Source organism: Oncorhynchus keta, chromosome 6 (genome assembly GCF_023373465.1).
Source record: "Oncorhynchus keta strain PuntledgeMale-10-30-2019 chromosome 6, Oket_V2, whole genome shotgun sequence".
Lineage (NCBI taxonomy): Eukaryota > Metazoa > Chordata > Actinopteri > Salmoniformes > Salmonidae > Oncorhynchus > Oncorhynchus keta.
Genome location: NC_068426.1, coordinates 4,364,985 through 4,436,212, shown reverse-complemented (window position 1 = coordinate 4,436,212; position 71,228 = coordinate 4,364,985). Strand labels below are relative to the sequence as shown.

The window sequence follows — 71,228 nt, the reverse complement described above, 5'->3', positions numbered from 1 at the left end:
AACCCAGGTTGTTGTCTGCTTGACAGAGACGCTAAGCTGATAGCCATCGAGCTAACGAAGTTAGTCCCAGATGAGTTTTGTAACGGAGACCTCTTTGTCTGGAGAAATATATGAACGGTTCCAGCGCTGTAGGAGGTGTATCTATCACCCGCTTGTTTCGGGACAAACCGGACCACTCGGAGTTGTAGGCTTGAGGTGGCTTCACTGATCACGCAGGTCGCCAGCCTACATAAGTAATCATGTGCCTATGAACCAGATTTATACTGTTAGCACTGAGGCGGTGTGCCTTAGGAGGGAGTACACTGTCAGCAGCTCACCCTGCACTAACATAAAGAACATCTAGAGCACATCTACTACTGCTAAGCTTCCCAGTAAAGCAATGACAACAAGTAAGCATCCCAGAAGAAAAGTGCTCAAAATAGCCCACGTTAAATTGAAGATGTGGCAAATAGGAGTGGAAATATCGTCCGCTATTATCCCGAGTAATTTTTCATCCAAGTTGTCAGATCCCGGTGGCTCGTCATTGTTGATAAACAACAATATTTTTTTCACCTCTTCCACATTAACTTTACTGAATATAAAATTACAATTCTTCTCTTTCATAATTTGGTCAGATATACTTGGATGTGTAGTGTCAGCATTTGTTGCTGGCATGTCATGCCTAAATTTGCTAATCTTGCCAATGAAAAAACCAAAGTAGTTGGGAATATCAGTTGGTTTTGTGATGAATGAGCCATCTGTTTCAATGAATGATGGAGCTGAGTTTGCCTTTTTTCCCAGAATTTAATTTCAGGTGCTCCAAAGCTTTTTACTATCATTCTTTATATAATTTATCTTTGTTTCATAGTGTAGTTTCTCCTTCTTTTTCTTCAGTTTAGTCACATGATTTCTCAATTTGCATTAAAATCAATCGGTTGTGCAGCCAAACTTATCTGCCATTCCCTTTGCCTCATCCCTCTCAACTAAACCATTTTTAAAAAAAAATTAAATTCCTCATCAATCCACAGGGATTTAACAGGTTTTACAGACATTAGCAATTCCATAAATGTGTCAAGTGCAGTGTCTGGTTGCTCCTCATTACACACCACGGACCAACAGATATTCTTTACATCAACAAACTAGGAATCACTACAAAACTTATTGTATGACCTCTTATACACTATATTTGGCCCAGCGTTTGAAACTTTTGTTACTAGTAAATTATTGATTTCAGGAACCTTGTTTCTTAAGCCTACTAGAAAGAGTGTGCCCTCAGGCCTGGAGGGAAGCAAACGTCATTCTGCTAATCAAGAACAGAAAAGCCCCCTTTACTGGCTCAAATAGCTGACCAATCAGCCTGTTACCAACCCTTAGTAAACTTTTGGATAAAATTTTAAAAACACTCACAAAATGTGAGTTTGCTATTCACAAGAAGCATTGCCTGATGTGAACCATGTCTCAAACAAAAGAGATCTCAGAAGACCTAAGTTTAAGAATTGTTGACTTGCATAAAGCTGGAAAGGGTTACAAAAGTATCTCTAAAAGCCTTGATGTTCATCCGTCCATGGTAAGACAAATTGTCTATAAATGGAGAAAGTTCAGCACTGTTGCTACTTTCCCTAGGAGTGGCCATCCTGCAAAGATGACTGCAAGAGCACAGCACAGAATGCTCAATGAGGTTAAGAAGAATCCTCGAGTGTCAGCTAAAGACATACAGAAATCTCTGGAACATGCTAACATCTCTGTTGACTAGTCTACGATACGTAAAACACTAAACAAGAATGGTGTTCATAAGAGGACACCACCGAAGAAGCCACTGCTGTCCAAAAAAAACATTGCTGCACATCTGAAGTTTGCAAAAGTGCACCTTGATGATCCACAGCGCTTCTGGCAATATATTCTGTGGACAGATGAAACTAAAGTTGAGTTGTTTGAAAGGAACACACAACACTATGTGTGGAGAAAAAAAGGCACAGCACACCAACATCAAAACCTCATCCCAACTGTAAAGCATGGTGGAGGGAGCATCATGGTTTGGGTCTGCTTTGCTGCCTCAGCACCTGGACAGCTCGCTATTATCGATGGAAAAATGAATTCCCAAGTTTATCAATACATTTTTAAGGAGAATGTAAGGATATCTGTTTGCCACTTGAAGCTCAACAGAAGTTGAGTGATGCAACAGGACAACGACCCAAACTTTTCCCACCCTGCACTGTGAATGTTTACACGGTGTGTTCAATCAAGACATGAAAACTGAGGAGTATAATTGTTTGTGTGTTATTAGTGTAAGCAGACTGTGATTGTCTTTGTTGTGACTTAGATAAAGATCAGATCAAATTATTTTTTAGGCTCGCGTCTGGGTTTCCCTTTGTGGTCCGTAATAGTTTTCAAACCCTGCCACATCCGACGAGAGTCAGAGCTGGTGTAGTAGGATTCAACCCTGTATTGACGCTTTGCTTGTTTGATGGTTCGTCTGACGGCATTGCGGGATTTCTTATAAGCGTCCGGATTAGTCTCCCACTCCTTAAAAGCGGCAGCTCTAGCCTTTAGCTCAATGCGGATGTTGCCTGTAATCCATTGCTTCTGGTTGGGATATGTACGTACAGTCATTGTGGGGACGACATCGTCGATGCACTTATTGATGAAGCCGGTGACTGAGGTGGTGCACTCCTCAATGCCATTGTATGAAACCCCGGAACATATTCCAGTCTGTGCTGCAAAACACTCCTGCAGTGCAGCATCCGCGTCCTCTGACCAGTTCCATATTGAGCGAGTCACGGGTACTTCCTGCTTTATTTTTTGTCTTGGAAGCAGGAATCAGGAGGATAGAATTGTGGTCAGATTTGCCAAATGGAGGGCGGGGGAGAGCTCTGTGGGTGAAGTGAAGGTGGTCTAGGATTTTTTGTTCCCTGGTTGCACATGTGACATGCTCGTAAAAATGAGGTTAAACTGATTTCAGTTTGCCTGCATTAAAGTACCCGGCCACTAGGAGAGCCGCTTCTGGGTGAGCATTTTCTTATTTGCTTATGGCCTTATAGAGTTGGTTGAGAGCGGTCTTAGTGCCAGCTTCGCTCTGTGGTGGTAAATAGACGGCTATGAATAATACAGATGAGGACTCTCTTGGTAGATAGTGTGGTCAACAACTTATCAGAAGGTACTCTACCTCAGCTACTCTACCTCAGGCGAGACTTCTTTAATATTAGACATCGTGCACAGGTACAGTTGAGGTTGAGGCGACTAAACTTCTTGGAGTTACCCTGGATTGTAAACAGTCATGGTCAAAACATATTGTTACAACAGTAGCTAAGATGGGGAGAAGTCTGTCTATAATAAGGCGCTGCTCTACCTTGACAGCACTGTCAACAAGGCAGATCCTACAGGCCCTAGTTTTGTTGCACCTGGACTACTGTTCAGTCGTGTGGTCAGGTGACACAAAAACAGACTCAAGAGAATTGCAATTGGTTTAGAACAGTGCTGAACGGCTGACCCTTGGATGTACACAGACAGCTAATGTTAATAATATACATGTCAATCTCTCCTGGCTCAAAGTGGACATGTTGAATGCACTGAGCTGTCTGTCTGAACTACTGGCACACAGCTCGGACACCCATGCATACCCACCAAGACATACCAAAACAGGTCTCTTCACAGTCCCCAAGTCCAGAACAGACTATGGAAGGCGCACAGTACCTCATAGAGCCATGACTACATGGAACTCTATTCCACAGTACTACATAGAGCCATGACTACATGGAACTCTATTCCACAGTACTACATAGAGCCATGACTACATGGAACTCTATTCCACAGTACTACATAGAGCCATGACTACATGGAACTCTATTCCACAGTACTACATAGAGCCATGACTACACCAAACACACACACAGAATACGCACCAAACACACACACAGAATACGCACCAAACACACACACAGAAAACGCACCAAACACACACACAGAATACGCACCAAACACACACACAGAATACGCACCAAACTTTACAGACTACACCAAGTGTGGTGTAGTCTGTAAAGCAGGTTAAATTGCAGCGTAGTCTGTAAAGCAGGTTGAAGTGTACTGTAGTCTGTAAAGCAGGTTGAAGTGTACTGTAGTCTGTAAAGCAGGTTGAAGTGTAGTGTAGTCTATAAAGCAGGTTGTAGTGTACTGTAGTCTGTAAAGAAAGTTGAAGTGTTGTCTGTAAAGCAGATTGAAGTGTAGTCTGTAAAGCAAGTTGAAGTGTACTGTAGTCTGTAAAGCAGGTTCAAGTTTAGTCTGTAAAGCAGGTTGAAGTGTAGTGTAGTCTATAAAGCAGGTTGTAGTGTACTGTAGTCTATAGAGCAGGTTGAAGTGTACTGTAGTCTGCACACAGAAGTGTTGTCTGTAAAGCAGGTTGAAGTGTAGTCTGTAAAGCAGGTTGAAGTGTAGTCTGTAAACACAGGTTGACAGTGTACTGTAGTCTGTAAACAGGTTTAACGCACAGTGTAGTCACCAAACACACACACAGTGTACTGTAGTCTGTAAACAGGTTTACAGAATAGTGTAGTCTATAAAGCAGGTTGTAGTGTACTGTAGTCTATAAAGCAGGTTGAAGTGTAGTCTGTAAAGCAGGTTGAAGTGTAGTGTAATCTGTAAAGCAGGTTTAAGTGTAGTGTAGTCTATAAAGCAGGTTGTAGTGTACTGTCGTCTATAAAGCAGGTTGAAGTGTAGTGTAGTCTGTAAAGCAGGTTTAGGTGTAGAGGTGTAGTGTAGTCTGTAAAGCAGGTTGAAGTGTAGTGTAGTCTGTAAAGCAGGTTGAAGTGTACTGTAGTCTGTAAAGCAGGTTGAAGTGTAGTCTGTAAAGCAGGTTGAAGTGTAGTGTAGTCTATAAAGCAGGTTGAAGTGTAGTGTAGTCTATAAAGCAGGTTGTAGTGTACTGTAGTCTATAGAGCAGGTTGAAGTGTACTGTAGTATGTAAAGCAGATTGAAGTGTTGTCTGTAAAGCAGGTTGAAGTGTACTGTAGTCTGTAAAGCAGGTTGAAGTGTACTGTAGTCTGTAAAGCAGGTTGAAGTGTAGTCTGTAAAGCAGGTAGAAGTGTTGTCTGTAAAGCAGGTTGAAGTGTACTGTAGTCTGTAAAGCAGGTTGAAGCGTATTGTAGTCAGTAAAGCAGGTTTAAGTGTTGTGTAGTCTGTAAAGCAGGTTGAAGTGTAGTCTGTAAAGCAGGTTGAAGTGTAGTCTGTAAAGAACGTTGAAGTGTACTGTAGTCTGTAAAGCAGGTTGAAGTGTAGTCTGTAAAGCAGGTTGAAGTGTAGTGTAGTGTAGTCTGTAAAGCAGGTTTAAGTGTAGAGTAGTCTATAAAGCAGGTTGACGTGTTGTGTAGTCTGTAAAGCAGGTTGAAGTGTTGTCTGTAAAGCAGGTTGAAGTGTAGTCTGTAAAGCAGGTTGAAGTGTAGTCTGTAAAGCAGGTTGACGTGTAGTGTACTGTAGTCTGTAAAGCAGGTTGAAGTGTAGTGTAGTCTGTAAAGCAGGTTGAAGTGTAGTCTGTAAAGCAGGTTGAAGTGTAGTCTGTAAAGCAGGTTGAAGTGTAGTCTGTAAAGCAGGTTGACGTGTAGTGTACTGTAGTCTGTAAAGCAGGTTGAAGTGTAGTGTAGTCTGTAAAGCAGGTTGAAGTGTAGTCTGTAAAGCAGGTTGAAGTGTAGTCTGTAAAGAACGTTGAAGTGTAGAGTAGTCTATAAAGCAGGTTGACGTGTTGTGTAGTCTGTAAAGCAGGTTGAAGTGTTGTCTGTAAAGCAGGTTGAAGTGTAGTCTGTAAAGCAGGTTGAAGTGTAGTCTGTAAAGCAGGTTGATGTGTACTGTAGTCTGTAAAGCAGGTTGAAGTGTAGTCTGTAAAGCAGGATGAAGTGTAGTCTGTAAAGCAGGTTTAAGTGTAGTGTAGTTTGTAAAGCAGTTTGAAGTGTAGTCTGTAAAGCAGGTTGAAGTGTAGTGTAGTCTATAAAGCAGGTTGTAGTGTACTGTAGTCTGTAAATCAGGTTGAAGTGTAGTGTAGTGTAGTCTGTAAAGCAGGTTGAAGTGTACTGTAGTCTGTAAATCAGGTTGAAGTGTAGTGTAGTGTAGTCTGTAAAGCAGGTTGAAGTGTACTGTAGTCTGTAAAGCAGGTTGAAGTGTAGTCTGTAAAGCAGGTTGAAGTGTAGTGTAGTCTGTAAAGCAGGTTTAAGTGTAGAGTAGTCTATAAAGCAGGTTGACGTGTTGTGTAGTCTGTAAAGCAAGTTGAAGTGTACTGTAGTCTATAGAGCAGGTTGAAGTGTAGTCTGTAAAGCAGGTTGAAGTGTAGTCTGTAAAGCAGGTTGAGGTTTACTGTAGTCTGTAAAGCAGGTTTAAGTGTAGTGTAGTCTGTAAAGCAGTTTGAAGTGTACTCTGTCAAGCAGGTTGAAGTGTAGTCTGTAAAGCAAGTTGAAGTGTACTGTAGTCTGTAAATCAGGTTGAAGTGTAGTGTAGTGTAGTCTGTAAAGCAGGTTGAAGTGTACTGTAGTCTGTAAAGCAGGTTGAAGTGTAGTCTGTAAAGCAGGTTGAAGTGTAGTGTAGTCTGTAAAGCAGGTTTAAGTGTAGAGTAGTCTATAAAGCAGGTTGAAGTGTACTGTAGTCTGTAAAGCAGTTTGAAGTGTAGTCTGTAAAGCAGGTTGAAGTGTAGTGTAGTCTATAAAGCAGGTTGTAGTGTACTGTAGTCTATAGAGCAGGTTGAAGTGTACTGTAGTCTGTAAAGCAGGTTGAAGTGTAGTCTGTAAAGCAGGTTGAGGTTTACTGTAGTCTGTAAAGCAGGTTTAAGTGTAGTGTAGTCTGTAAAGCAGTTTGAAGTGTACTCTGTCAAGCAGGTTGAAGTGTAGTCTGTAAAGCAGGTTGAAGTGTACTGTAGTCTGTAAAGCAGGTTGAAGTGTAGTCTGTAAAGCAGGTTGAAGTATAGTGTAGTCTATAAAGCAGGTTGTAGTGTACTGTAGTCTATAGAGCAGGTTGAAGTGTACTGTAGTCTGTAAATCAGGTTGAAGTGTAGTGTAGTGTAGTCTGTAAAGCAGGTTGAAGTGTAGTCTGTAAAGCAGGTTGAAGTGTACTGTAGTCTGTAAAGCAGGTTGACGTGTACTGTAGTCTGTAAAGCAGGTTGACGTGTAGTCTGTAAAGCAGGTTGAAGTGTACTGTAGTCTGTAAAGGAAGTTGAAGTGTTGTCTGTAAAGCAGGTAGAAGTGTAGTCTGTAAAGCAGGTTGTAGTGTACTGTAGTCTATAGAGCAGGTTGAAGTGTAGTCTGTAAAGCAGGTTTAAGTGTAGTCTGTAAAGCAGGTTGAAGTGTAGTGTACTGTAGTCTGTAAAGCAGGTTTAAGTGTACTGTAGTCTGTAAAGCAGGTTGAAGTGTAGTCTGTAAAGCAGGTTGAAGTGTAGTCTGTAAAGCAGGTTGAAGTGCAGTCTGTAAAGCAGGTTGAAGTGTAGTCTGTAAAGCAGGTTGAAGTGTAGTCTGTAAAGCAGGTTGAAGTGTTGTGTAGTCTGTAAAGCAGGTTGAAGTGTAGTGTAGTCTGTAAAGCAGGTTTAAGTGTAGAGTAGTCTATAAAGCAGGTTGAAATGTAGTGTAGTCTGTAAAGCAGGTTTAAGTGTAGTGTAGTCTGTAAAGCTGGTTGAAGTGTAGTGTAGTCTGTAAAGCAGGTTTAAGTGTAGTGTAGTGTAGTCTGTAAAGCAGGTTGAAGTGTACTGTAGTCTGTAAAGCTGGTTGAAGTGTAGTCTGTAAAGCAGGTTGAAGTGTAGTGTAGTGTAGTCTGTAAAGCAGGTTGAAGTGTAGTGTAGTCTGTAAAGCAGGTTGAAATGTAGTCTGTAAAGCAGGTTGAAGTGTAGTGTAGTCTGTAAAGCAGGTTGAAGGCAGTAGACCCCTTAGGAGTATGATGTGTGTGTGTGTGTGTGTGTGTGTGTGTGTGTGTGTGTGTGTGTGTGTGTGTGTGTGTGTGTGTGTGTGTGTGTGTGTGTGTGTGTGTGACGTTTGAAACAACTTCAAAATCTGATGTTTGAGAAACATGGACGAACGTCTAATTCTGACATGAAATGTGAGAGCTCTAAAGATCCAGGAAAGGAGTTAATTTAACATCACAAAGCCAAGTAAAATCATCTGGTTTAGTAACACACACACACACAATAGATACACACACTCTAAGAACACAACACCTGAACTGAGGGACGCTACGGTATGTTCTGACTCAACTCCACTGAACCTGACCAACCAGGTTCCTCTTTCCCTAATATCTCTCCCTCAAGCCTTCATTCTTCCTTCTCTTCTTCATTCTACACCCAAGGTTCAGTGGAGCAGCCTTGGTGACTGTGTCAGTTGGTGAGGATTGAAGGTCATTTTCAAGTGTTCTCTCTCTCTCTCTCTCTTCTCTCTCTCTCTCTCTCTCTCTCTCTCTCTCTCTCTCTCTCTCTCTCTCTCTCTCTCTCTCTCTCTCTCTCTCTCTCTCTCTCTCTCTCTCTCTCTCTCTCTAATCCGGTGAGGTGTTGAGTTTAGCTGTGATTGGGAACCATTGACCCATGGTTGCTGTAGCTGTTAGGGGTATCCCCGGGTGCACCATTCAAGACGTGTACGTATCCATGCACAAACACACGACTTACCCAACCATGTTGTTGCTGTCAGAGTGGGTGATCTGTGATGAAGTCAGGAATCCTAGTATCTCCAGACAACTGCACCAGGGACAGAGAGAGTTAACATAACAAGATGTTAACATGACAAGATGACTCCTCAACCAGAGACAGAGAGATTTAACATAACAAGATGTTAACATGACAAGATGACTCCTCAACCAGGGACAGAGAGAGTTAACATAACAAGATGTTAACACGACACGATGACTCCTCAACCAGAGACAGAGAGATTTAACATAACAAGATGTTAACATGACAAGATGACTCCTCAACCAGGGACAGAGAGAGTTAACATAACAAGATGACTCCTCAACCAGAGACAGAGAGAGAGTTAACATAACAAGATGTTAACATAACAAGATGACTCCTCAACCAGGGACAGAGAGAGTTAACATGACAAGATGACTCCTCAACCAGAGACAGAGAGAGTTAACATAACAAGATGTTAACATGACAAGATGACTCCTCAACCAGGGACAGAGAGAGTTAACATAACAAGATGACTCCTCAACCAGAGACAGAGAGAGTTAACATAAGATGACTCCTCAACCAGAGACAGAGAGAGTTAACATAAGATGACTCCTCAACCAGAGACAGTTAACATAACAAGATGACTCCTCAACCAGAGACAGAGAGAGAGTTAACATAACAAGATGTTAACATAACAAGATGACTCCTCAACCAGGGACAGAGAGAGTTAACATAACAAGATGACTCCTCAACCAGAGACAGAGAGAGTTAACATAACAAGATGACTCCTCAACCAGAGACAGAGAGAGAGTTAACATAACAAGATGACTCCTCAACCAGAGACAGAGAGAGAGTTAACATAACAAGATGTTAACATAACAAGATGACTCCTCAACCAGGGACAGAGAGAGTTAACATAACAAGATGACTCCTCAACCAGAGACAGAGAGAGTTAACATAACAAGATGACTCCTCAACCAGGGACAGAGAGAGTTAACATAACAAGATGACTCCTCAACCAGAGACAGAGAGAGTTAACATAACAAGATGACTCCTCAACCAGAGACAGAGAGAGTTAACATAACAAGATGTTAACATAACAAGATGACTCCTAAACCAGAGACAGAGAGAGTTAACATAACAAGATGACTCCTCAACCAGAGACAGAGAGAGTTAACATAAGATGACTCCTCAACCAGAGACAGAGAGAGTTAACATAACAAGATGACTCCTCAACCAGAGACAGAGAGAGTTAACATAACAAGATGTTAACATAACAAGATGACTCCTAAACCAGAGACAGAGAGAGTTAACATAACAAGATGACTCCTCAACCAGAGACAGAGAGAGTTAACATAACAAGATGACTCCTAAACCAGAGACAGAGAGAGTTAACATGACAAGATGACTCCTCAACCAGAGACAGAGAGAGTTAACATAAGATGACTCCTCAACCAGAGACAGAGAGAGTTAACATAACATAACAAGATGTTAACATGACAAGATGACTCCTCAACCAGAGACAGAGAGAGTTAACATAACAAGATGACCCCTAAACCAGAGACAGAGAGAGTTAACATAAGATGACTCCTCAACCAGAGACAGAGAGAGTTAACATAACAACGTGACTCCTCAACCAGAGACAGAGAGTTAACATAACAAGATGTTAACATGACAAGATGACTCCTCAACCAGAGACAGAGAGATTTAACATAACAAGATGTTAACATAACAAGATGACTCCTCAACCAGAGACAGAGAGAGTTAACATAACAAGATGTTAACATGACAAGATGACTCCTCAACCAGAGACAGAGAGAGTTAACATAACAAGATGACTCCTAAACCAGAGACAGAGAGAGTTAACATAACAAGATGACTCCTAAACCAGAGACAGAGAGTTAACATAACAAGATGTTAACATGACAAGATGACTCCTCAACCAGAGACAGAGAGATTTAACATAACAAGATGACTCCTCAACCAGGGACAGAGAGAGTTAACGTAACAAGATGACTCCTAAACCAGAGACAGAGAGAGTTAACATAACAAGATGTTAACATGACAAGATGACTCCTAAACCAGAGACAGAGAGAGTTAACATAACAAGATGTTAACATGACAAGATGACTCCTAAACCAGAGACAGAGAGAGTTAACATAACAAGATGTTAACATGACAAGATGACTCCTAAACCAGAGACAGAGAGAGTTAACATAACAAGATGACTCCTAAACCAGAGACAGAGAGAGTTAACATAACAAGATGTTAACATGACAAGATGACTCCTAAACCAGAGACAGAGAGAGTTAACATAACAAGATGTTAACATGACAAGATGACTCCTAAACCAGAGACAGAGAGAGTTAACATAACAAGATGTTAACATGACAAGATGACTCCTAAACCAGAGACAGAGAGTTAACATAACAAGATGTTAACATGACAAGATGACTCCTCAACCAGAGACAGAGATATTTAACATAACAAGATGACTCCTCAACCAGGGACAGAGAGAGTTAACATAACAAGATGACTCCTAAACCAGAGACAGAGAGAGTTAACATAACAAGATGTTAACATGACAAGATGACTCCTCAACCAGAGACAGAGAGAGTTAACATAACAAGATGACTCCTAAACCAGGGACAGAGAGAGTTAACATAACAAGATGTTAACATGACAAGATGACTCCTCAACCAGAGACAGAGAGAGTTAACATAACAAGATGTTAACATGACAAGATGACTCCTCAACCAGAGACAGAGAGAGTTAACATAACAAGATGTTAACATGACAAGATGACTCCTCAACCAGAGACAGAGAGAGTTAACATAACAAGATGTTAACATGACAAGATGAATAAGATGAATAACATAATTCACATCAGTAAGAGCAACAAGACATTTCAATAATGTGAGTGACAGGACAAGTACTAAGGCACGAGGGACACACGCTTCTTGGTATACTGACAGCCAGGAGGCTGGTGGCACGTTGATTGGGGATGACGGGTTCGTGGTAACGACTGGACCGGAATCAGAGGAATGGTATCTAATACATCAAACACGTGGGGTTTTCCCTGCGGTTGATACCATTCGATTGACTCCATTCCAGCCATTATTATGAGCCGTTCTCGCCTCAGTAATCTCCACTGAATGACAGGTTTGACAGACTTTTTTTGGTTTGATGAGGTTAAATCTGAGGCTTAAAGTTAAACTTGAACTTATAGTTAAACGTCAAAACACAGCCGTTTTTATCTCAACGTCAAATCATTTCTGGGTACCAATTAAGTATTTTATGACTATTTTGTATAAAAATAGTACAAAAAAAGAACAAATAAAAACAAAAATAACAAATAGTTTCTCAAGCAAGAATTTTTCTAGGACGCTTTCTGAGTGGGGCGGGGAAAACTGAAAATGAGCTGTTATTGGTAGAGAGGTTTGAAACTCCCTTTCTTATTGGTCTATTAGCTCATTTACAGCCTAATGATGCCACAAGACGGGCCAAAACTCCATCCCACCAAAAAAAGGCTGAAATGTCAGGCAGTCTTTTTAAAACAGCTCTTACACTAAAAGGGCATTATCCTTTTTTTCTCTCACAATTTCACAGTATTATTCCAACCACATACTGTATATTCCAACCACATACTGTATATTCCAACCACATACTGTATATTCCAACCACATACTATATATTGCTCAAAAAAATAAAGGGAACACTAAAACAACACAATGTATCTCCAAGTCCATCACACTTCTGTGAAATCAAACTGTCCACTTAGGAAGCAACACTGATTGACAATACATTTCACATGCTGTAGTGCAAATGGAATAGACAACAGGTGGAAATTATCAAATAATTAGCAAAACACCCCCAATAAAGGAGTGGTTCTGCAGGTGGGGACCACAGACCACTTCTCAGTTCCTATGCTTCCTGGCTGATGTTTTGGTCACTTTTGAATGCTGGCTGTGTTTTTTTTTTTATGTACCTTTATTTACCTAGGCAAGTCAGTTAAGAACAAATTCTTATTTTCAATGAAGGCCTAGGAACAGTGGGTTAACTGCCTGTTCAGGGGCAGAACGACAGATTTGAACTTGCAACCTTCCGGTTGCTAGTCCACCGCTCTAACCATTAGGCTACCCTGCCGCCCCTGCATGCTTTCACTCTAGTGGTAGCATGAGACGGAGTCTACAACCCACACAAGTGGCTCAGGTAGTGCAGCTCATTCAGGATGGCACATCAATGCGAGCTATGGCAAGAAAGTTTGCTGTGTCTGTCAGCGTAGTGTCCAGAGCATGGAGGCGCTACCAGGAGACAGGCCAGTACATCAGGAGACATGGAGGAGGCCGTAGGAGGGCAACAACCCAGCAGCAGGACCGCTCCCTCCGCCTTTGTGCAAGGAGGAGCAGGCGGAGCACTGCCAGAGCCCTGCAAAATGACCTCCAGCAGGCCAAAAATGTGCATGTGTCTGCTCAAATGGTCAGAAATAGACTCCATGAGGGTGGTATGAGGGCCCGACGTTCACAGGTGGGGGTTGTGCTTACAGCCCAACACCGTGCAGGGCATTTGGCATTTTCCAGAGAACAACAAGATTGACAAATTCACCACTGGCGCCCTGTGCTCTTCACAGATGAAAGCAGGTTCACACTGAGCACATGTGACAGACGTGACAGAGTCTGGAGATGCCGTGGAGAATGTTCTGCTGCCTGCAACATCCTCCAGCATGACCGGTTTGGCAGTGGGTCAGTCATGGTGTGGGGTGGCATTTCTTTGGGGGGCTGCACAGCCCTCCATGTGCTCGCCAGAGGTAGCCTGACTGCCATTAGGTACCGAGATGAGATCCTCAGACCCCTTGTGAGACCATATGGTGGTGCGGTTGGCCTTGGGTTCCTCCTAATGCAAGACAATGCTAGACCTCATGTGGCTGGAGTGTGTCAGCAGTTCCTGCAAGAGGAAGGCATTGATGCTATGGACTGGCCCGCCCGTTCCCCAGACCTGAATCCAATTGAGCACATCTGGGACATCATGTCTCACTCCATCCACCAACGCCACGTTGCACCACAGACTGCACCACAGACTGCACCACAGACCACAGACTGTCTTACAGTCATGTGTGCACACATGACTGTAAGTCGCTTTGGATAAAAGCGTCAGCTAAATGGCATATATTACTATATTACTGTCCAGGAGTTGGCGGATGCTTTAGTCCAGGTCTGGGAGGAGATCCCTCAGGAGACCATCCGCCACCTCCTCAGGAGCATGCCCAGGCGTTGTAGGGAGGTCATACAGGCACGTGGAGGCCACACACACTACTGAGCCTCATTTTGACTTGTTTTAAGGACATTACATCAAAGTTGGATTAGCCTGTAGTGTGGTTTTAAACTTTAATTTTGAGTGTGACTCCAAATCCAGACCTCCATGGGTTGATACATTTGATTTCCATTAATAATATTTGTGTGATTTTCTTGTCAGCACATTCAACTATGTAAAGAAAAAAGTATTTAATATGAATATTTCATTCATTCAGATGTAGGATGTGTTATTTTATAGTGTTCCCTTTATTTTTTTGAGCAGTGTATATAGTTTTTGACTTCACTAGGCCTTTAAACTTTGATTAAATACACATAGTGATGAAGGCATTTTCAATGGCCTCAGATCAAGATTTGGTCCCCATGCCACTAGCTGCCTCTCCGGTGGTTCTCACTGATCAGACTGGACTGGATGGGTGACCCTCTCTGATTCAGAAGCATTGGGTTAATTAAATGTGGAAGACACATTTCAGTTGAATGCATTCAGTTGTACAACTGACCAGGTATCCCTCTTTCCCTCCAATAATGTTAGGATTGGGTGGGAGGGGAAATGGATCTGAGATCTGTTCCTAGGGGCTACTAGGAACAAAACAACCACAACATCGCCACCTAGAGGTTGGAACAACACATGTCATCTTCACTTGGACAACATCGGATCACAAATTAAATCAAAATCTTTTTTAAATTTTTTTATTTATTTTGACGTGCTCAAGTGTAAACGGTACAGAGAAATGTTTACTTAAAGAATTCACATATTTCGTAAACAAACTATATAAATATAAATTGTTTTTGTTTTTGTAAATTATGATTTCACATCATCCTCAATATTGTGTTTTAATTTGTGTGAATGCCGTTTCAAACCCACTTCATTCAGAAATGCATTTCAAAATAATTTGTTGACAAACTAACGTACCAAAATCAATCATGTTGCCCATGGCGACATGCCAGGACAACCTGACCAGCCTTAGTTTCCATGGAGATTGGAAGAACAGGTATTTATTCATGTTTGTACGTTTCAGTCGTGTGTGTGTGTGTGTGTGTGTGTGTGTGTGTAAGGCTGTGTGTGTGTGTGTGAGACATCCTTTTGTGCAATGTGTTTGTTGTGATATAGTGCTGTGTAAATGCTAACGTTGCTAGGACAGGCCGAAGACCCTGTTCATCCATTAATAACATTACCAGACTGAGACACCTACTGGGGAAACAGTGATACTGCATCACCAATTCAGGTGATTTTTCTACTGGATCCTGTCCCAAATAGCACTCTATTCCTTATGCCCATAGGATCCTGGTCTAAAGTAGTGCAATATATAGGGAATAGGGTGCCATAGGGCTCTGATCTAAAGTAGTGCACTATATAGGGAATAGGGTGCCATAGGGCTCTGGTCTAAAGTAGTGTACTATATAGGGAATAGGGTGCCATAGGTTGCCTAGTGGTTAGAGTGTTGGACTAGTAACCGGAAGGTTGCAAGTTCAAACCCCCGAGCTGACAAGGTACAAATCTGTTGTTCTGCCCCTGAACAGGGCAGTTAACCCCACTGTTCCTAGGCCGTCATTGAAAATAAGAATTTGTTCTTAACTGACTTGCCTAGTTAAAAAGTAGTGCACTATATAGGGAATAGGGTGTTCTGGGGGGCATCTAATGTAATCCTTTTAATCTTCAGATGGAACGGTGAATTACTCAAAAGATTACATCCCATATGGCACCCTATTCCCTATATAGTGCACTACTTTAGACCAGAGCCCTATGGCACCCTATTGCCTATATAGTGCACTACTTTAGACCAGAGTCCTATGGCAACCTATTCCCTATATAGTGCACTACTTTAGACCAGAGCCCTATGGCACCCTATTCCCTATATAGTGCACTACTTTAGACCAGAGACCTATGGCACCCTATTCCCTATATAGTGCACTACTTTAGACCAGAGCCCTATGGTACCCTATTCCCTATATAGTGCACTACTTTAGACCAGAGCCCTATGGTACCCTATTCCCTATATAGTGCACTACTTTAGACCAGAGACCTATGGCAACCTATTCCCTATATAGTGCACTACTTTAGATCAGAGCCCTATGGCACCCTATTCCCTATTAGAGGTGTTGGGTTAAGGTCGCGACTGTATTATGGCTGACTGTTTTCTCAAGGCATCTGACTGTTATGTCTGATCTATTCATAGTAAAACAATGATCACCATTTTACCTCTGCGAGCGCCTGACATCAAGCAAAGTAGTTCAGTGTTCACAATAACAGAAACAACAACTAACAAGATAAAAGTAGATGATTTTTTGGTCTCACCTGTCATTTAATGCCTCCTTTAGTTTGTGTTAATTCTGCATTCCATTTCTCTCTTTCTCTCTCTCTGTCTCGGTCTCTCTCTGTTTCCCTCTGTCTCGGTCTCTCTCTCTCTCTCTCTCTGTTCTCTCTGTCTCTCTCTGTCTCTCTCTGTTTCTCTGTCTCTCTCTGTTTCTCTCTGTCTCTCTCTGTTTCTCTCTGTCTCTCTCTGTTTCTCTGTCTGTCTCTCTCTCTCTCTGTCTGTCTCTCTCTCTCTCTGTCTGTCTCTGTCTGTCTCTCTCTAGTTGAAGACTTCCTCAGTTCACAGTACCTTAATATTCTCTCCAAGTTCTCACTTTCCTTTTCTCCCCCCTCTTAATCTTGCCCTTCCTCCCTCCCTATTTCTGGAGGGATAGCTGTCTACAATTTTCTCACTGGTACCACACACACACACACACACACACACACACACAAGGTTCAGTGGAGCAGCCTTGGTGACTGTGTCAGTTGGTGAGGATTGAAGGTCATTCTCTCCCCCTCTCTTATGTGTCTCTCTCCCTCGCCTCTCACTCCCATCTCTCTCTCTCTCTCGCTCTCCCATTCTGTCTCTCTCTCTCTGTGTCTCTCTCTCTCTCTCTCTCTCTCTCTTTCATTCTGTCTCTCTCTCTGTGCCTCTCTCTCTCCAAAGGAGCTGGGTCACATGATGAGAGATGATGTTTCCAGAGCTCAGGAGAGAGTCTGAATAGTGCGATTGTCCTGCAGCTGGCATAGTTCAAAGGTCAGGCTCTGGTCTGCCATAAGTCTTTCCTAGAACCAGAACATAAATATAAACAAGAGACAACACTTGTCAAATGACTCAATACTGCTCATCACGACTGAATAAATATTTTTAGAAATGTAGTGAGGTCATTGGTAAAAGTTGTACAGCTCTCTGCCTCCCTCCTTCCTATATCTGGTGTATAGAGGGTGTCCTGTGGTTCCATTGAGAGGAGAGACAGAGGGATAAGGGAAGGGATGGAGGGAGGAAGAAGGAAAAAAGTGGAATGAATGGAGAGTCTGTGTGGAAGGGTTCGTTTCCAGGGGGTTCTATTTCACTGCGACACCAGCTAAATGGGCTCATGACTGTAAACAAACACTGTTACCATGGCAACGTACCCCTTCTGTTTTCTTCTAGATTAAACGAAGGATACGACTAGCCTGGATACCAGTCTGTTTGTGCTAACATTCCACTCCTTGTACTCTTGGACACCCGATCTCACAAGCATACATAAATTATGAACTACAGTGTTATGGTAGGCTGGTGAGATCAGCCTGGCTGTGTGTACAGTGGTATGGTAGGCTGGTGAGATCAACCTGGCTGTGTGTACAGTGGTATGGTAGGCTGGTGAGATCAACCTGGCTGTGTGTACAGTGGTATGGTAGGCTGGTGAGATCAACCTGGCTGTGTGTACAGTGTTATGGTAGGCTGGTGAGATCAACCTGGCTGTGTGTACAGTGGTATGGTAGGCTGGTGAGATCAACCTGGCTGTGTGTACAGTGGTATGGTAGGCTGGTGAGATCAGCCTGGCTGTGTGTACAGTGGTATGGTATGGTCAGTCAGTCAGCTAGACACCCAGCCTGTCAGTCAGTCAGCTAGACACCCAGCCAGTCACTTAGTCAGCTAGACACCCAGCCAGTCAGTCAGTCAGCTTGACACCCAGTCAGCCAGTCAGTCAGCTAGACATCCAGCCAGTCAGTCAGCTAGCCAGTCAGTCAGTCAGTCAGCTAGACACCCAGCCAGTCAGTCAGTCAGCTTGACACCCAGTCAGCCAGTCAGTCAGCTAGACATCCAGCCAGTCAGTCAGCTAGCCAGTCAGTCAGTCAGTCAGCTAGACACCCAGCCAGTCACTCAGTCAGCTAGAGAACCAGCCAGCCAGTCACTCAGTCAGCTAGACACCCAGCCAGTCACTCAGTCAGCTAGACACCCAGCCAGTCAGTCAGCTATCCAGATAGACAGTCAGTCAGCTAGACACCCAGCCAGTCAGTCAGCTAGACACTCAGCTAGCCAGTCAGTCAGTTTAGCTAGACACCGAGCCAGTCAGTCAGCTAGCCAGTCAGTCAGTCAGCTAGACACCCAGCCAGTCAGTCAGAGTCAGACTGCTAGAAACCCAGCCTGTCAGTCAGCTATCCAGATAGATAGTCAGTCAGCTAGACACCCAGCCAGTAAGCCCGTCAGTCAGTCAGCCAAAAACCCAGCCAGTCAGCTAAAAACCCAGCCAGTCAGCTAAAAACCCAGCCAGTCAGCTAAAAACCCAGCCAGTCAGTCAGAGAGTCAGACTGCTATAAACCCAGCCAATAAGCCAGTCAGTCAGTCAGTCAGCTAGCCACCCAGTCAGTCAGCTAGAAACCCAGCCTGTCAGTCAGCTATCCAGATAGACAGTCAGTCAGCTAGACACCCAGCCAGTAAGCCCGTCAGTCAGTCAGCTAGACACCCAGTCAGTCAGCTAAAAACCCAGCCAGTCAGTCAGTCAGTCAGCTAGAAACCCAGCCAGTCAGCTAAAAACCCAGCCAGTCAGTCAGTCAGTCAGCTAAAAACCCAGCCAGTCAGTCAGTCAGTCAGCTAAAAACCCAGCCAGTCAGTCAGTCAGCTAGAAACCCAGCCAATCAGTCAGGTAGACACACAGCTAGCCAGTCAGTCAGCTAGACACCCAGCCAGGCAGACAACTCTAGGAATGAAATGTCACACATACTCTCTCAGGGCGTCTTGAAGGAGGACTGAAGGAGAAATCACATGTTCTATATCTACTGGGGGCTATTGACCACACAAATGTTGTGAGTGGTCCTCTGTAGCTCAGTTGATAGAGCACGGTACAATTTTATTCACTTGAGGCTGTCAACCATGTTTAATAATCACCATCTCCATGTCCATGTTTCATAAGTCAATCATGAAATATGAAATACTCGGGGGCTCAGTGGTCTAAGGCAACCAATAGCGGATCCATCAAATGGCTTCAATGACTGGCTATCCATTTTTATTTTACTAGGCACTGCAATGAATAAAATGGTGAATAAAATTGTACCGTGCTCTATCAACTGAGCTACAGAGGACCACTCAGCATTAGTACAGACCCTGGTTCGATTCCAGGCTGTATCACGACCAGGAGTGACATAGGGCGGAGCACAATTGGCCCAGCGTCGTTAGGGTTTGGCCGGGGGTAGGTCGTCATTGTAAATAAGAAATTGTTCTTAACTGACTTGCCTAGTAAAATAAAAATGGATAGCTTCTCAGTCATTGGAAGAAGGACACACTATATATCTTTCAAACGATGGAGGGGTGCGACGCTATTGGTTGACTCAGCCAACCACATTGAAAAAAAGAGAGCGACATCCAGACGTTATATGCAATGGTGATTTTAACCAGAGCCAACTTGTTTTCCAACAGTAGAATTGAACTTGTGGCTATCAATAGCTGTTGCTTGGCATAGATGCCTGGCTAGCTAGCACGGTAAAGTTACAGTATCCCTAGTATTACTTTTCAATAGTCGCCTGGCTAGCTAGCTAGCATGGTAACAGTACTGTAAAGTTAAAGTAGCCCTAGCATTCATTTTCAATAGGTAAGACAACTGTCAAAGTTGGTAAGATCTCAAAGATAATGCAATCTGCTAACGTTATAAAGGTTACATTAGTATTCACTTTCAATGGGCTGTCAGAGATAATGTCACCTGGGTTTCTTTGGACCTCTTACATAGCTATATTATTATGCCAGCTAAGTTAGATAATGCGTTGATATCCAGAGGACAAACTTTGTTATAAACAGCTAGCATTACTTACAGCTGAAGTCGGAAGTTCACATACACTTAGGTTGGAATCATTAAAACACGTTTTTCAACCACTACATCAATTTCTTGTTAAAAAACTATAGTTTTGGCAAGTCGGATAGGACATCTACTTCGTGCATGACACAAAGTAATTTTTCCAACAACTGTTTACAGACAGATTATTTCACTTATAATTCACTGTATCACAATTCGAGTGGGTCAGAAGTTTACATACACTAAGTTGACTGTGCCTTTAAACAGCTTGGGAAATTCCAGAAAATCATGTCATGGCTTTAGAAACCTCTGATAGGCTAATTAACATCATTTTTGTCAATTGGAAGTGTACCTGTGGATAGTTGAAGGCCGACCTTCAAACTCAGTGCCTCTTTGCTTGACATCATAGAAATCAGCCAAAATGTTAGAAAAACATCTGTAGTCCTCCACAAGTCTGGTTCATCCTTAGGAGCAATTTCCAAATGCCTGAAGTTACCACGTTCATCTGTACAAACAATAGTACGCAAGTATGAACATCATGGGACCATGCATCCGTCATACCGCTCAGGAAGGAGACGAGTTCTGTCTCCAAGAGATGAACGGACTTTGGTGCGAAAAGTGCAAATCAATCCCAGAACAACAGCAAAGGACCTTGTGAAGATGCTGGAGGAAACCGGTACAAAAGTATCTATATCCACAGTAAAATGAGTCCTATATCGACATAATCTGAAAGGCCGCTCAGCAAGGAAGACGTCGTAGAAAATGAATCAAGTAAAAGTGAAAGTCACTCAGTAAAACACTGCTTGAGTAAAAGTCTAAAAGTATTTGGTTTTAGATATACTGAAGAATCAAAAGTAAGTGTTTGCTAAAATATACTTAAGTATCAAAAGTAAAAGTATAAATAATTTAAAATTCAAAATTAGGCACCTTTTTATTTAATTTATTTATGGATAGTCAGGGGCACGTTCCAACACGAAGACATAATTTACAAACAAACCATTTGTGTTTAGTGAGTCAGCAAGATCAGAGGCAGTAAGGATGACCAGGGATGTTCTCTTGATATGCAGGTGAATTGGACCATTTTCCTGTCCTGCATAAAAAACATACCAAGTACTTTTGGGTGTCAGTGAAAATGTATGGAGTAAAAAGTACATTATTTTATTTTTGTAATATAGTGAAGAAAAGTAAAAACTTGTCAAAAATATAAATAGTAATGTAGATAGTAAAAACAAATACTTAATTATTTTTACTTAGTACTTCACACCACTGGTCAATTGCCACACTCACTCGAGCCTCGAGGCTGTATGTGTATGTGTATGTGTATGTGTGTGTGTGTGTGACACATTTCACAACAGGTTTCTATATTTCAACTGATTGCTTGAATGACTTCTGATTGGTTAATCATTCTTTATTTCGCAACAAAGCATCCTTCAATCATGCTGCCAAACATACTCTTGTAAAACTGACCATCCCAACGATCCTCGACGATGTCATTTACAAAATAGCCTCCAATGCCCTACTCAATAAATTGGATGCAGTCTAGCACAGTGCCATCCGTTTTGTCACCAAAGCCCCATACACTACCCACCACTGCGACCTGTGCGCTCTCGTTGGCTGGCCCTCGCTTCATACTCGGCGCCAAACCCACTGGCTCCATGTGATCTACAAGACCCTGCTAGGTAAAGTCCCCCCTTATCTCAGTTCACTGGTCACCATAGCAGCACCCACCCGTAGCACGCGCTCCAGCAGGTATATCTCGCTGGTCACCCCCAAGACCAATACATCCTTTGTCCGCCTCTTCCAGTTCTCTGCTGCCAATGACTGGAACGAACTACAAAAATCTCTGAAGTTGGAGACTCATATCTCCCTCACTAGCTGTAAGCACCAGCTGTCAGAGCAGCTCACAGATTACTGCACCTGTACATAGCCCATCTATTATTTACCCCAAACAACTACCTCTACCTTTCTCTCTACTTTGCACTTTCTTCCACTGCAAATCTACCATTCCAGTGTTTTACTTGCTATTTTGTATTTACTTTGCCACTATGGCCTTTTTTTGCCTTTACCTCCCTTATCTCACCTCATTTGCTCACATTGTATATAGACTTATGTTTCTACTGTATTGTTGACTGTATGTTTGTTTACTCCATGTGTAACTCTGTGTTGTTGTTTATGTCGAACTGCTTTGCTTTATCTTGGTCAGGTCGCAATTGTAAATGAGAACTTGTTCTCAACTTGCCTACCTGGTTAAATAAAGGTGAAATAAATAACTCAGGCCCATTAACCCTCCCATTAACCCTCCCATTAACCCTCCCATTAACCCATGATTTTAAGCACTTGGAGACTAAAGTGGTTGTTTAGAAATGTTATTTCTGGCCGAGGTGGGATTCAAGATCCACTCTTCCCCTTCCTCAAAAAAAAAAAAAAAAAAAAAAAAAACGTTTCAGCTTAATAAATAAACACATTATTTAGAAGCCTCCAGTCTTCCCTCCCTCCTTTCTCCTAATATCCCCCCCCCCCCACAGCTTTGGTGCTTGCAACAGGATAGTGGGTTCAATTCCCGGGACTACCCATAAGTTAAAGGCACAACTGTCAGTCCCTTTGGATAAAAGCATCTTGTTAATGGTATATATATTATCATATTAACTGTGAGTGAGCTCAAAAGACAAAAATAAGGCCGAGGTAGAAAGACCCGTTTTATTACATAAAAATTACACTTAAGATAACAAATTTAAAATGTTTTTTTCAAGTGTGACGGTAGTATATTCTGTTGTTTCACACTATACCTGAGATCATGTACACGCTAAAAAGGAGAGCTGTGTTTTGGTCTTGTACAAAGACCATTTTTTTTATCTGGATCTGTGAAGAATTAAAAGTGGTATGATGTGCATACGTGGTTCACTTACTGTGCCTCTCAAATGGGCACCCTATTCCCTATGAAGTGCACTACTTTATACCAGGGCCTACAAGGCTTTGGTCAAAAGGAGTACACTAGGTAGGGAATAGGGTACGATCTGGAACAGTTTTAAAACAATAAGCCTCTCAGCCCCACAGAGACAGAGGTCTCCCATCCAAGGTAAGTGCATGTTTACCTTGGGCTGTTCATTAAAAGAGCGGTCACCCTCAAATAGGAGTAGGAGTCACTTTAAAAATGAAATAAGATCAACACAAATACTAAAAGAAAAAAAATAAAGACAAATCCTCTATCCTCCCCTCGTTAAGTATATGTTCCTCGGGAGCCCTGTTCCTCCAAGCTGGCTCATCTCCTCTCCCCAAAGCGTCTGAAGAAGGACACAATCCCAGAACTACTGTTCTGCCTCTCCAAGGGTTTATGAGCCTCTGTAGCAAACCCTGTCTCAGTCTCAGCACCAACTGGGGACCACAGCGCGGTACGTCTCTGAAACAGGTCCCCAAGGCGGAATCTGAATCCTGGAGCCTGGCTCCCTCCAGACTCATCCAGGGAGAGAGAGCGAAGCATGGGGCCCTGGGACAGAGCTCTCTGACTGGGGCAGTCAGGCAGGGACATGGGCCCCCTCCCTGCTTCTCCATGGAGGTCCGAGGGTCCAGGGTGTCCCTCCATAGCCCTCATCCTCCCCAGCAGCACCAGAGGGGGCAGGTGGCGGTGGAAGGGTGGGAGGCGGTGGAAGGGCGGGTGGGGGTGGTAGGGCGGGTGGGGGTGGGGGGCAATGACCAGACACCATCGTCAAGGCCATCGTCGGCGCTGGGGGCGAAGAAGGAGTGTTGTCTGTGGGGGGTTTGGTTTTGGGGTGAGATTTGGGGGCTGAGGATGATCCAGGGAGAGCCCAGGTTCTCCATGCTGTTACAGAGAGCCAGGTCTACCTCTCTCATCTCCCTGGGGTGAGGGGTGGAGGGTTGCGAAATAGGGTGGGGGTGGAGAGGGTGAGGTGTGGAGCGTTGGGGGGTGTGGTTTTGGGGGACGAAGCTCGCTTTGTCACCCAACTCTGGCAGTTCAGGATGTTCTAGGTCAGCAGATAGCCTGCCTCGGCCAGTCTGGTAGCGAAGCATCTTCCTGGACACGACACGCATCCTCTGCACCTCTTCCTTCTCCTCGCCCGCTCTCTTCTCCTCCTCCTGGGTGGGGGGTGTGTGTTGGCGAGGGGACAGGCTGCGACGGCCACAGCTCTTAGTGGTTCGTTTCTGGTCGATGGACGACAGGCTGCGACGGCCACAGCTCTTAGTGGTCCGTTTCTGGTCGATGGACGACAGGCTGCGACGGCCACAGCTCTTAGGGGTCCGTTTCTGGTTGATGGAAGAGGCTCTATTTGACCCAAAATATCTCCACTGGTCCCCTGGGGTCGCTGTCTCCCCCTCGTTTTCCTTCTCCTTCTGCTCTGAAGGGGGGTCCAGATAGGAGTCCTTCTCCACCCCCCCATCCAACCTCTCCACCACCGCATCAGGGCTACCCAGCTCCCTGGGCCAGCCCTCCCCTCTCTTCTTCTCCCTCTGCCCCTGGTCCTCCTGGTCCTTCCGGGGTGTCACCACACCTGCCTCCCCACCCAGGGTGCTCCCTCCTGGTCTGGTGAACCGGCTAGGCCCTGGATCAGCTCTAGTCTCTGGCTCATCGGCCAGGGGGTTGGACTTGGGGCAGGGCTCAATGGGCGAGCCCCCGATGGGGGACAACATCACAGGGGGGAGGTGGTGGCGTCTGCGCCTTGCCGGGCCCCTGGGGTGTATGGTGGTCAGGAAGCTGTGGAGGATAGACTCCATGGCAGAGCCAGGACCGGCGGGCTCCAGGTCAGAGCAGGTGGCAGTGGAGCGACGCTTGGCCACATTACAGAACCTCTCCCTCTGCCTGCGTCTCAGCTCGGCTGCCTCACGCTCACGGTTCTCCTGATTGGGAGGAGAGACACAGCGATGGAGGTGAGAGAGAGGAAAGGAGCGAGAGAGAAAAGATGGCAGGGTGTGAGTGGGCTAAAACAGAGTTTGGGGGGCCGGGGTGGTTGTGTTTGAGTGACCCAATATTCAACTAAATGTGGACAGATGGATAGTGGGCTGATGGACAGTGCCTGTCACTGTGAAGACCACTATATTCTTTAGGAAATTCAGACTGTCCCAGATTATTATTCTTCATCATCATCATCATGTGTTAACGTGTCACCTAGCAACATTTCAAGTTTTATAGTCACATGCACTAGTACAGTCAAATTCCTTTCTTGCCCTTTCCCAACAATGCACTAATCAATAGTACCATCAAAACAAATACATTTCCACAAATTCCCCAGTTTTCCAGAAATCCTGGTTGGAAGATTCCTGGAATTACAAAGGAATAAGCAGGAATCTTCCAACCAGGATTTCTGGGGGGGGGGTAGCATTGTGTCTCACCTGAACAGCCCTGTTGAAGCGCTCACAGAATGAGTGGAATATGGAGCAGCAGACCTCCAGTCGAAATGTGGCTGGGTCTTCACAGAAATACTCTGCTACAGCTTGGCTCAGGGAGTTGAGGTTCAACAGACAGGCCTGGAGGTCAGCCAGCCTGGCCTCCGCCCTCTGACAAGACAGGGGCACACAGAGTTCTACAGTCAGATCACTAGGTTAGCGAGAGAGAAAATATTTACAGGAAAACTACTGGGGTTGAAAGCAGCATTAGAACAGAGTGGGAGAGAGAGCGAGAAGAACAGAGTGGGAGAGAGAGAGAGAGAGAGAAGAACAGAGTGGGAGAGAGAGAGAGCGAGAAGAACAGAGTGGGAGAGAGAGAGAGAGAAGAACAGAGTGGGAGAGAGAGAGAGCGAGAAGAACAGAGTGGGAGAGAGAGAGAGCGAGAAGAACAGAGAGAGAGAGAGAGAAGAACAGAGTGGAGAGAGAGAGAGCGAGAAGAACAGAGTGGGAGAGAGAGAGAGCGAGAAGAACAGAGTGGGAGAGAGAGAGAGCGAGAAGAACAGAGTGGGAGAGAGAGAGAGCGAGAAGAACAGAGTGGGAGAGAGAGAGAGCGAGAAGAACAGAGTGGGAGAGAGAGAGAGCGAGAAGAACAGAGTGGGGAGAGAGAGAGAGAAGAACAGAGTGGGAGAGAGAGAGAGCGAGAAGAACAGAGTGGGAGAGAGAGAGAGAGAAGAACAGAGTGGGAGAGAGAGAGGAGAGAAGAACAGAGTGGGAGAGAGAGAGAGAAGAACAGAGTGGGAGAGAGAGAGAGAGAAGAACAGAGTGGGGAGAGAGAGAGAGAAGAACAGAGTGGGAGAGAGAGAGAGCGAGAAGAACAGAGTGGAGAGAGAGAGAGAGAGAAGAACAGAGTGGGAGAGAGAGAGAGAGAAGAACAGAGTGAGAGAGAGAGAGAGCGAGAAGAACAGAGTGAGAGAGAGAGAGAGAGAAGAACAGAGTGAGGAGAGAGAAGAACAGAGAGAGAGAGAGAGAGAAGAACAGAGTGAGAGTGGGAGAGAGAGAAGAACAGAGTGGGAGAGAAGAACAGAGAGAGAGAGAGAGAGAAGAACAGAGTGGAGAGAGAGAGAGAGAAGAACAGAGTGAGAGAGAGAGAGAGAGAAGAACAGAGAGAGAGAGAGAGAGAGAAGAACAGAGTGAGAGAGTGAGAGAGAGAAGAGCAGAGTGAGAGAGAGAGAAGAACAGAGTGAGAGAGAGAAGAACAGAGTGAGAGAGAGAGAGAGAAGAACAGAGTGGGAGAGAGAGAGCGAGAAGAACAGAGTGGGGAGAGAGAGAGAAGAACAGAGTGGGAGAGAGAGAGAGAAGAACAGAGTGGGAGAGAGAGAGAGAAGAACAGAGTGGGGGAGAGAGAGAGAGAAGAACAGAGTGGGAGAGAGAGAGAGAAGAACAGAGTGAGCGAGAAGAACAGAGAGAGAGTGAGCGAGAAGAACAGAGTGAGGAGAGAGAGAGAGAGAAGAACAGAGAGAGAGAGAGAGAGAAGAAGAACAGAGAGAGAAGAAGAGAGAAGTGGGAGAGAGAGAGAGAAGAACAGAGTGAGAGAGAGAGAAGAACAGAGTGAGAGAGAGAGAGAAGAACAGAGTGAGAGAGAGAGAGAAGAACAGAGTGAGAGAGAGAGAGAAGAACAGAGTGGAGAGAGAGAGAGAAGAACAGAGTGGGAGAGAGAGAGAAGAACAGAGTGGGAGAGAGAGAGAAGAACAGAGTGAGAGAGAGCGAGAAGAACAGAGTGAGTAGAGCGAGAAGAACAGAGTGAGAGATGAGAAGTACAGAGTGAGAGAGAGAGAGAAGAACAGAGTGAGAAAGCGAGAAGAACAGAGTGAGAGAGAGCGAGAAGAACAGAGTGAGAGAGAGCGAGAGAGAGCGAGAATAACAGAGTGGGAGAGAGAGAGCGAGAATAACAGAGTGAGAGAGAGAGAGCGAGAATAACAGAGTGAGAGAGAGAGAGAGAAGAACAGAGTGAGAGAGAGAGAGAGAGAAGAAGAACAGAGAGATTTGAGAGAGAGAGAGAAGAACTAGAAGAACAGAGTGAGAGAGAGAGAGAAGAACAGAGAGAGAGAAAAATGAGAAGAACATTGAGAGAGAGAGAGAGAGAAGAACAGAGTGAGTTTGAGAGAGAGAGAGAAGAACAGAGGAGAGAGAGAGAGAAGAACAGAGTGGGAGAGAGAGAGTGAGAGAGAGAGAGCGAGAAGAACAGAGTGGGAGAGAGAGGAGCGAGAAGAACAGAGTCAGCGAGAAGAACAGAGAGAGAGAGAGAGAGTGCGAGAAGAACAGAGAGAGAGTGAGCGAGAAGAACAGAGAGAGAGTGAGCGAGAAGAACAGAGAGAGAGAGAGAGAGAAGAAGAACAGAGTTGAGTGAAGAACAGAGTGGGAGAGAGAGAAGAACAGAGAGAGAGAGAGAGAGAAGAACAGAGTGGGAGAGAGAGAGAAGAACAGAGTGGGAGAGAGAGAGAAGAACAGAGAGAGAGAGAGAGAAGAACAGAGTGAGAGAGAGAGAGAAGAACAGAGTGAGAGAGAAGAACAGAGTGAGAGAGAGAGAGAGAGAAGAACAGAGTGAGAGAGAGAGAGCGAGAAGAACAGAGAGAGAGAGAGAGCTGAGAAGAACAGACTGAGAGCGAGAAGAACAGAGTGAGAGAGAGAGAGAGAGAAGAACAGAGAGAGAGAGAGAGAGAGAGAGAAGAACAGAGTGAGAGAGAGCGAGAAGAACAGAGTGAGAGAGAGCGAGAAGAACAGAGTGAGAGAGAGCGAGAATTACAGAGTGGGAGAGAGAGCGAGAATTACAGAGTGGGAGAGAGAGAGCGAGAATAACAGAGTGGGAGAGAGAGCGAGAATAACAGAGTCCAGCGAGAATAACAGAGTGGGAGAGAGAGAGCGAGAATGCAGTGGGAGAGAGAGAGCGAGAATAACAGAGTTTAGCGAGAATAACAGAAAATAGCGAGAAGAACAGAGTGTACGAGAAGAACAGAGTGAGAGAGAGCGAGAGAAGAACAGAGTAAATACGAGAGATGAACATGTAGCGAGAGAGAAGAACAGAGTGAGAGAGAGAGAGAGAGCAGAGAACAGAGAGAGAGAACAGAGTGAGAGAAGAGAGAGAGAAGAACAGAGTGAGAGAGAGAGAGAGAAGAACAGAGTGAGAAGAACAGAGAGAAGAACAGAGAGAGAGAGAAGAACAGAGTGAGAGAGAGTAGAGATGAAGAACAGAGTGAAGAGAGAGAGAGAGAAGAACAGAGTGAGAGAGAGAGAGAGAGAAGAACAGTGAGAGAGAGAGAGAGAGAAGAACAGAGTGAGAGAGAGAGAGAGAGAGAAGAACAGAGTGAGAGAGAGAGAGAGAGAGAAGAACAGAGTGAGAGAGAGAGAGAGAGAAGAACAGAGTGAGAGAGAGAGAGAGAGAAGAACAGAGTGAGAGAGAGAGAGAGAAGAACAGAGTGAGAGAGAGAGAGAGAGAAGAACAGAGTGAGAGAGAGAGAGAGAGAGAAGAACAGAGTGAGAGAGAGAGAGAGAGAAGAACAGAGTGAGAGAGAGAGAGAGAGAGAAGAACAGAGTGAGAGAGAGAGAGAGAGAAGAACAGAGTGAGAGAGAGAGAGAGAGAAGAACAGAGTGAGAGAGAGAGAGAGAGAAGAACAGAGTGAGAGAGAGAGAGAGAGAAGAACAGAGAGAGAGAGAGAGAGAGAGAAGAACAGAGTGAGAGAGAGAGAGAGAGAAGAACAGAGTGAGAGAGAGAGAGAGAAGAAGAACAGAGTGAAAGAGATGCAGAGAGAGAAGAACTTTGAGAGAGAGAGAGAGAGAGAAGAACAGAGTAGATGAGAGAGTAGAACAGAGTGAGAGAGAGAGAGAGAGAAGAACAGAGTGAGAGAGAATAGCGAGAAGAACAGAGTGAGAGAGAGAGAGCGAGAGCGAGAAGAACAGAGTGAGAGAGAGAGAGCGAGAGCGAGAAGAACAGAGTGAGAGAGCGAGAGCGAGAAGAACAGAGTGAGAGAGCGAGAGCGAGAAGAACAGAGTGAGAGAGAGAGAGCGAGAAGAACAGAGTGAGAGAGAGAGAGCGAGAAGAACAGAGTGAGAGAGAGAGAGCGAGAATAACAGAGTGAGAGAGAGAGCGAGAATAACAGAGTGAGAGAGAGAGCGAGAATAACAGACCAGAGCGAGAATAACATCGAGAATAACAGAGTGAGAGAGAGAGAGCGAGAATAACAGAGTGAGAGAGAGAGAGCGAGAATAACAGAGTGAGAGAGAGAGAGCGAGAATAACAGAGTGAGAGAGAGAGAATAACAGAGTGAGAGAGAGAGAGCGAGAATAACAGAGTGAGAGAGAGAGAGCGAGAAGAACAGAGGGAGAAGAGCGAGAAGAACAGAGGAGAGAGAGCGAGAAGAACTTTTCGAGAAGAACAGAGTGGGAGAGAGCGAGAAGAACAGAGTGGGAGAGAGCGAGAAGAACAGAGTGGGAGAGAGCGAGAAGAACAGAGTGGGAGAGAGCGAGAAGAACAGAGTGGGAGAGAGAGAGAAGAACAGAGTGGGAGAGAGAGAGAAGAACAGAGTGGGGAGAGAGAGAGAAGAACAGAGTGGGAGAGAGAGAGAGAAGAACAGAGTGGGAGAGAGAGAGAGAAGAACAGAGTGGGAGAGAGAGAGAAGAACAGAGTGAGAGAGAGAGAGAAGAACAGAGTGAGAGAGAGAGAGAGAAGAACAGAGGAGAGAGAGAGAGAGAGAAACAGAGTGAGAGAGAGAGAGAGAGAGAAGAACAGAGTGGGAGGAGAGAGAGAGAGAGAAGAACAGAGTGGGAGAGAGAGAGAGAGAAAGAGAGAGAGAGAGAGAGAGAGAGAAGAACAGAGTGGGAGAGAGAGAGAGAGAGAAGAACAGAGTGGGAGAGAGAGAGAGAGAAGAACAGAGTGGGAGAGAGAGAGAGAGAAGAACAGAGTGGGAGAGAGAGAGAGAAGAACAGAGTGGGAGAGAGAGAGAAGAACAGAGTGGGAGAGAGAGAGAAGAACAGAGTGGGGAGAGAGAGAGAGAAGAACAGAGTGGGAGAGAGTGAGAGAAGAACAGAGTGGGAGAGAGTGAGAGAAGAACAGAGTGGGAGAGAGTGAGAGAAGAACAGAGTGGGGAGAGAGAGAGAGAGAAGAACAGAGTGGGAGAGAGAGAGAGAGAAGAACAGAGTGGGAGAGAGAGAGAGAAGAACAGAGTGGGAGAGAGAGAGAGAAGAACAGAGTGGGAGAGAGAGAGAGAAGAACAGAGTGGGAGAGAGAGAGAGAAGAACAGAGTGGGAGAGAGAGAGAGAAGAACAGAGTGGGAGAGAGAGAGAGAAGAACAGAGTGGGAGAGAGAGAGAGAAGAACAGAGTGGGAGAGAGAGAGAGAAGAACAGAGTGGGAGAGAGAGAGAGAAGAACAGAGTGGGAGAGGGAGAGAGAAGAACAGAGTGGGAGAGGGAGAGAGAAGAACAGAGTGGGAGAGAAGAACACTACAGGTACAGTTGCATGTGTTTGTTTTATGGTTAAATGTTGTCACATTCACTGTAAAAATCTAAGTTAATTTTAACAAAATGTCCAGAAGACCAGTAATTATGTGTGAGACTATTTGTGGCAGAAACGTGCCTTCTCATTGATCCAGTGATTTTACACTCAAGCAATATATTTGTATTTTATTTTATTTAACTAGGCAAGTCAGTTAAGAAAAAAATGTTTTTTTACATTGACGGCCTACCGGGGAACAGTGGGTTAACTGCCTTGTTCAGGGGCAGAAAGGTGTGTGTGTGTGTGTGTGTGTGTGTGTGTCATCTCTCACCATGAGGAAGGTCTCCATCTGTAACTGAAGCTCAGGCTGTGTGCTGGCGTCCATCTTAGCTTCCTTCACCTTCTCCGCCTCCCTCTGAAAGTCTAACTCCACCTCCTGCTTCTGCACCCTAAATAAAAAATAAAAATTGTGTGTACCACTTCAACATTACCACAGTAAATACATGCATGTAGCACTTCATCAGAGAACAGTAAATACATGCATGTACCACTTCCCTCAACATTACCACAGTAAATACATACATGTACCACATCAACATTACCACAGTAAATACATGCATGTACCACTTGGCATTACCACAGTAAATACATGCATGTACCACATTATCATTACCACAGTAAATACATGCATGTACCACTTGGCATTACCACAGTAAATACATGCATGTACCACTTTATCATTACCACAGTAAATACATGCATGTACCACTTTGTCATTACCACAGTAAATACATGCATGTACCACTTGGCATTACCACAGTAAATACATGCATGTACCATGCATTACCCTGTACCAGCTATGGCTACCACAGTAAATACATGCCCTACCACTTGGCATTACCACAGTAAATACATGCATGTACCACTTTATCATTACCACAGTAAATACATGCATGTACCACTTGGCATTACCACAGTAAATACATGCATGTACCACTTGGCATTACCACAGTAAATACATGCATGTACCACTTCATCATTAACACAGTAAATACATGCATGTACCACTTCATCAACAGAACAGTATATGATAAAGAATCCCCAAATCTAAAATCAATAACAATAAACATTTCACATATTCCAAGCCAATAATCATACACTTCATTTGTAGAGCACTTTTCATTTCCGGAATAGAAATCATGAAGCTCTTTACACATTGTGAGCAACCAATCGCTAAACAACCATAAAAACCATGAGTTTGAATAGGTACAAGGTAGTAAGTAACTGGTCGTAATGATAGTCTACCTTGCAGCCATCCCAATGTGTTGAAGCTGCTCAGGGAAGTTCAGCAGGGCAACGTCTATTTCCTGTGCTTGCTGTGGGGGGACAGAGAGAGAAGACGAGTTAGTTTCGTTACTGTAGAATGTTTTATCCTCTGAGCCTGGATGTGTACATTCACATAGTCTTCATTTATATTTTCATATTAATCCCTTTCTCACCCTCATCTCTCTCTGCCCTGCCGGCGCTCCCTCCCTCCCTCCCTTCCTCCCACCCCAGCTATGTCTCCCTCCCTTCCTCCCTCCCCAGCTATGTCTCCCTCCCACCCCAGCTATGTCTCCCTCCCTCCCTCCCTCCTACCCCAGCTATGTCTCCCTCCCTCCCTCCTACCCCAGCTATGTCTCCCCTCCCTCCCTCCCCCAGCTATGTCTCCCTCCCTCCCTCCCTCCTACCCCAGCTATGTCTCCCTCCCTCCCTCCCTCCTACCCCAGCTATGTCTCCCTCCCTCCCTCCCTCCTACCCCAGCTATGTCTCCCTCCCTCCCTACCCCAGCTATGTCTCCCTCCCTCCCTCCCTCCTACCCCAGCTATGTCTCCCTCCCTCCCTCCCTCCTACCCCAGCTATGTCTCCCTCCCTCCTACCCCAGCTATGTCTCCCTCCCTCCCTCCCTCCTACCCCAGCTATGTCTCCCTCCCTCCCTCCCTCCTACCCCAGCTATGTCTCCCTCCCTCCCTCCCTCCTACCCCAGCTATGTCTCCCTCCCTCCCTCCTACCCCAGCTATGTCTCCCTCCCTCCCTCAGCCTTCCTCCCTCCCTCCCCAGCTATGTCTCCCTCCCTCCCTCCCTCCTACCCCAGCTATGTCTCCCTCCCTCCCTCCCTACCCCAGCTATGTCTCCCTCCCTCCCTCCCTCCTACCCCAGCTATGTCTCCCTCCCTCCCTCCCTCCTCCCCAGCTATGTCTCCCTCCCTCCCTCCCTCCTACCCCAGCTATGTCTCCCTCCCTCCCTCCCTCCTACCCCAGCTATGTCTCCCTCCCTCCCTCCCTCCTACCCCAGCTATGTCTCCCTCCCTCCCTCCTACCCCAGCTATGTCTCCCTCCCTCCTACCCCAGCTATGTCTCCTCCCTCCCTCCCTCCTACCCCAGCTATGTCTCCCTCCCTCCTCCTACCCCAGCTATGTCTCCCTCCCTCCCTCCTACCCCAGCTTTGTCTCCCTCCCTCCCTCCTACCCCAGCTCTGTCTCCCTCCCTCCCTCCTACCCCAGCTATGTCTCCCTCCCTCCCTCCTACCCCAGCTATGTCTCCCTCCCTCCCTCCTACCCCAGCTATGTCTCCCTCCCTCCCTCCCTCCCCAGCTATGTCTCCCTCCCTCCCTCCCTCCTACCCCAGCTATGTCTCCCTCCCTCCCCCAGCTATGTCTCCCTCCCTCCCCAGCTATGTCTCCCTCCCTCCCTCCCTCCTACCCCAGCTATGTCTCCCTCCCTCCCTCCCTCCTACCCCAGCTATGTCTCCCTCCCCCTCCCTCCTACCCCAGCTATGTCTCCTCCCTCCCTCCCTCCTACCCCAGCTATGTCTCCCTCCCTCCCTCCCTCCTACCCCAGCTATGTCTCCCTCCCTCCTACCCCAGCTATGTCTCCCCCTCCTCCTACCCCAGCTATGTCTCCCTCCCTCCCTCCTACCCCAGCTATGTCTCCCTCCCTCCCTCCCTCCCTCCTACCCCAGCTATGTCTCCCTCCCTCCCTCCCTCCTACCCCAGCTATGTCTCCCTCCCTCCCTCCCTCCTACCCCAGCTATGTCTCCCTCCCTCCCTCCCTCCCTCCCCCTACCCCAGCTATGTCTCCCTCCCTCCCTCCCTCCCTCCCCCTCCTACCCCAGCTATGTCTCCCTCCCTCCCTCCCTCCTACCCCAGCTATGTCTCCCTCCCTCCCTCCCTCCTACCCCAGCTATGTCTCCCTCTCCTCCCTCCCTCCTACCCCAGCTATGTCTCCTCCCTCCTACCCCAGCTATGTCTCCCTCCCTCCCTCCCTCCCTACCCCAGCTATGTCTCCCTCCCTCCCTCCTACCCCAGCTATGTCTCCCTCCCTCCCTCCTACCCCAGCTATGTCTCCTCCCTCCCTCCTACCCCAGCTATGTCTCTCCCTCCCTCCTACCCCAGCTATGTCTCTCCCTCCCTCCTACCCCAGCTTTGTCTCCCCCCCCTCCTACCCCAGCTATGTCTCCCTCCCTCCCTCCCTCCTACCCCAGCTATGTCTCTCTCCCTCCCCTCCCTCCTACCCCAGCTATGTCTCTCTCCCTCCCTCCCTCCTACCCCAGCTATGTCTCCCTCCCTCCCTCCCTCCTCCCTCCCTCCCTCCTACCCCAGCTATGTCTCCCTCCCCCTCCCTCCTACCCCAGCTATGTCTCCCTCCCTCCCTCCTACCCCAGCTATGTCTCCCTCCCTCCCTCCTACCCCAGCTATGTCTCCCTCCCTCCCTCCCTCCTACCCCAGCTATGTCTCTCTCCCTCCCTCCCTCCCCCTACCCCAGCTATGTCTCTCTCCCTCCCTCCCTCCTACCCCAGCTATGTCTCCCTCCCTCCCTCCCTCCTACCCCAGCTATGTCTCTCTCCCTCCCTCCCTCCTACCCCAGCTATGTCTCTCTCTCTCCCGCCCTCCCTCCCTCCTACCCCAGCTATGTCTCCCTCCCTCCCTCCCTCCTACCCCAGCTATGTCTCTCTCTCCCTCCCTCCCTCCTACCCCAGCTATGTCTCCCTCCCTCCCTCCTACCCCAGCTATGTCTCTCTCCCTCCCTCCCTCCTACCCCAGCTATGTCTCCCTCCCTCCCTCCTACCCCAGCTATGTCTCCCTCCCTCCTACCCCAGCTATGTCTCCCTCCCTCCTCCCCAGCTATGTCTCCCTCCCTCCTACCCCAGCTATGTCTCCCTCCCTCCTACCCCAGCTTTGTCTCCCTCCCTCCCTCCCTCCTACCCCAGCTTGTCTCTCCCTCCCTCCCTCCCTCCTACCCCAGCTATGTCTGTCTCCCTCCCTCCCTCCCTCCTACCCCAGCTATGTCTCCCTCCCTCCTACCCCAGCTATGTCTCTCTCCCTCCCTCCTACCCCAGCTATGTCTCCCTCCCTCCTACCCCAGCTATGTCTCCCTCCCTCCTACCCCAGCTATGTCTCCCTCCCTCCCTCCCTCCTACCCCAGCTATGTCTCCCTCCCTCCTACCCCAGCTATGTCTCTCTCCCTCCCCCTCCCTCCCTCCTACCCCAGCTATGTCTCCCTCCCTCCCTCCCTCCTACCCCAGCTATGTCTCTCTCCCTCCCTCCCTCCCTCCTACCCCAGCTATGTCTCTCTCCTCCCTCCCTCCCTCCTACCCCAGCTATGTCTCTCCTCCCTCCCTCCCTCCTACCCCAGCTATGTCTCTCTCCCTCCCTCCTACCCCAGCTATGTCTCTCTCCCTCCCTCCCTCCTACCCCAGCTATGTCTCTCCCTCCCTCCCTCCCTCCTACCCCAGCTATGTCTCTCTCTCTCCCTCCCTCCCTCCTCCCCAGCTATGTCTCTCTCCCTCCCTCCCTCCTACCCCAGCTATGTCTCTCTCTCCCTCCCCTCCCTCCTACCCCAGCTATGTCTCTCTCCCTCCCTCCCTCCCTCCTACCCCAGCTATGTCTCTCTCTCTCCCTCCCTCCCTCCTACCCCAGCTATGTCTCTCTCCCTCCCTCCCTCCTACCCCAGCTATGTCTCTCTCTCCCTCCCTCCCTCCCTCCCTCCTACCCCAGCTATGTCTCTCTCTCTCCCTCCCTCCCTCCCTCCTACCCCAGCTATGTCTCTCTCCTCTCCCTCCCTCCCTCCTACCCCAGCTATGTCTCTCTCCCTCCCTCCCTCCTACCCCAGCTATGTCTCTCTCCCTCCCTCCCTCCTACCCCAGCTATGTCTCTCTCCCTCCCTCCCTCCTACCCCAGCTATGTCTCTCTCCCTCCCTCCCTCCTACCCCAGCTATGTCTCTCTCCCTCCCTCCCTCCCTCCTACCCCAGCTATGTCTCTCCCACTCCCTCCCTCCTACCCCAGCTATGTCTCTCTCCCTCCCTCCCTCCTACCCCAGCTATGTCTCTCTCCCTCCCTCCCTCCTACCCCAGCTATGTCTCTCTCCCTCCCTCCCTCCTACCCCAGCTATGTCTCCCTCCCTCCCTCCCTCCTACCCCAGCTATGTCTCCCTCCCTCCCTCCTACCCCAGCTATGTCTCCCTCCCTCCCTCCCTCCTACCCCAGCTATGTCTCTCTCCCTCCCTCCCTCCTACCCCAGCTTTGTCTCCCTCCCTCCCTCCTACCCCAGCTTTCTCTCCCTCCCTCCCTCCTACCCCAGCTATGTCTCCCTCCCTCCCTCCTACCCCAGCTATGTCTCCCTCCCTCCCTCCCTCCCTCCTACCCCAGCTATGTCTCCCTCCCTCCCTCCTACCCCAGCTATGTCTCCCTCCCTCCCACCCCAGCTTTGTCTCCCTCCCTCCTACCCCAGCTTTGTCTCCCTCCCTCCTACCCCAGCTATGTCTCCCTCCTCCCTCCCTACTACCCCAGCTATGTCTCCCTCCCTCCTACCCCAGCTTTGTCTCCCTCCCTCCCTCCTACCCCAGCTTTGTCTCCCTCCCTCCCTCCTACCCCAGCTTTGTCTCCCTCCCTCCCTCCTACCCCAGCTATGTCTCTCTCCCTCCCTCCTACCCCAGCTATGTCTCTCTCCCTCCCTCCCTCCTACCCCAGCTATGTCTCTCTCTCTCCCTCCCTCCTACCCCAGCTATGTCTCTCTCTCCCTCCCTCCTACCCCAGCTATGTCTCTCTCCCTCCCTCCCTCCTCCCCCAGCTATGTCTCTCTCTCCCTCCCTCCTACCCCAGCTATGTCTCTCTCTCTCCCTCCCTCCTACCCCAGCTATGTCTCTCTCTCCCTCCCTCCCTCCCTCCCTCAGCTATGTCTCTCTCTCTCCCTCCCTCCCTCCTACCCCAGCTATGTCTCTCTCTCCCTCTCCCTCCCTCCTACCCCAGCTATGTCTCTCCCTCCCTCCCTCCCTCCCTCCTACCCCAGCTATGTCTCTCTCCCTCCCTCCCTCCCTCCTACCCCAGCTATGTCTCTCTCCCTCGCTCCCTCCCTCCTACCCCAGCTATGTCTCCCTCCCTCCCTCCCTCCCTCCTACCCCAGCTATGTCTCTCTCCCTCCCTCCCTCCTACCCCAGCTATGTCTCTCTCCCTCCCTCCCTCCCTCCCTCCTACCCCAGCTATGTCTCTCTCCTCCCTCCCTCCCTCCCCAGCTATGTCTCTCTCCCTCCCTCCTACCCCAGCTATGTCTCTCTCTCTCCCTCCCTCCCTCCTACCCCAGCTATGTCTCTCTCCCTCCCTCCCTCCCTCCTACCCCAGCTATGTCTCTCTCCCTCCCTCCCTCCCTCCTCAGCTATGTCTCTCCCTCCCTCCCTCCTACCCCAGCTATGTCTCTCTCCCTCCCTCCCTCCCTCCCTCCTACCCCAGCTATGTCTCTCTCCCTCCCTCCCTCCCTCCCTCCTACCCCAGCTATGTCTCTCTCCCTCCCTCCCTCCCTCCTACCCCAGCTATGTCTCTCTCCCTCCCTCCCTCCTACCCCAGCTATGTCTCTCTCCCTCCCTCCCTCCCTCCTACCCCAGCTATGTCTCTCTCTCCCTCCCTCCCTCCTACCCCAGCTATGTCTCTCTCCCTCCTACCCCCCTCCCCCTCCCTCCCTCCTACCCCAGCTATGTCTCTCTCCCTCCCTCCCTCCCTCCCCAGCTATGTCTCTCTCCCTCCCTCCCTCCCACCCCAGCTATGTCTCTCTCCCTCCCTCCCTCCCTCCCACCCCAGCTATGTCTCTCTCCCTCCCTCCCTCCCACCCACCCCAGCTATGTCTCTCTCCCTCCCTCCCACCCCAGCTATGTCTCCCTCCCTCCCACCCCAGCTATGTCTCTCTCTCCCTCCCTCCTACCCCAGCTATGTCTCCCTCCCTCCCTCCCTCCCTCCCTCCTACCCCAGCTATGTCTCCTCTCCCTCCCTCCTCCCTCCTACCCCAGCTATGTCTCTCTCCCTCCCTCCCTCCTACCCCAGCTATGTCCCTCCCTCCCTCCCTCCCACCCCAGCTATGTCTCTCTCCTCCTCCCTCCCTCCCACCCCAGCTATGTCTCTCTCCCTCCCTCCCTCCCTCCTACCCCAGCTATGTCTCTCTCCCTCCCTCCCTCCCTCCTACCCCAGCTATGTCTCCCTCCCTCCCTCCCTCCTACCCCAGCTATGTCTCTCTCCCTCCCTCCCTCCCACCCCAGCTATGTCTCTCTCCCTCCCTCCCACCCCAGCTATGTCTCTCTCTCCCTCCCCCCTCCTACCCCAGCTATGTCTCTCTCCCTCCCTCCCTCCCTCCCTACCCCAGCTATGTCTCTCTCCCTCCCTCCCTCCTACCCCAGCTATGTCTCTCTCCCTCCCTCCCTCCTACCCCAGCTATGTCTCTCCCTCCCTCCCTCCCTCCTACCCCAGCTATGTCTCTCTCCCTCCCTCCCTCCTACCCCAGCTATGTCTCTCTCCCTCCCTCCCTCCTACCCCAGCTATGTCTCTCTCCCTCCCTCCCTCCTACCCCAGCTATGTCTCTCTCCCTCCCTCCTACCCCAGCTATGTCTCTCTCCCTCCCTCCCTCCTCCTACCCCAGCTATGTCTCTCTCCCTCCCTCCTACCCCAGCTATGTCTCTCTCCCTCCCTCCCTCCTACCCCAGCTATGTCTCTCTCCCTCCCTCCCTCCTACCCCAGCTATGTCTCCCTCCCTCCCTCCTACCCCAGCTATGTCTCCCTCCCTCCCTCCTACCCCAGCTATGTCTCCCTCCCTCCTACCCCAGCTATGTCTCCCTCCCTCCCTCCCTCCTACCCCAGCTATCTCCCATCCATGTCTCCCTCCCTCTCCAGCTCTCTCCCTCACCATGGTGACGTAGTGCAAGAGGTTCATGCCAGGTTTGTTGGCCTTGGTGTCTGCCAGCTTTAGTAGAGATGCCATCCTGAAACCGATGGCACTGCCAGCGTACCCGCCCTAAAACAACAGTTCACCGTCACTGCCCACAGACTAAAATCACACACTAACATATTCACTTTAGTCATTTAGCAGACAGACACTAACGAATAGACGGCACATAAAAAAAAAACAATGTTTGAACACAAGGCCCACGTACAGTATTATATGATAGAGAACACACACGTAATTTGTAAGTCCTAGATAGTAGATCATTGCGTTACGTACAGCATTCATGTAGTTCCCGGCCTTTAACACCAGGCGGATGATTGAGTGGAGATCATCGCAGACCAACAGCTCTGAGGGACAGAGAGAGAGAGAGAGAATTATTGTTCACTTGCTTTGGCAATGCTTACATACATGTCTCCCCTGAAAATAAAGCCCTTTGAATTGACAGAAATAGAGAAATAGAGAAAGAAAGAGAGAGAAAGAGAAAGAAATAAAGAGAGAGAGAAAGAGCATTAAGTAGTGGGACAGAGGTGGAGCAGCGTTTCACCATTAGCTGCCTTGGTCATGACAGCGATGGAGTGTTTCATCTCATCTATCAGAGGGAACAATTCTTCTCTCAGCATCAGAGTCCTCAGACGCTCCTCATAGCTAGAGATAGACAACACCATCATCACAACCTCAATCATCGCAACCCCATCATCACCGCAACCCCACCACCGTCACCCCACCACAGTCACCGCAACTAACCCCGCCACCGCAACTAACCCCGCCACCGTCAATGACCCCCATTCTCACCTAGGTACTAACCTAGTACCCTCACAATGACCCCCATTCTCACCCAGGTACTAACCTAGTACCCTCACAATGACCCCCATTCTCACCCAGGTACTAACCTAGTACCCTCACAATGACCCCCATTCTCACCCAGGTACTAACCTAGTACCCTCACAATGACCCCCATTCTCACCCAGGTACTAACCTAGTACCCTCACAATGACCCCCATTCTCACCCAGGTACTAACCTAGTACCCTCACAATGACCCCCATTCTCACCCAGGTACTAACCTAGTACCCTCACAATGACCCCCATTCTCACCCAGGTACTAACCTAGTACCCTCACAATGACCCCCATTCTCACCCAGGTACTAACCTAGTACCCTCACAATGACCCCCATTCTCACCCAGGTACTAACCTAGTACCCTCACAATGACCCCCATTCTCACCCAGGTACTAACCTAGTACCCTCACAATGACCCCCATTCTCACCCAGGTACTAACCTAGTACCTCACAATGACCCCATTCTCACCCAGGTACTTTAACCTAGTACCCAGCACCCCCATTCCAGGTACTAAAGACCCTCACAATGACCCCCATTCTCACCCAGGTACTAACCTAGTACCCTCACAATGACCCCCCATTCTCACCCAGGGTCTAGACCCCATTCTCACCCAGGTACCAACCTAGTACCCTCACAATGACCCCCATTCTCACCCAGGTACTAACCTAGTACCCTCACTATGACCCCCATTCTCACCCAGGTACTAACCTAGTGCCCTCACAATGACCCCATTCTCACCCAGGTACTTTAACTAGCAGCACCATGAAGAGGTCCGGCTCACACAGCTGGGTCAGGTCTCCACTGAACGACCGCAGCTTCTTCACCTGGTGGGAGGACAACGCATCATCAGTACCAGCAGACAGACGGCACCAAGGAGCATAAAGAAACGCATGTAACGACAGATCACTGGTAAAGCCCCGGGCTGGAGCTAAACGACAGATCACTGGTAAAGCCCCGGGCTGGAGCCAAACGACAGATCACTGGTAAAGCCCCGGGCTGGAGCCAAACGACAGATCACTGGTAAAGCCCCGGGCTGGAGCCAAACGACAGCTCACTGGTAAAGCCCCGGGCTGGAGCCAAACGACAGCTCACTGGTAAAGCCCCGGGCTGGAGCCAAACGACAGCTCACTGGTAAAGCCCCGGGCTGGAGCCAAACGACAGCTCACTGGTAACGCCCTGGGCTGGAGCTAAACGACAGCTCACTGGTAACGCCCTGGGCTGGAGCCAAACGACAGATCACTGGTAAAGCCCTGGGCTGGAGCCAAACGACAGATCACTGGTAAAGCCCTGGGCTGGAGCCAAACGACAGATCACTGGTAAAGCCCCGGGCTGGAGCTAAACGACAGATCACTGGTAAAGCCCCGGGCTGGAACTAAACGACAGCTCACTGGTAACGCCCTGGGCTGGAGCTAAACGACAGCTCACTGGTAACGCCCTGGGCTGGAGCGAAACGACAGCTCACTGGTAACGCCCTGGGCTGGAGCGAAACGACAGCTCACTGGTAACGCCCCGGGCTGGAGCGAAACGACAGCTCACTGGTAACGCCCCGGGCTGGAGCATGTGATGGAGTAAAGAGGGTGGTTAGTTAGGCTGCGTTTACACAGGCAGCACACAGTTGTGATCTTATTTTCACTAATTGGTATTTTGACCAATCAGATCAGCTCAGATGTGAAAAGATCTCATGTGGTTGGCCAAAAGACCAAGTAGTGTGTGTGGGCGGTATCAGAATGGTCTAAATGCAGCCATTGTTACCTCTCCTTCCCCTGGCAGTAGTTTACAGTGTGATGAGTGAGCATAAGAAAATAGTTATGGGGTTAGCTAGTCACTTACCTCTCCCTCCTCTGGCAATAGTTTACAGAGCTCCTTAAGTTTTCCTGCTCCAAACCTCAGCCAGTTCCCCCTTCTGACGTCATCCACTATGTCCCTCACCGGCCTACAGGGGGAGACAAACAGCCCACGGTGCAAAGGTCACCCTAATCTCACTTGCGCCATGGAAAAGTATTCTCGTGGAAATACAGCGACTGCCTTCAGTTATGTACATACGGAAATATCCAAGCTCTCTCTCTCTCTCGCACAAATAAAACAAGGATGCATTGTCGTTCCAACGTCATCAACCATTCTTGTCTACACACAATATATATAGCATCGATTCCAATAGATTCCTTTCAAGGGCAGATGTCATTGAGAAACACAGAACCACAGTGACGTCTGCAGTAGGTACATTTGTTAGTCAAAGTTGGGGCTGGACATTGAATTAACGTTATGCATGTGGCAGAAATATAACATTAAGAAGATACACTCCTATAGCCAGGTGACAAGACTGGATCACCTATAACCAGGTAACTAGGTAACAGACTGGATCACCTATAGCCAGGTAACTAGGTAACAGACTGGATCACCTACAGCCAGGTAACTAGGTAACAGACTGGATCACCTACAGCCAGGTAACAGACTGGATCACCTACAGCCAGGTAACAGACTGGATCACCTATAGCCAGGTAACTAGGTAACAGACTGGATCACCTATAGCCAGGTAACTAGGTAACAGACTGGATCACCTACAGCCAGGTAACTAGGTAACAGACTGGATCACCTACAGCCAGGTAACTAGGTAACAGACTGGATCACCTACAGCCAGGTAACTAGGTAACAGACTGGATCACCTACAGCCAGGTAACTAGGTAACAGACTGGATCACCTACAGCCAGGTAACTAGGTAACAGACTGGATCACCTATAGCCAGGTAACTAGGTAACAGACTGGATCACCTATAGCCAGGTAACTAGGTAACAGACTGGATCACCTACAGCCAGGTAACTAGGTAACAGACTGGATCACCTACAGCCAGGTAACTAGGTAACAGACTGGATCACCTACAGCCAGGTAACTAGGTAACAGACTGGATCACCTACAGCCAGGTAACTAGGTAACAGACTGGATCACCTACAGCCAGGTAACTAGGTAACAGACTGGATCACCTACAGCCAGGTAACTAGGTGACAGACTGAATCACCTACAGCCAGGTAACTAGGTAACAGACTGAATCACCTACAGCCAGGTAACTAGGTAACAGACTGGATCACCTACAGCCAGGTAACTAGGTGACAGACTGGATCACCTACAGCCAGGTAACTAGGTGACAGACTGGATCACCTACAGCCAGGTAACTAGGTAACAGACTGAATCACCTACAGCCAGGTAACTAGGTAACAGACTGGATCACCTACAGCCAGGTAACTAGGTAACAGACTGGATCACCTACAGCCAGGTAACTAGGTAACAGACTGATCACCTACAGCCAGGTAACTAGGTAACAGACTGGATCACCTACAGCCAGGTAACTAGGTAACAGACTGGATCACCTACAGCCAGGTAACTAGGTAACAGACTGGATCACCTACAGCCAGGTAACTAGGTAACAGACTGGATCACCTACAGCCAGGTAACTAGGTAACAGACTGGATCACCTACAGCCAGGTAACTAGGTGACAGACTGGATGACCTACAGCCAGGTAACTAACTAGGTGACAGACTGGATCACCTACAGCCAGGTAACTAACTAGGTGACAGACTGGATCACCTACAGCCAGGCCACTGGATCACCTACAACCAGGTAACTAGGTGACAGACTGGATCACCTACAGCCAGGTAACTAGGTGACAGACTGGATCACCTACAGCCAGGTAACTAGGTAACATACTGAATCACCTACAGCCAGGTAACTAGGTAACAGACTGGATCACCTACAGCCAGGTAACTAGGTAACAGACTGAATCACCTACAGCCAGGTAACTAGGTAACAGACTGGATCACCTACAGCCAGGTAACTAGGTAACAGACTGGATCACCTACAGCCAGGTAACTAGGTAACAGACTGGATCATCTACAGCCAGGTAACTAGGTGACAGACTGGATCACCTACAGCCAGGTAACTAACTAGGTGACAGACTGGATCACCTACAGCCAGGTAACTAACTAGGTGACAGACTGGATCACCTACAGCCAGGATCACCTACAGCCAGGTAACTAGGTGACAGACTGGATCACCTACAGCCAGGTAACTAGGTGACAGACTGGATCACCTACAGCCAGGTAACTAGGTAACAGACTGAATCACCTACAGCCAGGTAACTAGGTAACAGACTGGATCACCTACAGCCAGGTAACTAGGTAACAGACTGGATCACCTACAGCCAGGTAACTAGGTAACAGACTGGATCACCTACAGCCAGGTAACTAGGTGACAGACTGGATCACCTACAGCCAGGTAACTAGGTGACAGACTGGATCACCTACAGCCAGGTAACTAGGTGACAGACTGGATCACCTACAGCCAGGTAACTAACTAGGTGACAGACTGGATCACCTACAGCCAGGTAACTAACTAGGTGACAGACTGGATCACCTACAGCCAGGTAACTAACTAGGTGACAGACTGGATCACCTACAGCCAGGTAACTAGGTGACAGACTGGATCACCTACAGCCAGGTAACTAGGTGACAGACTGGATCACCTACAGCCAGGTAACTAGGTAACAGACTGGATCACCTACAGCCAGGTAACTAGGTAACAGACTGAATCACCTACAGCCAGGTAACTAGGTAACAGACTGGATCACCTACAGCCAGGTAACTAGGTAACAGACTGGATCATCTACAGCCAGGTAACTGTGACAGACTGGATCACCTACAGCCAGGTAACTAACTAGGTGACAGACTGGATCACCTACAGCCAGGTAACTAACTAGGTGACAGACTGGGCATATAGGTGACAGACTGGATTACAGCCAGGTTAGGTGACAGACTATTAGCCAGGTAACTAGGTGACAGACTGGATCACCTATAGCCAGGTAACTAGGTGACAGACTCGATCACCTATAGCCAGGTAACTAGGTGACAGACTGGATCACCTATAGCCAGGTAACTAGGTGACAGACTCGATCACCTATAGCCAGGTAACTAGGTGACAGACTCGATCACCTATAGCCAGGTAACTAGGTGACAGACTCGATCACCTATAGCCAGGTAACTAGGTGACAGACTCGATCACCTATAGCCAGGTAACTAGGTGACAGACTCGATCACCTATAGCCAGGTAACATATCCTCCCACCCTTGGCCCTTGTTCCCACTGGGTCCATACCCTCCCACCACCCTTGGCCCTTGTTCCCACTGGGTCCATGCCCTTGTTCCCACTGGGTCCATGCCCTTGTTCCCACTGGGTCCATGCCCTTGTTCCCACTGGGTCCATGCCCTTGTTCCCACTGGGTCCATGCCCTCCCACCATGCTCCCACTGGGTCCACCCTTGTTCCATGCCCTTGTTCCCACCACCCTTGTTCCATCCACCCTCCCACCACCCTTGTTCCATCCATGCCCTCCCACCACCCTTGTTCCATACCCTCCCACCACCCTTGTTCCATACCCTCCCACCACCCTTGTTCCATACCCTCCCACCCTTGTTCCATACCCTCCCACCCTTGTTCCATACCCTCCCACCCTTGTTCCATACCCTCCCACCCTTGTTCCATACCCTCCCACCCTTGGCCCCGCTTTACCTCTTGAACTGCTTCAGAAAGATCCCAACATTCATACTCTTCTTAGAGTTGAGGATTAAGACCTACAGAGAGAAGATGAAACAACCTAGTCAGACATAGAAACAACGACAGTCAATACTATTTCGCAAATAAAATGCTGCGTAAACCAGTGACAATGTAAATAGTCTGGGTGGCCATTTGATTAGTTGTTCAGCAGTCTAATGGCTTGGGGGTAGAAGCTGTTAAGGAGCTTTTGGAACCTGGACTTAGCGCTCCGGTACCGCTTGCAGTAGCAGAGATTGCTGTCCGACATAGGTGACTGGAGATTGACAATTTTTTGGGCCTTACTCTGACACCACATGGTATATAGGTAATGGATGGCAGGAAGCACCAGTGATGTACTGGGTTGTACTCACTACCCCCTGTCATCAAGGCAAATATATTTTGATTTGTGTAAACTTTTTTTTCCAGTTACTACCCTGGAATGAGTAGGTGACCAAACTTTTGACTGGTACTGTAATGACAGTCAATCGCAAATCAACTAAATTGCACTTAAAAACAAAACCAAAAAAACACTTCCACTTCAACCAGTAAATGGCTATTTGGCTAGCTTTTGCTACAGCCTATGTCAATGAGCGTTAGCATTCTAGCTGACAACTGCTGTATCCAAAAATAGTTCATTTGTTAAGCTCACAACCAAATATAATCTTAGCAACTGTTCAAGCAAGAATCAAAACAGAGGGAAGTGTATGAGAAGCCTAAAAAGTTATTTTGTTTAGAAGTAATGAAAACATAAATCTAAGCTATGTTGAATGGGTGCAAGATGGCAAATCAAATCAAATTTTATTTGTCACATACACATGGTTAGCAGATGTTAAATGCGAGTGTAGCGAAATGCTTGTGCTTCTAGTTCCGACAATGCAGTGATAACCAACAAGTAATCTAACTAACAATTCCAAAACTACTGTCTTATACACAGTGTAAGGGGATAAGGAATATGTACATAAGGATATATGAATGAGTGATGGTATAGAGCAGCATACAGTAGATGGTATCGAGTACAGTATATACATATGAGATGAGTGTGTAGACAAAGTAAACAAAGTGGCATAGTTAAAGTGGCTAGTGATACATGTGTTACATAAGGATGCAGTCGATGATGTAGAGTACAGTATATACATATGCATATGAGATGAATAATTTAGGGTAAGTAACATTATATAAGGTAGCATTGTTTAAAGTGGCTAGTGATATATTTACATAATTCCCATCAATTCCCATTATTAAAATGGCTGGAGTAGGGTCAGTGTCAATGACAGTGTGTTGGCAGCAGCCACTCAATGTTAGGCAATTGGTAGCCACACAGACTGTGGATCATTGTTAATGAGGACTGATTGAACTCATGAACAGACAGGGGAAGTGAGACAGAGCGGGAAAGGCCAGACAGAGCGGGAAAGGCCAGACAAGACAGAGCGGGAAAGGCCAGACAGAGCGGGAAAGGCCAGACAGAGCGGGAAAGGCCAGACAGAGCGGGAAAGGCCAGACAGAGCGGGAAAGGCCAGACAGAGCGGGAAAGGCCAGACAGAGCGGGAAAGGCCAGACAGAGCGGGAAAGGCCAGACAGAGCGGGAAAGGCCAGACAGAGCGGGAAAGGCCAGACAGAGCGGGAAAGGCCAGACAGAGCGGGAAAGGCCAGACAGATGGTGTTGTGTTGGTTTGGTAACTTAGTCCCAGTGGTGCTCAAACCTCTCATCTGTGACCCCCCACTACACCCCCCTCCTCCCTGTACTCACCCTCTGTAGGCCCTGTGTGGATAGGGACAGGCCCCTGATGGTCTTCTTGACAGGCCCAGTCTTTCGCAGAGGCAGTTGAGTATCAGACTGGCTAAACATCTCCTCCATCCTCTGGGTGTCCAGCTCAAAGTCCACCATGGGCCTCTGGGACGTCCACACGTTCTTCTTCCCAAGGACTGACTGACGGGGGATGGCATCCCAGTTAAAGTTCCTCATCTTGGAACGACGATGTACGCTACGGGAGAAGGCATCGCAGCCTCCTCTTGGGGAGGCGGGGGGAGGTGGGGGTGGGGGGGGGGGAGGTGGGAGAGGAGGAGGTTCAGGGGTGGGATGGAGAGATGACTCCTGTGTGTTTGGAGGTGTGTGAGGGAGTTGAGAGGGGCCAGGGGGAGGAGGGGGATGAGTTGCTATGACTACAGCTCCTTCCATCGGTGTCTTGAGGACAGAAATCTGTTGTAAATCCAGAGGGGGAAGGTAAAAGTTATATAGGCCAAGAAGGAGCACAGATCACTGACGAGAGATGGGACAGAGGGACCTATGAGAGAGGAGAGAGAGAGAGGCGCATCTGACACATTTACATATTTACTGCCCAAGCCGACATGGCACAGTGACTCCACTTCTCTCCATGTCAATGTGTCCTGTGTCAAAACGTGACCACAGTATCTGATGGAACTACAACTATTTGAATATTCAGGGCTGTAATAAAATGTTGTACCAAACCATAGAACACTTGTCTCTAGGGAGAACAATTATGACAGTTCACACAAAGCATCCAATAGACAATTGGTGTTGAATATATTCTATTTGAATATTCAGGGCTGTAATAAAATGTTGTACCAAACCATAGAACACTTGTCTCTAGGGAGAACAATGACAGTTCACACAAAGCATCCAATAGACAATTGGTGTTGAATATATTCTATTTGAATATTCAGGGCTGTAATAAAATGTTGTACCAAACCATAGAACACTTGTCTCTAGGGAGAACAATTATGACAGTTCACACAAAGCATCCAATAGACAATTGGTGTTGAATATATTCTCAGAAACTTGCAGGTTTCAAAAGTAAGTTTGGCAAACAGAAACGAAGCTACGTTATAGTAAGTAAAACTCGACTGGTTTCAGTCAAAAGAGATTAAAACAAATGAAACGGACAATACAAAAAATAAATAGGAAGGTCAATATATATAAATATAAGTCAATTAAGTAAAAGTTCAAATTCAGCAGTAGCCTATAACAAACTCCATTACATAGTCAAACATATCCAACAACCACACAATATTGTGACTTTCAAATCAAGTTCTATTTTTCCATTAGAACATAGCAACAGGTTCAATCACTCTCTTTTCTTTATAACATAGTGACTGACAGCTTTCAATTGATTTCAATCAAGGGCCACCGGCCAGTTGCTGGTGGCAGTCAACACATGGACGGGTAAAAACCGTCATTAGCCAGTTTTCCATACAATTAGCGCCAGAGTTGCATGCGAACAATCTAAAATACACATTAAAAACAATATGCGCATTTTCCCACCTGAGATGTTTCCATCAAATTAATTTGAAATGGTGGATAAAAGCCTGTGCGCGATGAGGTATGTCCATAAAAAAAATCCGGTTTAAATTACCAAGTTAAATGGGTTCCACTGCATTTTCAACTATACTGATGGTTTTGGCATTAAACATTTTTGCGTTGACAGGTAGGCTATAATTCTTTATTCACCTACCAGTTTAGATCGTATTTCAAACGCAGATGAACAATATAGTCCGCAAATCGCTGATCAGCATTTCATTCCGCAGCAAACCGTCTTGCATCTGAAACGTCAACTTTGGGTGCTGTATGGCTGCAGTACGCGCGGCACCGTGAAGAGCGCATGAATACATAGGCACAAACATGCACTCTCACCTGATAGGAGCGTGCCCATCAATCAATTAATCAATCAACTTCAGGACAGGATAACACGCCCTAAATGGATTTCCTCGTTTATAATATGAATTCGGTTGTGTGAATAACGGCAAACGTATTCTAGATGTTTGCGTCAAGGACCGTATTCTAGATGTTTGCGTCAAGGACCGTATTCTAGATGTTTGCGTCAAGGACCGTATTCTAGATCTTTGCGTCAAGGACCGTATTCTAGATGTTTGCGTCAAGGACCGTATTCTAGATCTTTGCGTCAAGGACCGTATTCTAGATGTTTGCGTCAAGGACCGTATTCTAGATCTTTGCGTCAAGGACCGTATTCTAGATGTTTGCGTCAAGGACCGTATTCTAGATCTTTGCGTCAAGGACCGTATTCTAGATGTTTGCGTCAAGGACCGTATTCTAGATCTTTGCGTCAAGGACCGTATTCTAGATCTTTGCGTCAAGGACCGTATTCTAGATCTTTGCGTCAAGGACCGATTTGATGAAAACCTACCTTAACATATGGAGTATGTCTACATTCTGAATAAAAAAAATCCACATTAATTTATTCAAAATACCCATTTTATTTAGCTTATTTTTATACACTGTTTATAATGTACTCTTAAACATGTCAAATTTCCAGTAAATGTTCCCTCGTGGTCAATATTGGTTTTACAGGACAAGGCTGCTTGGGGTGAATCGGAGAGAAAGAGGCAATTCGAATCTGTCCACAAAAACAGTAATTTTGTGGACCACACATGCCCTGCATTTGACAGAATTGAGGGTCGGCCGAGTGGCAGTAGAGATGGCGTCCCTTCGAGAAAGCAATAAAGACATTTCGATGCTATTTCACAAGAAGTTGTTTAATTGAATTTCGGGGGAGAAAAAAAGAGAGGTTGAAGAGAATGAGGGAGGCAGAGGTTGCAGAGAATGAGGGAGGCAGAGGTTGAAAGAGAATGAGGGAGGCTGAGGTTGAAAGAGAAGGAGGGAGGCAGAGGTTGAAAGAGAATGAGGGAGGCAGAGGTTGAAAGAGAATGAGGGAGGCAGAGGTTGAAGAGTGAGGGAGGCAGAGGTTGAAGAGAATGAGGGAGGCAGAGGTTGAAGAGAATGAGGGAGGCAGAGGTTGAAAGAGAATGAGGGAGGCAGAGGTTGAAGAATGAGGGAGGCAGAGGTTGAAGAGAACGAGGAAGCCAGAGGTTGAAGAGAATGAGGGAGGCAGAGGTTGAAGAGTGAGGGAGGCAGAGGTTGAAGAGAATGAGGGAGGCAGAGGTTGAAGAGAACGAGGAAGCCAGAGGTTGAAGAGAGAGAGGCAGAGGTTGAAAGAGAATGAGGGAGGCAGAGGTTGAAAGAGAATGAGGGAGGCAGAGGTTGAAAGAGAATGAGGGAGGCAGAGGTTGAAAGAGAATGAGGGAGGCAGAGGTTGAGTCTGAATCCAGACCGAGTTCTGGAGGTTAAATGGAAGTGAATGAGGGTGAGTTAAGTGAGTTGTAAGGTTCTGGTGAAGAGGACAGAGTCCGAGCCTGGCATCGATGGACATGATGAAGGAGAATCTAATCCAGTAGGAGGGAAGTTTTTTGGAGCAAGTGGATCTTTTGCCTTTTGGCAGATCCGTGTATGGTTTCAGGGTGGGTGGGAAATCAGTGAAGGTAACCTAGGTAACCTGTAGTGGACTTGTGATGTTTGTTTGTGTTTCTTCTGCCCAGAGGGAGCAGGTTCTCTGTTTCACATAACTTGGGTCAAGAGCTGTTTTTTTTCTTCAAATTTACGCTTAGAAACGCGGCACTATTGAAAGGAGTGATCTGTAGCGTTAAGTGCGGAGGTGATCTGTAAAGAAAGTAGAGGAGGAGGCTGGGGTCAAGGCTGACAGATCCTGAGAAGATTCCGGTGAAGAAAGTAGAGGAGGAGGCTGGGGTCAAGGCTGACAGATCCTGAGAGGATTCCTGTGAAGAAAGTAGAGGAGGAGGCTGGGGTCAAGGCTGACAGATCCTGAGAGGATTCCAGTGAAGAAAGTAGAGGAGGAGGCTGGGGTCAAGGCTGACAGATCCTGAGAGGATTCCAGTGAAGAAAGTAGAGGAGGAGGCTGGGGTCAAGGCTGACAGATCCTGAGAGGATTCCAGTAAGTTGTAGAGGAGGAGGCTGGGGTCAAGGCTGACAGATCCTGAGAGGATTCCAGTAAATTGTAGAGGAGGAGGCTGGGGTCAAGGCTGACAGATCCTGAGAGGATTCCAGAAAGTTGTAGATGGTTATCAACTGTACCGCAGAAAATGGAACGTAAATCACACAGAAAAAAAAGAGGTTATGGTGGCAGCTGCAGAGAAGTATTTGTGAATAGGAGACGTACAGGGTGTATTGAGTGGTGGTGTCTCGTCCTCCCAGGCCGTTGGTGCAGGAACAGATAGGGTCACCGTAGTGGAATGGGGAAGTTGGTTTTTAACGAGCTGGGAGGATGTTTATTTTATGTGTATTTATTTTTCCCTTTTTTTTGTATAACAACGTTCAATGGATTTATTTTACAGTTGGGGGCGATATCGCAACATACTGGATGCCAACCACCGTTAAACTCAGAAGAAGAGGAATGATAAGGTTTGTATGGAGGTCAATGAGTGTCAAATTCGGTTCTACAAAAACAAAACAAAAATGGAATTGCTCATTTGCTATGTGAGGCTTATTTGATCAAATTGACATTTCGTAATGGTTAAAGTTGCTACGAATGCATTGATATACTGTTAGTGGAGGCATGTGGTATTTTGGCCAAAAAAAAAAAAAGACTTATCGGAGTTTTAGCATGGACATATTCATTGAGGGCTTCCACCATTTTCAAGTAGTCAACTGGGTGGGGATTCCTATAAGTTGGGAGTAATTAGCCAATGACGAAGAATAAAATGTACTACTTTAAAATGGAGATCGCCTCAATTGCTCTGCCCATGCCCTCTCATTGGCTAGAATGGACCCACCTGTTCTCCCCCTGTGTGGGTGCTTGAGGGATATCTAGAGTAGTCTGACTGAAGCAAACGCACTAAAAAGGAAAACAGACAAGTAGACAATGCGACAACAGGGTTTTTCTTTAATTATGAAATAGCAGATATTTTTTATTTACCAAGCATGACAACAACAACAAAAAATAAGTTTATAATAGCAATAAGGCACCTCGGGGGTTTGTGGTACAAGGCCAATGCACCATGGGTAAGGGCTGTATCCAGGCACTCCGCATTGCGTCATGCTTAAAGAACAGCCAGTAGAATGTCGCATATTGGCCGTAAAGTCAGAACAAATGTCCGAATCAAACTTTTGTCCGAACCGCACCGTATTCCTGCCGTTTAGATTTCGTGGTATGAGATCTCGCGTCAAGTGTGTGAGTCTATTGGCAGCCTGCTGTCTAAATCAACAGGATTATCTTGCTGTTCGGGACAAAAATAGGATCCAGTCGTTTATTTGATAGCGAGGGACACATTTCACTTTATGTAAATAGAGTTCCTACAGATTATACCATGTGCCTTTGTTGACTGGAAACGTTTCTTGGTATAGCCGGATTTTTTTTTGCTATATTGTGCCCCAAAGCTAGACAGAGAACATATCCCATGTTTTAGTTGGGGTCTGGTCTGAGTGGGGAATGAAGGCAAAATATCAATCACATCGACCAAAGATAACATCACATATGTACACGCGTTTATACACCGCAGTACCACACACACAGCATCCCACAAAATACATTCATACATTTGTTAACTCATTCACTATATAGGGAGCCTAACGTTGTTAACTCATTCACTATATAGGAGCCTAACGTTGTTAACTCATTCACTATATCTAACGTTGTTAACTCATTCACTATATAGGACTAACGTTGTTAACAATTCATTGTGGGGAGCCTAACGTTGTTAACTCATTCAAATTTGATTTGTTAACTCATTCACATAGGGAGCCTAAAATCATTCAACAGGTGTAAGTAGTTAACTCATTCACTATATAGGGAAAGTTAACTCATTCATTATATAGGAGCCCTTAACTCAACAATGCAGTTAAGAATATTCAGTTAGGGAGAAAACTCATTCACTGAATAAACTAACGTTGTTAACTCATTCACTATATAGGGAATAAGGTGCTATGTCTTCCTCTACAAAATAATTACTCAGTTCTAACAATGCATTGTGGGGACAGTGAAGTGTGTGTGCCCAAATCAAATTTGATTTGTCACATGAGCCAAATACAACAGGTGTAGTAGACCTTACTGTGAAAGTCTTACTTACAAGCCCTTAACCAACAATGCAGTTAAGAATATAGAGTTAAGAAAATATTTACTGAATAAACTAAAGTTAAAAAAAGTAATAACGAGTCTATGTCTACAGGGGGTACCGGTACCGAGTCAATGATGTGTGGGGTACAGGTTAGTAATGAGACTATATACAGGGGGTACCGGTACCGAGTCAATGATGTGTGGGGTACAGGTTAGTAATGAGACTATATACAGGGGTACCGGTACCGAGTCAATGTGCTGGGTACAGGTTAGTAATGAGACTATATACAGGGCTACCGGTACCGAGTCAATGATGTGCGGGGTACAGGTTAGTAATGAGACTATATACAGGGGTACCGGTACCGAGTCAATGATGTGCGGGGTACAGGTTAGTCAAGGGGGGGGGGGGTGGACTGACATGAGCAGAACTCCAGAAAAGGGGGAGGGGGGCCTGATAAAGAGAAGTTAGGATATATAAGTTATCCTGTATGAGCAGGTGGCAGCAGTGTGTAGGTGGGAGGGTCCAAGGAGTGAGAAATGTGCAGAAGGGAATTTAGACAAAGGAATGTGTAGCATTGGGGAAAGTAGTGGAATGTGTTAATTGTAGGAGTGCCCATGGAGCTGGGGATCACCTCCCATCACCTGAGAACACAAAATCCAAAATCAAATTTTATTTGTCCTACATACACATGGTTAGCAGATGTTAATGTGAGTGTAGCGAAATGCTTGTGCCTCTAGTTCCGACAATGCAGTAATAACCAACGAGTAATCTAACCTAACAATTTCCCATTCCCACAGTGATGCATGGTGGTGGCAGCATCATGCTGTGGGGATGTCTTTCCATTGGCTGGGACTGGGAAACTGGTCAGAATTGAGGGAATGATGCATGGTGGTGGCAGCATCATGCTGTGGGGATGTCTTTCCATTGGCAGGGACTGGGAAACTGGTCAGAATTGAGGGAATGATGCATGGTGGTGGCAGCATCATGCTGTGGGGATGTCTTTCCATTGGCTGGGACTGGGAAACTGGTCAGAATTGAGGGAATGATGCATGGTGGTGGCAGCATCATGCTGTGGGGATGTCTTTCCATTGGCAGGGACTGGGAAACTGGTCAGAATTGAGGGAATGATGCATGGTGGTGGCAGCGTCATGCTGTGGGGATGTCTTTCCATTGGCAGGGACTGGGAAACTGGTCAGAATTGAGGGAATGATGCATGGTGGTGGCAGCATCATGCTGTGGGGATGTCTTTCCATTGGCAGGGACTGGGAAACTGGTCAGAATTGAGGGAATGATGCATGGTGCGACATACAGGGAAATTCTTGTTTCAGTCATCTAAATTCACTGGTTTTAGGTCAGTTAGGATCACCACTTTATTTGAAGAATGTGAAATGTCAGAATAATAGTATAATTAATTATTTCAGCTTTTATTTCTTTCATCACATTCCCAGTGGGTCAGAAGTTTACATACACTCAATTAGTATTTGGTAGCATTGCCTTTAAATTGTTTCACTTGGGTCAAACATTTCAGGTAGCCTTCCACAAGCTTCCCACAATAAGTTGGGTGAATTTTGGCCTATTCCTCCTGACAGAGCTGGTGTAACTGAGTCAGGTTTGTAGGCCTCCTTGCTCACACACGATTTATCAGTTCTGCCCACACATGTTCTATAGGATTGAGGTCAGGGCTTTGTGATGGCCACTCCAATACCTTGACTTTGTCCTTAAGCCATTTTGCCACAACTTTGGAAGTATGCTTGGGGACATTGTCCATTTGGAAGACTAATTTGCGACCAAGCTTTAACTTCCTGACTGATGTCTTGAGATGTTGCTTCAATATATCCACATCATTTGCACATGATGCCATCTATTTTGTGAAGTGCACTAGTCCCTCCTGCAGCAAAGCACCCCCACATGATACATACAGGGACATTCTTGGGAAAACCTGTTTCAGTCTTCCAGAGATTTGAGACTGGGATGAAGGTTCACCTTCCAGCAGGACAATGACCCTAAGCGTCCTGCTAAAGCAACACTCGAGTGGTTTAAGGGGAAACATTTAAATGTCTTGGAATGGCCTGGTCAAAGCCCAGACCTCAACCCAATTGAGAATCTGTGGGTGTGACTTTAGGATTCCTCTACACCTGTGGAACCCATCCAACTTGAAGGAGCTGGAGCAGTTTTGCTTTGAAGAATGGGCAAAAATACAATTTAATTTTTAGGTTACCAGGTGCCTATTTTCAATCACCAATTGCACAGAGGTATATCCTAATCCCATTGGCTAGATGGAGACATACCCCAAGACACTTGGTAATTACTGGGGGGGTTCTGTTTTTGTAATGTTTTTTGTTTGTTTCATTATAAAACATATTTTGCATCAAAGTGGTTGTTGTGTAAATCAAATGATACAACCCCCCAAAAAATACATTTTAATTTCAGGTTGTAAGGCAACAAAATAGTAAAAATAGCAAGGGGGGTGAATACTTTCACAAGCCACTGTAGATTCAATGGTTTCAAAGATGAGGAGAGGTAGATGTAATTAAGAGATGCTCTGCTTTTTTGACACCACACTCCTCAAAGCAAGTCCTGCAGGCTCTAGTTGTCTCGTCTTGATTATTGTCCAGTCTTGTGGTCCAGTGCTGCAAGGAAACACCTAGTTAAGCTGCATCTGGCCCAGAACAGAGCGGCACGTTTTGCTCTCAACTGTAATCAGAGGGCTGATATAAATACTTTAGACCAGAGCCCTATATGGGCTAGTGCACTATATAGGAAATATGGTGCCATTTGGGAAGCACTCCTAGTCTCTGGAGGAGAGGTCGCTGGGCAGTGTACATACAACCACGGCCTGTCTGACCTTTGAGCCCTGACCCGATGACCTTGTCCTGATCGACCTCTAGAAGCTCCAAGTGAAACTAGTTTCCCATGTTGCCCAGAGCTAGGATCAGCTTATTCTCTGCAAAGCTTAGCCTTAACCATGGATGGCAGTAATACACAACTGATCCTAGAACAGTATCTAGAGCAGGGCTCAATTCCATAGGATGGACATCAAGTCAGGAAGAAACTGAAACCCCCCCCCCCAAAAAGGTACATTTTTTTGAATGAACTGAAAAGTAGAAGCTGATAATTAAAAAAAAAATAAAATAAAATCACTTCCTGAAATGACTGCCTTCAATTTGAATTGACCCCAACTTCATCCAATCCCCTTCATCATGTACAGAGGGGGTTGGTGATCAGATTCCTGTCTCCAACAATACAAAACTACGCTGTTCTTAAGGTCACTATTGACATTTAAAGCATGGGCAGGAGTGTAGTCATTCTTTCACAATAGTATCCCATGCAGAAAGCAATATATTGTGCTACACATACAAACAATCCACACACCAGTGTAGCAAAATAAGAAAATGCCAATGGACCTAAAGTTGACATTTTACATTTTGAACAAAAACCAAACATTTCCTGACATAATTTTATTTTTAATAAATAGTACAACATTGTGTTTCAAATGAAAAAGTTAAAATCCCGTCCTTCTGTATCCAAACCCGTCCCTGGTTTGAAATGTGGGCAGTTTCTACAACATCCATCCTCCTACAACAAACGATAGTGATCTTCCTTCCACCCACCAAGAGTCTTAAGGTAATCATATATGTATATACACACCCACACACAGAGACACACACACAGACAGACACACACACACAGACAGAGACGACACAGACACCCCCCCATTCGGGAAGTATTCAGACCCCTTGACTTTTTCCACATTTTGTTACATAACGGCCTCATTATAAAATGGATTTAAAAAAATATATATCCTCAGCAATCCACACACAAATACCCCGTAATGATGAAGTGAAAACAAGCTTATTATTTTTTGCATATACAGTGGGGCAAAAAAGTATTTAGTCAGACACCAATTGTGCAAGTTCTCCCACTTAAAAATATGAGAGAGGCCTGTAATTTTCATCATAGGTACACTTCAACTATGACAGACAAAATGAGGGGGAAAAAATCCAGAAAATCACATTGTAGGATTTTTAATGAATTTGCAAATTATGGTAGAAAATAAGTATTTGGTCACCTACAAACAAGCAAGATTTCTGGCTCACATACCTGTAACTTCTTCTTTGAGAGGCTCCACTGTCCTCCTCTCTCTTTTTAAGTGAGAGAACTTGCACAATTGGTGACTGACTAAATACTTTTTCGCCCCACTGTATATATATATATATATATATATATATAACTGAAAGACCTTATTTACATAAGTATTCAGACCCTTTCCTATGAGACTTGATATTGACCTCAGGTGCATCCTGTTTCCATTGATCATCCTTGAGATGTTTCTAGAACTTGGAGTCAATCTGTGGTAAATTCAGTTGATTGGACATGATTTAGAAAGGCATACACCTGCTCTACTTCCGGGTTGGAGCGAGCGGTCGCATTCGCACTTCGGTCCGCAGGTAGTATTACTTTTCATTACTTTTCATTACATTTCATTATAGTACAACGGTTTGATTTGTCTAATCTTAGCAATTTCTTCTTAGCTAGCTACATAGTCGTCTTTGTATCAAAGATAATTGCGTAATTATCGTATTTCGTCGTCCTAACGTAGTCTACTACAGCTAGCCACATAGCTAACGTCCACCGTATAGCAGCACCGTAGGTACTATTACACTCAACTGAACGACTTGATTAGTGTAGTGTTAGCTAGCTACATAGTTGTCTTTGCTGTCTTCGTATCCAAGATAATTGTGTAGTTTAGAGTGTGTAGTCTTAGAGTGATTATCTTAATTTACCGAGGTTAGCTAGCCAGCTATTTGTCGTCCTTAACGTAGGAGACACTGCTAGCTAGCTAACAGCTAGCCAACAACAACCCGGTCGCATTCCGCTTCGCTCCACAGGTACAATCACATTTTCATTTCATTTCATTACAGCACAACGGTTTGATTTGCTTGATCGTAGCTAGCTACATAGCTAGCTACATAGCCGTCCTTGTATCAAAGATAATTGTGTAGTCTAGAGCGATTTTCTAGGTTAGCTAGCCAGCTATTGTCGTTCTTTTAACGCAACGTAACGTAATCAACACTGCTAGCTAGCCAGCTAGCCCCGAATAGTAGCACTGTAGAAACTATTACACTCAACGGAACGACTTGATTAGTGTAGTGTCAACAACGCAGCCACTGCCAGCTAGCCTACTTCAGCAGTACTGTATCATTTTAATCATTTTAGTCAATAAGATTCTTGCTACGTAAGCTTAACTTTCTGAACATTCGAGACGTGTAGTCCACTTGTCATTCCAATCTCCTTGCATTAGCGTAGCCTCTTCTGTAGCCTGTCAACTATGTGTCTGTCTATCCCTGTTCTCTCCTCTCTGCACAGACCATACAAACGCTCCACACCGCGTGGCCGCGGCCACCTAATCTGGTGGTCCCAGCGCGCACGACCCACGTGGAGTTCCAGGTCTCTGGTAGCCTCTGGAACTGCCGATCTGCGGCCAACAAGGCAGAGTTCATCTCAGCCTATGCCTCCCTCCAGTCCCTCGACTTCTTGGCACTGACGGAAACATGGATCACCACAGATAACACTGCTACTCCTACTGCTCTCTCCTCGTCCGCCCACGTGTTCTCGCACACCCCGAGAGCTTCTGGTCAGCGGGGTGGTGGCACCGGGATCCTCATCTCTCCCAAGTGGTCATTCTCTCTTTCTCCCCTTACCCATCTGTCTATCGCCTCCTTTGAATTCGATGCTGTCACAGTTACATCCTTATCATTTATCGCCCTCCAGGTTCCCCCGGAGAGTTCATCAATGAGCTTGATGCCTTGATAAGCTCCTTTCCTGAGGACGGCTCACCTCTCACAGTTCTGGGCGACTTTAACCTCCCCACGTCTACCTTTGACTCATTCCTCTCTGCCTCCTTCTTTCCACTCCTCTCCTCTTTTGACCTCACCCTCTCACCTTCCCCCCCTACTCACAAGGCAGGAAATACGCTCGACCTCATCTTTACTAGATGCTGTTCTTCCACTAACCCCATTGCAACTCCCCTCCAAGTCTCCGACCACTACCTTGTATCCTTTTCCCTCTCGCTCTCATCCAACACTTCCCACACTGCCCCTACTCGGATGGTATCGCGCCGTCCCAACCTTCGCTCTCTCTCCCCCGCTACTCTCTCCTCTTCCATCCTATCATCTCTTCCCTCTGCTCAAACCTTCTCCAACCTATCTCCTGATTCTGCCTCCTCAACCCTCCTCTCCTCCCTTTCTGCATCCTTTGACTCTCTATGTCCCCTATCCTCCAGGCCGGCTCGGTGCTCCGTGGCTCGACGACTCATTGCGAGCTCACAGAACAGGGCTCCGGGCAGCCGAGCGGAAATGGAGGAAAACTCGCCTCCCTGCGGACCTGGCATCCTTTCACTCCCTCCTCTCTACATTTTACTCCTCTGTCTCTGCTGCTAAAGCCACTTTCTACCACTCTAAATTCCAAGCATCTGCCTCTAACCCTAGGAAGCTCTTTGCCACCTTCTCCTCCCTCCTGAATCCTCCTCCCCTCCTCCATCTCTGCAGATGACTTCGTCAACCATTTTGAAAAGAAGGTCGACGACATCCGATCCTCGTTTGCTAAGTAAAATGACACCGCTGGTTCTGCTCACACTGCCCTACCCTGTGCTCTGACCTCTTTCTCCCCTCTCTCTCCAGATGAAATCTCGCGTCTTGTGACGGCCGGCCGCCCAACAACCTGCCCGCTTGACCATATCCCCTCCTCTCTTCTCCAGACCATTTCCGGAGACCTTCTCCCTTACCTCACCTCACTCATCAACTCATCCCTGACCGCTGGCTACGTCCCTTCAGTCCTCAAGAGAGCGAGAGTTGCACCCCTTCTGAAAACCTACACTCGATCCCTCCGATGTCAACAACTACAGACCAGTATCCCTTCTTTCTTTTCTCTCCAAAACTCTTGAACGTGCCGTCCTTGGCCAGCTCTACTGCTATCTCTCTCAGAATGACCTTCTTGATCCAAATCAGTCAGGTTTCAAGACTAGTCATTCAACTGAGACTGCTCTTCTCTGCATCACGGAGGCGCTCCGCACTGCTAAAGCTAACTCTCTCTCCTCTGCTCTCATCCTTCTAGACCTATCGGCTGCCTTCGATACTGTGAACCATCAGATCCTCCTCTCCACCCTCTCCGAGTTGGGCATCTCCGGCGCGGCCCACGCTTGGATTGCGTCCTACCTGACAGGTCGCTCCTACCAGGTGGCGTGGCGAGAATCTGTCTCCTCACCACGCGCTCTCACCACTGGTGTCCCCCAGGGCTCTGTTCTAGGCCCTCTCCTATTCTCGCTATACACCAAGTCACTTGGCCCTGTCATAACCTCACATGGTCTCTCCTATCATTGCTATGCAGACGACACACAATTAATCTTCTCCTTTCCCCTTCTGATGACCAGGTGGCGAATCGCATCTCTGCATGTCTGGCAGACATATCAGTGTGGATGACGGATCACCACCTCAAGCTGAACCTCGGCAAGACGGAGCTGCTCTTCCTCCCGGGGAAGGACTGCCCGTTCCATGATCTCGTCATCACGGTTGACAACTCCATTGTGTCCTCCTCCCAGAGCGCTAAGAACCTTGGCGTGATCCTGGACAACACCCTGTCGTTCTCAACTAACATCAAGGCGGTGGCCCGTTCCTGTAGGTTCATGCTCTACAACATCCGCAGAGTACGACCCTGCCTCACACAGGAAGCGGCGCAGGTCCTAATCCAGGCACTTGTCATCTCCCGTCTGGATTACTGCAACTCGCTGTTGGCTGGGCTCCCCTGCCTGTGCCATTAAACCCCTACAACTCATCCAGAACGCCGCAGCCCGTCTGGTGTTCAACCTTCCCAAGTTCTCTCACGTCACCCCGCTCCTCCGCTCTCTCCACTGGCTTCCAGTTGAAGCTCGCATCCGCTACAAGACCATGGTGCTTGCCTACGGAGCTGTGAGGGGAACGGCACCTCAGTACCTCCAGGCTCTGATCAGGCCCTACACCCAAACAAGGGCACTGCGTTCATCCACCTCTGGCCTGCTCGCCTCCCTACCACTGAGGAAGTACAGTTCCCGCTCAGCCCAGTCAAAACTGTTCGCTGCTCTGGCCCCCAATGGTGGAACAAACTCCCTCACGACGCCAGGACAGCGGAGTCAATCACCACCTCCGGAGACACCTGAAACCCCACCTCTTTAAGGAATACCTAGGATAGGATAAGTAATCCTTCTCACCCCCCTAAAAGATTTAGATGCACTATTGTAAAGTGGCTGTTCCACTGGATGTCATAAGGTGAATGCACCAATTTGTAAGTCGCTCTGGATAAGAGCGTCTGCTAAATGACTTAAATGTAATGTTAAATGTCCCACAGTTGACAGTGCATGTTAGAGCAAAAACCAAGCCATGAGGTTGAAGGAATTGTCCATAGAGCTTAGAGACAGGATTGTGTCGAGGCACAGATCTGGGGAAAGGTACCAAAACATTTCTGCAGCATCGAAGGCCAAGAACACAGTTTTGTACCACCAAGACTCTTCCTAGATCTGGCCGCCCGGCCAAACTGAGCAATCGGTGGAGAAGGTCCTTGGTCAGGGAGGTGACCAAAAACCAGATGGAGCTCTGACAAAGCTCTCCACAGAACTCTCAGACCATGAGAAACAAGTTTCTCTTGTCTGATGAAACCAACATTGAACTCTTTGGCCTGAATGCCAAGAGTCAACATCTATAGGAAACCTGGCACCAAAAGCGTGGTGGTGGCAGCATCACGCTGTGGAAATGTTTTTCAGAGGTAGGGACTGGGAGACTAGTCAGGACCGAGGCAAAGATGAAAGGAGCAAAGTACAGAGAGATCCTTGATGAAAACTTGCTTCAGATCCCTCAGGACCTCAGACTGGGGAGAAGGTTCACCTTCCAACAGCACAACGATGCTAAGCACACAGCCAAGACAACGCAGGAGTGGCTTCGGGACAAGTCTCACTGTCCTTGAGTGGTCCAGCCAGAGCCCGGACTTGAACCTGACCAAACAACTCTGGAGAGACCTGATAATTGAGGAAAATATTGAGGCTGTAATAGTTGCCAAAGGTGCTTCAACAAAGTACTGAGTAAATGGTCTGAATACTTATGTAAATGTGATCAGTTTTTTATTTATTCATAAATTAGCAAACATTTCTAAACTTGTTTTTGCTTTCTCATTATGGGTTATTGTGTGTAGATTGAGGGGGAAAAAAACATTTTAATTCATTTTAGAATAAGGCAAAACGTAACAAAATGTGGAAAAACTTTCCAAAAGGTACTGTACATACTTAGTAAAGAGAGTATTGGTGCTGTTCTCATTATTGGTGCTGTTGTTGTTGCTGTCATTATTGGTACTGTTGTTGTTGTCAATATTGATGCTGTTGCTGTCATTATTGGTGCTGTTGTTGCTGTCATTGATGTTGTTGTTGGTGCTGTTGTTGTTGTCAATATTGATGCTGTTGCTGTCATTATTGGTGCTGTTGTTGCTGTCATTGATGTTGTTGTTGGTGCTGTTGTTGCTGTCATCATTGTTGCTGTCATCAGTGATACCGTTGTTGCTGTCATCAGTGATGTTGTTGTGGGGTCCTGGATCGGTTGGGAAGTCGGGGCATTAGGTGGTGACAGTAGTGATTTAAAGTGACTAAGATACAAACTCAGAGAAAAGAGAGAGAGAGAGAGAGAGAAAGAAAGGGAGCGAGAGAGAAAGAAAGGGAGCGAGCGAGAGAGAAAGAAAGAAAGGGAGCGAGCGAGAGAGAAAGGGAGCGAGCGAGAGAGAAAGAAAGGGAGGGAGCGAGCGAGCGAGAGAGAAAGGGAGCGAGCGAGAGAGAAAGGGAGCGAGCGAGAGAGAAAGGGAGCGAGCGAGGGAGCGAGAGAGAAAGGGAGCGAGAGAGAGAGAGAGAAAGGGAGAGAGGAAACAGATCAGGTTAGAGTTCCTCTGGAGCTCAGTTGGTAGAGCATGGTGCTTGCAACGAGGAGAAGGAGAACAGGAGATAATATATTTTAATACAACTGGTGGGTCTAATCCTGAATGCTGATTGGTTGAAACCGCATTCCAGCCAGTGTCTATTCCACAAGTTGCCACCGGCTAAATCTGAGATGTTAAAATGCCTATTTACTCTGTTCCATCTGACTGCTGCAATCCACTGTCTCATCAGCCCAGCCAGGCAATGTATGAACTTGATCTCCACTATAGAAAAGCATCTAGACATTATCTCACATTTCTTTTAGACTAACACTTGGTTTCCAACAGCAGAGATTAGTATGTACCTCGTCGTCTGTCTCTCTGACCTTTTCGATATCGAACTGTCCCATATAATGCGAATGGGTGCGGACAGCTAATTCAGATGGTTGTCATAGCAACAGCTAAATCAATACTTTGTTTTGCGAAAACTAAAATGTGTGAGTGGAACATTTATTTTTCTCTTTTCGGCAGCATGAATATGGATGAATGGGGAGGAGAAAATAATATACTACCCAGGAAATACAACCGAGGCATGCAGATGTGAAAAATAATGTATTGAACGACCAAGAGAAAATCCCCAACAAAGAAAACACCATTAAGAATACAAACTGGGCTGTGCGGTACTTCGAGGGCTGATTAGAAGATAACAACAAACAAAAGTTGTCGACAGAAATGTCACAAAGGAAGAGTTTAACATCCTGGAGCAACGTACATCCTGGAGCAACGTACATCCTGGGAAAAGGGGAGCGGTACAGTTTAATTAGCTCAACCGGTTTCCAAATGACCCACCCGTCGGTCGGTTTCTAAATGACCCACCCGTCGCTCGGTCGGTTTCTAAATGACCCACCCGTCGCTCGGTCGGTTTCTAAATGACCCACCCGTCGCCGGTCGGTTTCCAAATGACCCACCCGTCGCTCGGTCGGTTTCCAAATGACCCACCCGTCGCCGGTCGGTTTCCAAATGACCCACCCGTCGCTCGGTCGGATTCCAAATGACTCACCCGTCTGTCGGTCGGTTTCCAAATGACCCACCCGTCTGTCGGTCGGTTTCTAAATGACCCACCCGTCTGTCGGTCGGTTTCTAAATGACCCAACCGTCGCTCGGTCGGTTTCCAAATGACCCACCCGTCGCTCGGTCGGTTTCTAAATGACCCACCCGTCTGTCGGTCGGTCTCTAAATGACCCACCCGTCTGTCGGTTGGTTTCTCAATGACCCACCCGTCTGTCGGTCGGTTTTCAATGACCCGCCCGTCGGTCGGTTTCTCAATGACCCGCCCGTCGGTCGGTTGCTAAATGACCCACCCGTCTGTCGGTTGCTAAATGACCCACCCGTCTGTCGGTCGGTTTCTCAATGACCCACCCGTCTGTCGCCGGTTTCTAAATGACCCACCCGTCGCTCGGTCGGTTTCTAAATGACCCACCCGCCGCCGGTCGGATTCCAAATGACCCACCCGTCTGTCGGTCGGTTTCCAAATGACCCACCCGTCTGTCGGTCGGTTTCTAAATGACCCACCCGTCTGTCGGTCGGTTTCTAAATGACCCACCCGTCGCTCGGTCGGATTCCAAATGACTCACCCGTCTGTCGGTCGGTTTCAAATGACCCACCCGTCTGTCGGTCGGTTTCTAAATGACCCACCCGTCTGTCGGTCGGTTTCTAAATGACCCAACCGTCTGTCGGTCGGTTTCTCAATGACCCGCCCGTCGGTCGGTTTCTCAATGACCCGCCCGTCGGTCGGTTGCTAAATGACCCGCCCGTCTGTCGGTTGCTAAATGACCCGCCCGTCTGTCGGTTGCTAAATGACCCGCCCGTCTGTCGGTTGCTAAATGACCCACCCGCCGGTCGGTTGCTAAATGACCCACCCGTCTGTCGGTCGGTTGCTAAATGACCCACCCGTCTGTCGGTCGGTTGCTAAATGACCCACCCGTCTGTCGGTCGGTTGCTAAATGACCCACCCGTCTGTCGGTCGGTTGCTAAATGACCCACCCGTCTGTCGGTCGGTTGCTAAATGACCCACCCGTCTGTCGGTCGGTTGCTAAATGACCCACCCGTCTGTCGGTCGGTTGCTAAATGACCCACCCGTCTGTCGGTCGGTTGCTAAATGACCCACCCGTCTGTCGGTCGGTTGCTAAATGACCCACCCGTCGGTCGCTAAATGACCCACCCGCCGGTCGGTTTCCAAATGACCCACCCGTCTGTCGGTCGGTTTTCAATGACCCGCCCGTCGGTCGGTTGCTAAATGACCCACCCGTCTGTCGGTTGCTAAATGACCCACCCGTCTGTCGGTTGCTAAATGACCCACCCGTCTGTCGGTCGGTTTCTCAATGACCCACCCGTCTGTCGGTCGGTTTCTAAATGACTCGCCCGTCGGTCGGTTGCTAAATGACTCGCCCGTCGGTCGGTTGCTAAATGACCCGCCCGTCGGTCGGTTGCTAAATGACCCGCCCGTCTGTCGGTTGCTAAATGACCCGCCCGTCTGTCGGTTGCTAAATGACCCGCCCGTCTGTCGGTTGCTAAATGACCCACCCGTCGGTCGGTTGCTAAATGACCCACCCGTCGGTCGGTTGCTAAATGACCCACCCGTCTGTCGGTCGGTTTCACAATGACCCACCCGTCTGTCGGTCGGTTTCACAATGACCCGGCCGTCGGTTGCTAAATGACCCGCCCGTCGGTCGGTTGCTAAATGACCCGCCCGTCGGTCGGTTGCTAAATGACCCGCCCGTCTGTCGGTTGCTAAATGACCCACCCGTCTTTCGGTCGGTTTCCAAATTACCCAACCGTCTGTCGGTCGGTTTCTCCATGACCCACCCGCTTGTCGGTCGGTTTCTCCATGACCCACCCGTCTGTCAGTCGGTTGCTAAATGACCCACCAGTCTGTCGGTCGGTTTCTAAATGACCCACCCGTCTGTCGGTCGGTTTCTAAATGACCCACCCGTCTGTCGGTCGGTTTCTAAATGACCCACCCGTCTGTCGGTCGGTTTCTAAATGACCCACCCGTCTGTCGGTCGGTTGCTAAATGACCCACCCGTCGGTCGGTTGCTAAATGACCCACCCGTCGGTCGGTTGCTAAATGACCCACCCGTCGGTCGGTTGCTAAATGACCCACCCGTCGGTCGGTTGCTAAATGACCCACCCGTCGGTCGGTTGCTAAATGACCCACCCGTCGGTCGGTTGCTAAATGACCCACCCGTCTGTCGGTCGGTTGCTAAATGACCCACCCGTCTGTCGGTCGGTTGTTAAATGACCCACCCGTCTGTCGGTCGGTTGCTAAATGACCCACCCGTCTGTCGGTCGGTTGCTAAATGACCCACCCGTCTGTCGGTCGGTAGGTAAATGACCCACCCGTCGGTCGCTAAATGACCCACCCGTCGGTCGGTTTCCAAATGACCCACCCGTCTGTCGGTCGGTTTCTAAATGACCCACCCGTCTGTCGGTCGGTTTCTAAATGACCCACCCGTCTGTCGGTCGGTTTCTAAATGACCCACCCGTCGGTCGGTCGGTTGCTAAATGACCCACCCGTCGGTCGGTCGGTTGCTAAATGACCCACCCGTCGGTCGGTTGCTAAATGACCCACCCGTCGGTCGGTTGCTAAATGACCCACCCCGTCGGTCGGTTGCTAAATGACCCACCCGTCAGTCGGTCGGTTTCCAAATTACCCACCCGTCAGTCGGTCGGTTTCTCCATGACCCACCCGTCAGTCGGTCGGTTGCTAAATGACCCACCAGTCTGTCGGTCGGTTTCTAAATGACCCACCCGTCTGTCGGTCGGTTTCCAAATGACCCACCCGTCTGTCGGTCGGTTTCTCAATGACCCACCCACCCACCCGTCTGTCGGTCGGTTGCTAAATGACCCACCTGTCTGTCGGTCGGTTGCTAAATGACCCATCCGTCTGTCGGTCGGTCGCTAAATGACCCACCCGTCTGTCGGTCGGTTGCTAAATGACCCACCCGTCTGTCGGTCGGTTGCTAAATGACCCACCCGTCTGTCGATCGGTTGCTAAATGACCCACCCGTCTGTCGATCGGTTGCTAAATGACCCACCCGTCTGTCGGTCGGTTGCTAAATGACCCACCCGTCTGTCGGTCGGTTGCTAAATGACCCATCCGTCTGTCGGTCGGTCGCTAAATGACCCATCCGTCTGTCGGTCGGTCGCTAAATGACCCACCCGTCTGTCGGTCGGTCGCTAAATGACCCACCCGTCTGTCGGTCGGTTGCTAAATGACCCACCCGTCTGTCGATCGGTTGCTAAATGACCCACCCGTCTGTCGGTCGGTTGCTAAATGACCCACCCGTCTGTCGGTCGGTTGCTAAATGACCCACCCGTCTGTCGGTCGGTTGCTAAATGACCCACCCGTCGGTCGCTAAATGACCCACCCGTCGGTCGCTAAATGACCCACCCGTCGGTCGGTTTCCAAATGACCCACCCGTCTGTCGGTCGGTTTCTAAATGACCCACCCGTCTGTCGGTCGGTTTCTAAATGACCCACCCGTCTGTCGGTTGCTAAATGACCCACCCGTCTTTCGGTCGGATTTTAAATGACCCACCCGTTTGTCGGTCGGATTCTAAATGACCCACCCATTTGTCGGTCGGATTCTAAATGACCCACCCATTTGTCGGTCGGTTTCTAAATGACCCACCCGTTTGTCGGCCGGTTTCTAAATGACCCGCCCGTTTGTCGGCCGGTTTCTAAATGACCCACCCGTCGTCCGGTTTCTAAATGACCCACCCGTCTGTCGGTTTCTAAATGACCCAACCGTCGGTCGCAGCTGGTGCATTATGAAGGACACAGAATTTACCACCTCCAATCGTGTATTTCTGGGTAACATCAAAACAGCTAAGATATCACAAACAGACACCCTCCCATCACCGATAAGGACAAGGGCCAGGCTCTGAAATCCCGGTAGACCAAGGGGTCTGGTCCAGAAAGTGTGGTTTAACCTCCAGTTACAGCGATGTCCAAGAGGAGAACAGACAACCAAAGCCAAACTCATTTCTCGTTAAAAAATAACCAAGAAAACACTGCAAACCAAGAGAACACTGCAAAACAAAGAGAACACTGCAAAACAAAGAGAACACTGGAAACCAAGAGAACACTGGAAAACCAAGAGAACACTGAAAACCAAGAGAACACTGAAAACCAAGAGAACACTGGAAAACCAGGAGAACACTGGAAAACCAAGAGAACACTGCAGCATTATCAACACCCTAAAAGATGAAGCAAGGCAGCAATAGCAGTAGCACAGACTGACAGATATTTCCACCAAATACACCATCCAGGGGAATGTACAGATAAATGTGACAAGAAGTAGATATAGCTATCTCAGCTGTGGTGGATTTCATTTATTAACATCAGTTCAAATTGATGTCATGGATTGTATTTATTTTGTCTGAACAGTGTCCTGACAAGAGAGCACATTTTCTCTGCCAGGCAAATTTGCGCATCATTAGTTCATTGTTATGGTTGTATCCAAAGAAATCTAACTAGAAAACAGCTACTTTGTTGTTATTCTGGCTGCACTTGCTAGCCAGTATGGAGTAGCTAGCCAGTATGGAGTAGCTAGCCAGTATGGAGTAGCTAGCAAGCTAGCCAGTATGGAGTAGCGAGCTAGCCAGTATGGAGTAGCGAGCTAGCCAGTATGGAGTAGCTAGCGAGCTCGCCAGTATGGAGTAGCGAGCTAGCTAGCCAGTATGGAGTAGCGAGCTAGCTAGCCAGTATGGAGTAGCGAGCTAGCTAGCCAGTATGGAGTAGCGAGCTAGCGAGCTAGCCAGTATGGCAATGGAGCATTTACAAGGAACGACTGGGTCGCGTCCACAGATACAGAACAAAAAGACTGAAAGACTGGGTTGGTGTCTCTGGCAGCCGAACCGTTGGAACGAACAACCCGCTGGCTTGGGTAGCAACCACAGAATGTGTGTCTGGACTATATAAATATCTTGTGGAAGGACGAAATAGTATGAATAAATTCATCAAAATAACGTTTAATGAAAATATGTCAATCATCATTTGAATGTGTTGGTAACCCGTTGTGTAAAAGTGATAATGCCCGAGAAGCCGGTGTTTGGAGGATATATACGACTCAGTCTCGGGCCTAACCGGTGCCAATATATCCTCCAAACACCGGCTTCTCGGGCATTATCACTTACATAGAGGACTGGAGATAATATATTATACAGGAGGATTTGTGGATAAAGACAGAAAAGGAGAGATCATGAAAGAGAGGAAAATAAGACAAGTCCCTGATTGTGACACAGTCCTCTATAGATACAAGGCCCTTGGCCCATTCATCCATCCATCCATCTCTACGTTGTCCTGTCCGTCTGTCTGTCCGTCCGTGGTCCACTGTAGTGGATAGTAAGGGTTTTGGGGGGTCCGCTGTTTCCCAGGTTAGGAGGGCCTCTCCTGGGATGCCCTGTCTCCTGTGGCTCCCTCCCTCATGGTTCCTCAAGCCAGGAGGGTTTGTCGGCCCCTGGGGGCCTCAGCTTGATGTTGAACTGCTTCAGGGTCTGCTCCAACTGCTGCTGGTTCCCAGCAAAGTACGCTGAGATGGCATTATGGAACAGGAGCAGCTGTTTATGCATCACCTTTACCTGAGAGAGAGAGCGAGAGCGAGAGAGGAGCGAGAGAGAGGCGAGAGAGAGAGAGAGAAAGGAGCGAGAGAGAGAGGCGAAAAGGAGCGAGAGAGAGAGAGAAAGGAGAGAGAGAAAGGAGAGAGAGAGAAAGGAGAGAGAGAAAGGAGCGAGAGAAAGGAGCGAGAGAGAGAGGGGCGAGAGAGAGAGAGGGGCGAGAGAGAGAGAGGGGCGAGAGAGAGAGAGGGGCGAGAGAGAGAGAGGGGCGAGAGAGAGAGAGGGGCGAGAGAGAGAGGGGCGAGAGAGAGAGAGGGGCGAGAGAGAGAGAGGGGCGAGAGAGAGAGAGGGGCGAGAGAGAGAGAGGGGCGAGAGAGAGAGAGGGGTGAGAGAGAGGACGAGCGAGAGAGATCAACACACTGATACGCAAAAGAGAGATACAGACACAGGCCTCTGTCTGAGTGCTCGTGTCATTGCCTGTCTGTGTGTGTGTGTGTGTGTGTACTTGTCTAGAGGTGTGATGCAGAGCTGGAATAAGAGGAGAAGAACAAAAGAGGATCAAGGAGGTGTATCCCACCTTGTTTTCATCCAGGAAGTTGAGTTTGATAGTGACGTCAGAGCGAAGACGTTCATATTTGTCCTTGTGGATCTGGTACTGCTCCTGGGCTGTATCTATACGGGCCATGTTCACCACATCCCTGGGTCCAACGCTTAACTCCTCTAGGTCTGCCCTGTACGCATCATACTCTAACCTATCAGAGAGAGAGAGGAGATTTGAGCTATAACCCATCATACTCTAACCTATCAGAGAGAGAGAGGAGAGATGACCTATAACCCATCATACTCCAACCTGTCAGAGAGAGAGGAGAGATGACCTATAACCCATCATACTCTAACCTGTCAGAGAGAGAGGAGACATGACCTATAACCCATCATACTCTAACCTGTCAGAGAGAGAGAGGAGAGATGACCTATAACCCATCATACTCTAACCTATCAGAGAGAGAGAGGAGAGATGACCTATAACCCATCATACTCCAACCTGTCAGAGAGAGAGGAGAGATGACCTATAACCCATCATACTCTAACCTGTCAGAGAGAGAGGAGACATGACCTATAACCCATCATACTCTAACCTATCAGAGAGAGAGGAGAGATGAGCTATAACCCATCATACTCTAACCTGTCAGAGAGAGAGAGGAGACATGAGCTATAACCCATCATACTCTAACCTATCAGAGAGAGGAGAGATGAGCTATAACCCATCATACTCTAACCTATCAGAGAGAGAGAGGAGAGATGACCTATAACCCATCATACTCCAACCTATCAGAGAGAGAGAGGAGAGATGACCTATAACCCA

The 71,228-nt window shown here is 47.7% G+C and overlaps 1 protein-coding gene, 1 long non-coding RNA gene and 1 pseudogene across 4 annotated transcripts in view; all 3 read right to left on the bottom strand.

The window, feature by feature from the left end:
* Window positions 1–22,648: 22,648 nt before the first annotated feature.
* On the bottom strand, window positions 22,649–49,067 carry fhdc3 (FH2 domain containing 3). 2 transcript variants are annotated; one of them, XM_052520229.1, is made up of 12 exons: window positions 48,914–49,067; window positions 47,191–47,725; window positions 45,420–45,481; window positions 41,695–41,797; window positions 40,603–40,688; window positions 39,571–39,671; window positions 39,303–39,373; window positions 38,988–39,095; window positions 32,093–32,163; window positions 31,119–31,236; window positions 25,309–25,473; window positions 22,649–24,816 (listed from the first exon to the last, which is right to left on the bottom strand). In XM_052520229.1, exons 2-12 carry the CDS (start codon window positions 47,617–47,619, stop codon window positions 23,551–23,553), a joined length of 2,580 nt encoding a protein of 859 aa, XP_052376189.1. In that variant the 5' UTR covers window positions 47,620–47,725; window positions 48,914–49,067; the 3' UTR covers window positions 22,649–23,550. The 2 variants fall into 2 exon arrangements, with proteins under 2 accessions (XP_052376189.1, XP_052376190.1); XM_052520230.1 differs by having other exon boundaries at window positions 47,191–47,640; window positions 48,914–49,048.
* Window positions 49,068–68,621: 19,554 nt separating this feature from the next.
* Window positions 68,622–71,228, bottom strand: part of LOC127930624 (arfaptin-2-like) — a 41,328-nt pseudogene continuing 38,721 nt past the window's right edge.
* The window catches only part of LOC127930627 (uncharacterized), a 1,410-nt gene continuing 925 nt past the window's right edge, over window positions 70,744–71,228 (bottom strand). The window contains exon 3 of one of the 2 annotated variants that reach the window (XR_008138481.1): window positions 70,744–70,809. This is a non-coding gene — a long non-coding RNA (uncharacterized LOC127930627). Of the gene's footprint in view, window positions 70,810–70,935; window positions 71,002–71,228 lie in introns of those variants that run through there. The other variant, XR_008138480.1, reaches the window with a different exon arrangement.

Excerpts from the sequence above, each read along its gene's own strand:
- fhdc3 (XM_052520229.1), bottom strand. The coding sequence starts at position 47,619 with ATGGAAGGAGCTGTAGTCATAGCAACTCATCCCCCTCCTCCCCCTGGC. Across the intron at positions 41,798-45,419 it reads TTTCTGAAGCAGTTCAAGAG|GCCGGTGAGGGACATAGTGG; the intron begins GTAAAGCGGGGC and ends CTCCCCCTGTAG. Across the intron at positions 24,817-25,308 it reads GCTTCAACAGGGCTGTTCAG|GAGAACCGTGAGCGTGAGGC; the intron begins GTGAGACACAAT and ends CCTCCCAATCAG.